We start from the raw sequence: 72,089 nt of genomic DNA, 5'->3' as shown, positions 1-72,089 counted from the left end.
GTGATAGTAGAATGTGAGACCCATTTATATTATTATTTGCAATCAAAGTGGATTAAAATTAATTACAACTTCTAAATTAAGGGAAAAGTGAGGTCATTTTTTATACTCCCAAGATAAAATGTTTAACCGGGACTCCTAATGGCGGACGGATGAAAATGGCCAACCGGGACTCCTATTCGCGGACGGAGGGAGTATTAAATAAACTACTTGTAGTTGTACTATTATATTACTAATCAAAAATAACTGATGCAGTTGGAGAAGCAATGTGTCTTTTTAGAACCCTAATCTCTGCAAAACTCCAAAATCTGCACTTTTTGTTTCATTTGAATTGGAAAAAATTGAAACAACTAAGTGAGAAATTATATAGACAACAATGTATGGAGAGCCCCAACAAGAACAAAAGATATTAAACGCTAATTTGAAATCAACTAAAGATATCGATTGCGAGTTCAATTGACTTTGGGAAAACTTAATGTAGGGATCAGATCAGTCTAGGTTCACTAATTACCGAGACCTCTTTGTTCTTGTACAAGAGAGCTCAGCCAAACTCTCACCCACGCGGCTGATTTTAACAAGTAATACAAACTAAGATCACTAGAATCTAGTTCTAACTATTACAAGACCTTGAAGCTATCGCTCCTGCTTCAATCGCACTCAATTGTACCTGCACACTCAAGAAACGAGTCAGCACAACAAAGAGAGATCCTCTCGGATCTAACCACAAGATATTGACTAAGAACACTAAAGAGTAAGAGCAAGATATCAAATGATCTTGGCTCAGAACCCGCCACACAAACACAGATCTATTCGTCCAGAACTTAGACCCAAGGGAGCACAACTGGATTGGATAGAGTTAACCCTCAGACCACCAATACCTCCACCGTGAAAGCCCCTCACACCAGATCAAGATCCACCGGACAAAACCTCCACTCACAAAACCCTAGAACTTCTCCAGAACTTAAGCAATCGAAGAGATTGCTTCACACCAGCACTCACACAAGATCTAACTCTCAAAGAACCGAGAAAGATCACCAAGAGACAGCCAGAAGATCACTGGGGAAGAGAGGAGAGAAGAGAGAGAGTTCTCAGATACGCAGAAAAGAGAGAGAGAGGAATGTGAGATATGAAACGGCTCAACAAAGCCAACACACACATAAACCGTCTCAACCCTACATCCAACGGTTAGGACACAACCATCCAAGGAGAGGACACGTGGCAGCATCTGGAGAGAGGGACTAAGAAATTGGGCTCAACCCAATTGATAACATCTGGGCTCAACAAAATAATCACAGCCCAATAAGAGTCCATCAAATATCCAACATACTCCACCTTGGACTTTTATTCTGGGAAACCAATCAAGTGTTGTGGGCTAAGGTATTCTCATCATAGCCTACAAGGCAGATCCCTCAGCACCAAAGGACTAAGTCCACAAGCATCTTGGGAACTACCAGGTTGCCTTTAGACACCAGAGGGGCTGACACCCATTAGTCTAAAGGACTTCATGCCTCCAGTCACCTACCACCCTTACCACAGCTGATAAGGTGACTGAGGTCTTTCCCCCGGGACATGCAACCTATCCTAGATCAAAGTGCAAGAACTTTATGCAGAAAAGAAGTTTTTCTAAAGGTAAGGGCTTAGTTCCCATGTCAGCTGGGTTTTTATCAGTATGCACTTTATGAAGAAACACTTCACCTTTTTCTACAATATCCCTAATGTAATGAAACCTTACATCTATATGCTTTGTTCTATCATGGAAAACAGGATTTTTACACAACTGTATAGCAGATTGAGAATCAGAGAACAACACAGGAGAGGATTTCACAAACTTAAGTTCAGAAAGTACTCCCTTTAACCATACAGCCTCTTTCATTGCCTCAGTGATGGCAATATACTCTGACTCAGTTGTGGACAGGGCCACAATGTGCTGCAACTGTGATTTCCAACTTATGCAAGACCTACACACTGAAAAAACATAGGAGGTTGTTGACTTCCTCTTATCTCTGTCATTAGCATAATTGGAATCCACAAAACCAGTTAGCAAAACACCATCATCACATTTAGAATAGCATAAACCATACTTAGCAGTTTGCTTCAAGTATCTAAGAAGCCATTTCAGAGCTTCCCAATGAACAGGACCTGGATTAGACATGTATCTACTAAGGCATGACACAGCATAGGCAATATCAGGCCTAGTGCTAACCATTAAGTACATAACAGATCCAATAGCATTAGCATAGGGAATTCTCTTCATAGCATCAATATCAGATTGGGACTTAGGGCACAGATCTTTACTCAACATAAAATGAGCAGCTAAGGGCACAGAAGCAGGCTTAGCATCAAACATGTTGAATTTTTTCAGAATTTTGTACACATAAGGTTCTTGATGCAACACAAGGGTGGAAGTATCTCTATCTCTATGGATATTAATCCCTAAGATTTTCTGAGCATCACCTAGATCCTTCATATCAAAATTCTCACTCAAGGCAGCTTGCACACCCTTAATGGTTTTCAAACAGGGACCCATTATAAGCATATCATCAACATATAACAGAAGAAACACAGGCACAGAGTCAAGGTTCTTCACATACAAGCAAGCATCAAAGGTACTTCTAACAAAACCTAATTTCTGCATACATGTATTAAACTTGATGTTCCACTGCCTAGGAGACTGTTTCAAACCATAAAGAGCCTTTTTCAACAAGCACACATGATTGGGAAACTTGGGATCAACAAAGCCCTCAGGCTGTTTCATGTAAATGGGCTTATCAAGATCACCATGTAAGAAAGCAGTTTTAACATCCATCTGTTTCAATTCCCAATTAAAATGAGCACACAAAGCCAACATCATTCTAACAGTTGTAAATTTAACAACAGGGGCAAAGATTTCTGTGTAATCCACCCCCTCTTGTTGAGTAAAACCCTTTGCAACCAATCTGGCCTTGTACCTAAGGCCCTCCACCTCATTTTTCAGTTTATAAAGCCACCTGCAATCAACCACAGATGCACCAGGAGGCAAAGGTACAAGAATCCAAGTAAGATTAATTTTCAGAGAATGCATCTCCTCCATCATGGCTTTATGCCACTGATTCCAGAATTTAGACTTAACAGCCTGCTTATAGGTTTGAGGCTCATCACCATCAGATTCATAAACATTGAAAGCCAAATTTATAAGAGCAACCAAACCAACAAAGCCATCATATCTAGAGGGTTTACTAACATTGACCCTTCTAGTTCTATCTCTGGATAACACATAATCCTGCAAGTTAGTATTATCAATAGCATTTTGGATGCCACTAGGGCTATTAATCACATTCTGAGCAGGGACAGGAGGAGATCTTCTAACAGGACTATCATGCAAGTTATGCATATTGTCAGCAACATTTTGGGCAGGATTGTGATGCAGCACATTTGGTGTTCCTTCATCAAGTGTCTCATTAGGAGTATAGACTGGATAGGTGTTCCAGAATGGCTGCTCCACCTCACTTGGAGCACCAGAAGGCTGCTCCACACCAGTGAGTGTATCTGTGGACTCCACCTCAGTGAGAGGTTCATTGTCCACATCTATAGGATCTGGGCTCAATGTCAGTCTTAAGCAGGGGAATTCATCTTCATTGAAGACAACATCCCTACTTATTATGACTTTGAACCCAGGTTCATCCCTCAGCCAGACTCTATACCCTTTGACACCCTCAGGGTAACCTAGAAAAACACCTTTTCTAGATCTAGGCTCAAGTTTGTCAGACTTATTATGCACAAAGGCAGTACAGCCAAAAACCCTTAGGTGAGAAAAATCAAGAGGCTTGCCATAGAAAACATATTCAGGACACTGACCAACTAAAGGCACAGAAGGAGACCTATTTACCAAATAAGTAGCAGTTAACAAAGCCTCACCCCAAAACTTTTTTGACAATCCAGATTTAGAAAGCATGCATCTCACTTTTTCAAGTAAAGTTCTGTTCATTCTCTCAGCAACCCCATTTTGCTGTGGTGTATAAGGCACAGTTCTATGTCTTTTAATTCCAAAGCTATCACATAAATCATCCATCTGATTATTGCAAAATTCCAGGCCATTATCAGTCCTAATAGCCTTAATCTTCTTACCAGTTTGAGTTTCAATCAAGATTTTCCAAGTTTTAAGTCTATCAAAAACATCAGACTTGTGCTTCATCAAAAAACACCACACTTTTCTTGAGAAATCATCAATCACAGATAAGAAGTAAACACATCCAGAGTGAGAGGATACAGAGGCAGGACCCCAAACATCCATATGCAAATATTCAAGAATACATTTACTCACATTAGCAGGTGCAGGGGTATTAGGGAAAGAAACTCTGTGTTGTTTACCCAGCACACAAGAATCACAGAAGGGCAACTCACTTTGGACATCATTATCAGAAAGAAAAGCATGTTTTTTCAGGATACTCAAACCTTTTGCACTCATATGACCTAGCCTATTATGCCACAACATGGTTCTGTCAGTTTTAACTACATTAGCATAAGCTTTGTCACAAGCAAGAGGGACAGCATTACACACATACAAGCCACACTTCTTCTGAGCTTTGAAAAGACACATAGAACCTCTGCAAATTTTCATGCAACCTTCCCCCCACTTCCCTCCCATACCCTCATTTTCAAGAGCAGTACATGACATCAAATTATAGCATAGATCAGGAACATATCTGACATCCTTTAGGCTGAGCACATAACCATTTTCAAACTTCAAGCACACAGTGCCAATACCAAGAATTTCACACTTCTTGTCATCAGCCATTGACACAAAAGTCTTAGTTACAGGTTTTAGCTCAGAAAACACCTCCTTAAAAGGACTCACATGATAAGTACATCCAGAATCACACAGCCAATCATTTGAAGTAAAAGGACATGCAGGGGAGGCATTGACAAATTGCAGATCATGCACCATAAAAACAGAATCATTTACATTATCATAAGCAGCAACATTGACAAGGGTTTCAACCTGGGGATTGTTGTTAGGGAACTTATTCTTTTTAGGTTTAGTGCACTCTCTCTTATAGTGCCCAACATCACCACAGTTGAAACACTTCCTATAGGTTTTAGGGTCCTTGCTTCTAGATCTAGACCTAAACTTTTTCCTAGGGTTTGAAGAATTTCCAGAACCACTACTGGGTTCATTACCCCCTCTTGATTTAGATCTACCTCTAACATTCAACACCTTATTATAAGCATTCTTATCAGCAGCCCTTTCCCTAAGCTCAAGTTCTTTGGATTTCAGGGAGCTAATAATCAGGTCTAGAGGAGCAGAGTCTCTACCATACTTAATGGCAGCCTTAACATCACTATAGGAGTCAGGTATGGCATTCATCAGGGCTATACTTGTGTATTCATCTATAGTTTTATCACCTGACCTCTTAATGTCCTGAACTAACTTCTGAAACCTATCCACATTGTCATCAATATCTTTAGCAAGATCAAGCTTAAATTTAAACAATTTTTCAAGCAAGTACATTCTGGAAGACATGGAGGTTTCAGTGTACAGAGTATCAAGCAATTTCCACATATCAGCAGCAGATTCCTCATGATCAACTTTCCTAATCACAGAATCAGATAGATTTAACACAATAGTAGCCCTTGCCAATTCATTCATCTCATCAATTTTATCCTGAGCAGTACCATCAGGCAAAGTACCATCAACAACTTTAAACACTTTTTGTTGAATCAAAACACATTTCATTTTCTGTTTCCAAATAGCAAAATCATTTTTACCATTGTAAGGAACCACACCAACAGGTTGAGCCATTTTAACAAGAAAATTTGCAAGAACACAGGAAGCAAGACAGAAACACACAGCCTTACACACCTGAGAGCACAGAGACATACACCAACAAAGCAGGAACAGACCAAAGGCTTTCACACAACAGAAAGGGACTCAAATCCTTTGACTGTCACGAGCAAGGCTGGCCAAGGCTATCCCAGCTCGCAATCACTCACTTCTGGAGGGCGCAGGGGGTCACTTGGGCAGCACAAGATGCTAGGTGGTCAAGTGACTTGAGATAACAGAGCACAAGAACCAGCGGAAGCAACACAGAGAAAAGAAAACACAGAGGTCCTAAGTCCTTGCCACAGACTGTCTACCAGAAACAAAAGCCCAAACCTATAGTTGGCACTAAACAGAAATTAAGACAAGAAAGAGATTAAGCCAATTTACCAGAGTGAATCCCCTCTCGAAGGAGGATTCCACTTGCCCACCTCCTTAAGCGACTCGGCGTGCTAGACTAATCCCCCCGTGGCTCTGATACCACTGTAGGGATCAGATCAGTCTAGGTTCACTAATTACCGAGACCTCTTTGTTCTTGTACAAGAGAGCTCAGCCAAACTCTCACCCACGCGGCTGATTTTAACAAGTAATACAAACTAAGATCACTAGAATCTAGTTCTAACTATTACAAGACCTTGAAGCTATCGCTCCTGCTTCAATCGCACTCAATTGTACCTGCACACTCAAGAAACGAGTCAGCACAACAAAGAGAGATCCTCTCGGATCTAACCACAAGATATTGACTAAGAACACTAAAGAGTAAGAGCAAGATATCAAATGATCTTGGCTCAGAACCCGCCACACAAACACAGATCTATTCGTCCAGAACTTAGACCCAAGGGAGCACAACTGGATTGGATAGAGTTAACCCTCAGACCACCAATACCTCCACCGTGAAAGCCCCTCACACCAGATCAAGATCCACCGGACAAAACCTCCACTCACAAAACCCTAGAACTTCTCCAGAACTTAAGCAATCGAAGAGATTGCTTCACACCAGCACTCACACAAGATCTAACTCTCAAAGAACCGAGAAAGATCACCAAGAGACAGCCAGAAGATCACTGGGGAAGAGAGGAGAGAAGAGAGAGAGTTCTCAGATACGCAGAAAAGAGAGAGAGAGGAATGTGAGATATGAAACGGCTCAACAAAGCCAACACACACATAAACCGTCTCAACCCTACATCCAACGGTTAGGACACAACCATCCAAGGAGAGGACACGTGGCAGCATCTGGAGAGAGGGACTAAGAAATTGGGCTCAACCCAATTGATAACATCTGGGCTCAACAAAATAATCACAGCCCAATAAGAGTCCATCAAATATCCAACACTTAATTTCTACAATATTAATACCATATTATGAACACATAAGAAAAATAATTAAAGAAGTTTTAGAAAAAAGTTTGTACATTGAATACTAAATTTGTGTATATGTATATAATAATCATAGAAATGGAGTTAGAAATACTAAGTTTGTACATTGAATACTAAATTTGCATGAGAATAATTTTCCTTGAGAACCATATTGAGGAAGAAAAGTTTAAGAATGATGAAGAAAAGTTTAAGAATGAAAAACCGTCGAAGAAGAAGAAGAATACGTAGTTCTACAATTTTGGTTTAGGGAAAAAGAATACTTGGGTTAGAGGGAGGAAAAAGAATCCCAGATTTTACATCAAATTTCCTTGATATTAGGAATATGATTACTTTCCCTATTTTTCAAAAAATCATATCAAACATAGTAATTTAAAAATTAGGAATCAGATTACTTTCCTGATTTTCTTATTATCAAACCAAACACCGGAATTTAATAATTAGGATTCAGATTACTTTCCCATGGCACAATCCGTGCCAAACAAACATGGCCTAAATATTTTGTTTGGTAAAGTAAAATAGATAGAAGGAAAAAAGCAATTAAACAATTGTTAATGGATAATGAGTTCCACGTTATTGAGAGAGAAATTAATTTTCAAAATTAAAAAATTCACATTTTAATGAAACGGACTATATTTTTTTATAAGACAGATTTTGTCGAGATTTTGATGGAGTATCAAATTTGAAAACAGATACGAAAAAAGAGATTTGTTTGTTTATTTATCGTATATAATCGCTGCCTCTCCCACTTTAAATAAAGCATGGTGTATGCCTAATTTTCAAAATTCAGGTTATTTTATCAATTCTTTAGTAATTTTGATAAATATTCTACTTAAGCAAAATATTATCGAACAATTTAACAGTTTCTCTGTTTGTCTAGCTACAATTTAGTTGGTGAAGTTTAAACAGGAACCCCATGATCAATTGCATTATTAATTCCCAATAATTTTTATATCTAGTGGAATTAAAATTTTTGGGATGCGACTGCACCTTTTACTAGGATGTTTGTACATTGATTAAATTCAACGGTTCGAGCAAATGCTAATTATTACTAGCAATGACGAGAATTTAAGGTCACAATAAAGTGTACGTTTTACAGTTAAATATTGCGTTGGCTTTTCAGTTTATTTTATGGAACAAATTAAATTTTTATGAAAAAAATTATAATGTGTCATACATCCATTGCTTTGGAATTAAGCATTTTAAAATTTAATTAATATTTTTGTTTTAAGTTTAGTTAAATTTTGCTACTTTAGCAACTCAATTTTAAAATAATTTAAATTTTACTCTATGCGCATAAATAGGCTAGGCCCCAACTAAAGCTAATCTGCAATCTGAATCATTTGAAAATGATTATTTTTGCCACTTCGAGTTTTTTTTTCTGTTCAAATTCAAACAGATATATTTTCGAAAGAAAAAGGGCACACAAAAAAAAAAAAAAACTATGAAGAGTAAAATCATGATTAGGTAATATAATTGCTAAAAATATTTTTATAATTGAAAGAGAGAAATTTATTATTCTAATGAAGTAGCAAACTAAGAATAGTGAGAAGCATCGGATGCCAAAAGATTTCAATATTTTGAAAAAGGTTAAAAATATGAATTCATTTATTTTTATTCTTTCTTCTTACAGAATAAAAAAATCAAGAAATAGTAGAAGCTGATTAGGTTAAATGAATCTGAGACACTGAAATATGGGCTTGTAATTTTCATTCAATTCTTTATGCCTGAAATGGCCCACATAAATTTCCTTAAATGAATAGTAAATAAATAGATTGGGCTATTTAATTTCTCATGCGATAGTTAGATTCTGACTTTTTACTATAGGTCCATTCTACAGATTCGATGATCTATAAAAATTCGCAAATAAGTTAGTTGTTTTTTTAGGGATAAATAAAAGTATTACTCCCCCCGTCTGTGAATAGGGGCCCGTTTTTTCATTTTGGTTTGTTCGCGGATAGGAGTCTCGATTCACTTTTACAATAAATGGTAATCACATTCCACTAATTCATCCACTCACATTTCATTTAAAATTAATATATACAAGTAGAACTTATATTCCACTAATTTTTTTCTACCTCTTTTTTTAACATTTCTTAAAACTCATTGCATCAAGAAACGAGACTCTTAATGGCGGACGGAGGGAGTTATTACTATTTTCAAATATCCTTTTCAATCCTTTGTGGAGTAGCAACTAACAAGGGTAAGCGGTGGAGAATGAAGTATTTTTTAATTTAATTTATGAATTTGGTTTGTTTAGTCATTCTATATAAGCGATTCTTTATGTACTTCCTCCCTCTCACAAGAGATGTCACATTTTCCTTTTTAGTTTGTCCTATAAAAGAGGTCATATTTTCCTTTTGAAAAAAATTCTCTCTCACATGAATACAAAAAACTATAGTTTCTCTCTCCATTTAACACACAAAACAAAACCTCCTAAAATCCCGTGCCGTCCTACAAGTGTGACATCTTTTGTGGAAGAAAAGTATTTTGTAAGAGTTGAATTTAGATAAATCATAAATACAATACTCCATGTTAAAGATTTGTTTTCCTTTCATTGTTTCTTCCGATATTCCATAAATAATCAATGAAACTCCATTCCTATATATGTCCTTTTTATAAGAGTATAGACCAAAATTGGTCCTGAACATATGACCATTTTACGTTTTTAGTCATAAACATTATCTTTTGGATTTTTTGGTCCTATACATATGAAAATTTGATCATTTTGGTCCTTCGTCAACATTTCCGTTAAAAACTAACGGTCAACTGGGTTAATCCGGATTTTGACCAAATTCATCAATCGCCATGGATTCTCAGTTCAATGGCCTCTCTAGCCTTCCTCGCTCTTCTCGCCGCCTCCGCCTCTGCATTGCCGGCCAAACCAGCAAACTCCACCGCTCAGATCAATTCCAATTCAGTCCTCGTAGCTCTCCTCGATTCGCATTAAACCGAGCTCTCGGAGCTCGTCGAGAAGGCGCTGCTCCTGCAAACGCTCGAAGACGCCGTCGCCAACCACAACATTTCCATATTCGCCCCCAGGAATGAGGCGTTGGAGCGGGATTTGGACCTCGAATTCATGCAATTTCTGCTGGAGCCACGGAATCTTAAGTCTCTCCAATATCTTCTCCTCTTCCACATGATTCCCACCCGCATTCAGTCCAATCACTGGAGGAAGAAGCTAGTTCACCACTCCAGCCTCTGCCGCGACGCCACCGGCGAATTGATTCCAATCCACGAGAAAATCGTCGGCACGGCTAGGGTTATCAAATCCGACGACATCGTCCGCCCTGACGGAATCATCCACGGCATTGAGAAGCTCCTAATCCCTAAATCCGTCTAGCACGAATTCAATTCGCGCCGCAGTCTCACCGCCTGAAGAAATCCGCACCGCACCGGAAATGTCAACGGGTCAAAGTAAATTTCACCGCATCGGATTCCGGTGCCAGTACGGTGGGACGTTTTGCGGGACCCACAGGTAACCCGAGAAGCACGGCTGCAGCTTCGATTTCAAGTCGGTGGGGCGGGAGGCCATCGCGAAGGCCAATCCAGTGGTCAAAGCCGAGAAATTGGAGAGGATATGATGATGATGAAAGCTTGGATGAATGGATGGTGAATTCAATTAGGAAGAAATAATTGTTTATAAAAATAATCAGGGAATTAATTAGGGAGTATAAAATCAGAATTAAAAGTTTAATTTGGTCAAAATCGGGATTAAATCCATTGACCGTTAAGTTTTTAACGAAAATATTGACGGAGGACCAAAATGACCAAATTTTCATATGCGCAGGATAAAAAATCCAAAAGATATTGTTTAGGAATAAAAACTTAAAATGGTTATATGTTCATGATCAATTTGGCCTTTACTCTTTTTTTAATATATTTTTTGTACTTATTCCCCAGGCAAACAAACAATTGTAGTACTAGTATATTTTTAAACATATATACTACTCCCTTCGTCCCATTTAAAATGCAACGTTTACTTTTGCGCACTTATTTTGGAAAAATTATAATAAATAACTAAAGTGGTGAAAAAATAAAGTAAGAGAGAGAATAATGAAGAGGAAAGTCCCCTTTATATTATTCTCTTTTTTACTTAATTTTTTCTCCACTTTAATTATTTATTATTATTTTTTCAAAACATGTGTAAAAAAGTAAACGTTTCATTTCTAATGGGACAGAGGGAGTATTAAATAGTAGAAAAGAAATTAGTTACTTTAATTTGATTTTATTTCGATTTCACTTTTTTCAAACGGTATATAGATTGTAGATGTGTAGATTTTAATGAGGTGAAGAAGAAATTCACATATAGAAGATGGGCCTATTTTTGAACAAGGTCACCAAAATTTATTTCAGCATTTTTCTGTTTTTTAACAGTGATCAATGTTCATATAAAAAAAGGAATATTGGTCTCTAAAATAATGAACTTTGTCTAAAATTTGGTATTTTTTCCATAAACTTTGAAATTGGTCTATAATATCACATACTTTGCAATTTGTTTGATATTTTCCAAACTGAATATATATTCATCAAAATCTTATTTCACGTGAGCAATTGTGATACATTTTATGATATTTTAAATCACTTTTTAAGTTCATAACAAGTAAAATAAAAGGTCATGTTCAAAACTATATTGATTTAATTGTATCAAGTAAGCTAAAAGAGTCTCGTAAGTTAGTCAAATATAATGACAGACATGCCATGAGAAATACCAAACAAAGTACAAAGTTTGTGATATTATAGACCAATTTCAAAGTTCGTGGCAAATATCAAATTTAATTTTGAGCAAAGTTCATGATTTTAGGGACCAATATCACTGGAAAAAAGCATACAATATTTATGTCGGTGTATCGAAGATAAAATATAAGGAAATAGAATGAGAAAAATTTATCAATTTGAATTTGGTGAATAATTTCTGTATTTATTTCATTATGTTTGTACGAAACTCAAATAAAAAAAGTTCATTCTTTTTTCCTTATATTTTATCTTCATGAATGGTTATAGTTCTAAAGTATTATCCTTCTTCCTTGATTTATATTGTTCGACTGTAATTCCAAACGTGTGAGGAGGTAATTCTTTTTATATGGAGTATCTTCTTCCTTTTTATATTCTTGCACAAAAAGAAGCATATAATAGTAGCAAGGTTATGTTTAAAGTAAAAAATAAATGATTCTTTTCTTATTTAGTTTCATTCTTTTCATTTCATCGCACTATAAATAAAGAGATGATTTAATAATGAATTACTCCTATAGTACATAGCAAAATGCGAGCCATACGTATAAGAAAATTAGATCCAATTCTTGAAAAATCATATAAATTTCACAGTAAGCACAAGGAAGAAAACAACCTCGATCCCGACGACGGGAATTCGAGGCTATGCAGCGCCTGCAATATACCGATCTTCTCGACTCTGTGCAAAGCAACGGAGTCGGGAAGCGGTTATCTGCACGACCAATGCAGTGATCTGCCTATCGATTTAGACGGCAGTGATCTGCACCCTTCCCTGAGCCCCTCGAGAAGCGGCGCAATAATCTCCACGAAAGCAAATGCTCCAAATGCGACGCCGTTTGCGGGGATGTGGTGTACCGTTGTCGCGACGCGGTGTGCGATTTCCAGCTCGACGTGACGTGCGCTTGGACGGTCAAGATCTTGCACCGGAGCCATGACCACAGGATGGCAGTGATCCGCTGCTCTGCAGGCTTTCCCTGTGGTGCGTGTGGGACTGAGCATCGGCCGGGTCTGTTGTGGGCCCGGCCGATGACTTTGGCCTATGTATGCAGTGCATGTGATTTCTGGCTGCATCCGCACTGCGCTGCACTGCCAAATGCAATACAGCACCAGAGCCACAAGCACCCACTTCTTCTGAATTACGGGTCCAGATTGTCCACGGTTAGGTGTGCGGTTTGTAGAGATGTGGTCTCGAGTTGGGGGGTATATTCGTGCAATATGTGTCAGCACTATGTCCATATCATGTGCGCAGTCACAAACGACCAGAGCTTTGAATCAGGTTACCAATTACTTACTTGATTAGATTGAGTTATATTTTCACTCGTATCATTTAAAATATCCACATTTTTTTAATTGCCCATATTAAGATAATCTCTTTTCATATTTAATTTGGAATAAAACTTCTCTCTCACTCATTATTCCTAGCGGTTTCCAATAAATGTCAAATAACACTTTTATTATTTTTAATAAATTGACACTATTATAAAAGTAATACTCCCTCCGTCCCAGAAAAATTGTCCCAATTCATTTTTTTCACCCGTTTTGCAAAAATAATAATAAATAGGTCAAGTTAAAAGAGAGTAAAATAAGAGAAAGAATAATGTATGTAAGACTATTCTCTTCGTTATTCTCTCTTTTACTTTACTCTCTCTACTTTAACTATTCATTATTATTTTTGCAAAACAAATGTGAAAAAGAAAATGGGACAATCTTTTTGGGACGGAGGGAGTACTCCTTATGTCCCTTGTTAAATGACTCATACTCCCTGTTCCCTATAAATTATCCACTTTTGTCATATTCGTCTGTCCCTCACTACACTTTCATTTTTACCATAAATGGTAAGTAGGTCTCACATTACACTAACTCATTCCTCTTACATTTTATTAAAAAACTAATATATAAAAGTGAGACTTATATTTCAGTAACTTTTCCAACTCACTTTTCTTTACATTTCTTAAACCCGTGCCAGAACCAAAGTGAACAATTATTGGGGGACAGAGGGAGTACTCCTATTTCTTTTTGGGTGTCCCAAGTCATTTCCTTGTTTGACAATCTCTTTCTTTTACTTTTTTAGCATTATTCTCTCAACTATTATACTAATTTATACTCTCCACTTAACTAAACAGAACTTCAATTTTTTAAACTTGTGTGTGAAGTAATGCCTCACTTGGTGAGGGAGTACATAAAAGTAGGATTCACATTCAACTAACTTTATCAAAGACTGAATGAAGTACTCACTCGGTCCCATTAAAGATAACACACTTGAAGAATGACACGTGAATTTAGGTAGCGGCGGAGCTACGCTGAGGCAGGAGGGCCCTTGGCCCCTCAGCCTTTTACGGTTTACATCTATATACTCCCTCCGTCCCAAGATAAGCGACTAACATTCTTTTTTGGGGCGTTCCAAGATAAGTGAGCCATTTATTTTTTTGGTATTCTCACTCTTATATTATTAACTCTCTTACTTTATTCACTTTCCACTTTACTAACCTCATTTCCTTAAATCCCGTGCCGAAAAATTTGTGCTCACTTATCTTGGAATGGAGGGAGTAATATATATATACAACAATATTCAAGTATAATTATAGCTCAGTTCATTCCTTTGTTTGTCTACCGCCTATCAGATCTAGAGTTTGACCCTCTCTAGGCGCAGATTTGTTGCTTTTTTTTTCAATACTCCACTTTTATGTTTAATAGTTAATATTTAATACCCTAATATGTTATATACTACTCTATAAATTTATAATTTTTATTTCTTTCATTTCAAAATTTAAAATTATACGTATATGTAAGTAGTATAAAAAATTATTCTTTTAACCTCACACACATGTAAAATAAGATATAGTAATATCTTTTCTTTCATTTTAAAATTTTAATCTATAATATAGTATTTTTAATTTTCATTTATAGATTATGTTGATTTTCTAGCAACTAGTAATTTTATGAAAATAAATTTCATATTGAATTTCACGCACTAATATTTATTATCTTTACAATTTAAGAAAATAAATAAATTCATATTGAATTTATCTGCACATGTGTTTATAGTTTCTATTGTCCATGTTTTAAGTTTTTTCACTATTTATTTGTTCCTCTGAATGATCTCTCCTTTTGCTATGTGGCTATATGACTCATCGCTCTGAACAATATTGACATCAAAAAAATTGAACAATTATCACTCAGAAATTTGGGCACCTCATTATTAAATTCCTGGCTCTGCCATTGAGTTTAGGATATGTTGTTTTGTGTGTTAAATGGAGAGGGAAAATAATATATTTAATGTGAGATAACTTTTTCCAAAAAATAAAATGTGGCATCTTTTGTGGGACTAAATTAAAAAGGAAAGTGTGAAACTTATTATAGGGCGGAGGGAGTATATAGTACTCCCCCCTAACCCACAATAGATATCTAGATATCACACTATCATTTTAGTTTGAGTTACAACCGTTGTCACATTTCGTATTTAGGGAAAAAAGGTTCTTTCTTACATTAATATAGTATAAAAATATATTTTCTCTTTCTGTAGCAAACTACTTTCCTAAGCGTGATATCTATTATGGAAGAAGTATTTAATTATATTTTTCCATTTTACTTTATTACATTAAACAACTTCACTCAATATCTTTTGTGTGACATTCATTCATCTTTAACGAGACGAAGGGAGTATATTGCTTAACTCAAATGCCTCTTTTATCTGTGTAGTTATGCTTCGAGAAGCTTTCCAAAATAATCGAGTTCCTATGTTGGCTAATCTTCCGGTTCCTAACGAATACACAAGTTTTTTACGACACACATCAACAAATTGGATCTCAACCACAAGTACTGATGTAGGAAGGCGGCACCATCATCCACTAACTTTGCACAACAACTATCCCGTTTACGACGACAATGATGATGATGACGACGACGACGATGTCCACTGTCTCCCAAAATGCAACGTGTGCGTCCAGTTCATCTCACCGCCATTCTACACGTGCTCCCAGTGCCCGAGACTCTTCGTCCACGACTGTTGCACGTATTTCCTGCGCGAGCCAGATTTCTATCCCACATACACGCTGGACCAAACTAAGCCTTCCCTTGTCATCTCAGAAACCAACTGCTGCAGTCGCCTCACCAATGGCTACGGCTACGGTTCCCACGGATCCAAAGCGGACATATTGTGCTTCACATCGCCGGACTTGATCACGCACGCCGCCCACTCCAACACGCACGTGCTCCGCACCACGGACGTGCCAACGATATACATGAAAGAGGCGTGTCGCTGCTGCAACAAATTCCTCATCGGATTCTCCTACACTTGTACAACATGCCGCAATTTCAGCATACACGCCACGTGTGCACGCCTTCCCGCCACCGTCCGCCACGTGTACGACCCGCATCCCCTGGAGCTCGTCACAGCCCCACCTCCTCACAGGCAGTCGCAGGCCATCTGCGACGCCTGTGAGCAGGGGCTTGACGACACGCAGTGGTACTACAGTTGCGCGGAGTGCGAGCAGGCGTTCCACGTGGACTGCGTGCCCTGCTTAGATCACCTATCTTTGATCAAGTTTGAGATGACGGAGGTGTGTGTGGCGAGTCATGAATGCCCACTCACCCTCGTCCGCGGACACATGGTCCGCGGCCGACGGTGTGGGCATTGTGGGGAAGGCTACCGTAATAATATGGTGGCGTTCGAGTGCTTCAAATGTTATTTTAGCATTCATGTCAAATGTTCTGAGGATTTCTCTCAACTATTCAATGACGTGTCTGAGAGCACGAAGTTATCCTTATAAATGATTGTATCAATCTGTAAATATATTTAAGGGATGTTCGGTTAAGATTATATCTTGCGATTAAATATCTGTTGTGTTTGATTCATGAGATTGAATCTCACAACTTAATTCTAGATGAATAATCATATGATAATTAGTCATAGCCGCCTCCTCCAACTAAAATAACGTCACAATTCAATTCTAGATATTGATTATCATATGATAATTAGTCAGACAACCGAATGCCACTGTACTATTTTAAATTGTTGATTATCATATGATAATTCTAGAGCACGAAGTTATCCTTACAAACGATGTAGTAATAAATTGTTGTAGCCAATAAAATTGTATTCATCCTTTGTGACCAAAAAACTGAATCCAAATTATGATGCAATAATGTTTTTTTTAATAATGGACTAAGATGTTTTCTAGGATATTTGCTCCCAACTTAATGTTTGAACTATATGTAATTATTAATTTTGTCCATAAGATGTTTTCTAAGCATTAAAACATAGTTTTTGTATGCCTTTATGTAAAATTCTAACATTAAATTACCCTTCTTCCTTTAAATTATATCTTGATCTTCAAGTAATTTACACAGTCAATTAATCTTCTACTATTGCACCTAAAAATGCTAGCCTGATTAGTACGTAACAGTAAAAAAAACAAATGATTCTTTACTTGTTTAGAGTTTTATTCTTTTCATGGCGTCACACTATATAAATGGACCATTTATCAAAGAATTAATGGTATTACTTCAGCTTCCTACGACATTTACATAAATGTCGTTCTCGACCAACAACAGATCTGAATTACGGGCCCACACCTTCTTCGTGGCGGTGTGCGATTTGTGGACACTTCTCACGCAAGGTCTCGAGTTGGGGGGTTCATTCGTGCAGATACTCCCTCTGTTCACGATTAAGTGTCTCACTTACTTTTTTTACTACTTTCGGTAATGAAGCTCACATTGACATTGCACTAACTCTTCCCACACTTCTGACTTCAATAACCTTTTTCTACTCGCTTTTTATTACTCCCTCCGTTCCCTCGTAGTTGAGGCAGAACTTTTCGGCACGGAGTTTAAGAAATGAATGTTGGGTGTGTTAAATAAATAAATAAATAAGTAAGAAAGAGAAAAAAGGTAGAGAGAATAAAATAAAAAGTGAATAAAGTAGAAAGAATAAAGTATGAGAGAGTAAAGTAAGAAAATTTAATAGTCGATGAAGAGACTTTTTTTTTTAGTTGAATTATTTTGTTAATCATATTTTATCTCTTAATCCATACGCTTCGTTATGTGTACAGTTCTGCAACATTTTCCGGTTACTGACGAATACGTACACCAGTATTGTACGGCACATAGCAAAGAGCACCCCCATCACAAGTGATGACGAAATGCAACACGAACATCCACCGACCCTACACTATGACTATCCCGTCTACAACGATGATGATGGCGACGACAAAGACGACGACGCTCACCAGCTCCCAGCATGTGACGCGCGTGTCCAATTCGAGGCTATGTTGTGCTTGCAGTCTACCAGTCGATGCGTTTGGTCTACATATGCAGTGAATGCCCCTATGTTTATTAATTTCATTGTATACAACAATTCCTATGTTTATTTCATTTATGTTCGTGATTATCTATATTTATTCCTTTTTTGGTATATCTTGCTCGGCATGTAATTCCAAACTTGTGATTATTTTAGGCGATATCCTTGCAAAAAAAGAAGCATATCGAGGTTATGCTTAAAGTAAAAAATAAATAATTCTTTTCGTGTTTAGAGTTTCATTCTTTCCATGTCGTAACACTACATAAATATACCAAATATTAATGAGTTAATGCATCCACTCGCGTAGCAAAATAATTCGCTATAAAAGAATGAGAAAATCAAATGAACGTGCTAAAAATGCTTACTTATTTCACAGCAAGCACAAGATAGAAAACGATCTCGATCCCGACGAGGGGAATTCGAGGCTATGCAGTGCCTGCAAACTACCGATCTTCACGACTCCGTTCAAAGCAAAGGAGTCGGGAAGCGGTTATCTGCACGACCAGTGCAGCAATCTGCCTATCGATTTACACCCTTCCTTGGATCCCCTCCAGAAGCAGCCTAATCTCGACGAGAGCAAATGTGGGGATGTGATGTACCGTTGTCGCGACGCAGAGTGCGATTTCCAGCTTGCCGTGACGTGCACTGGGCCGGTGAAGATCCTGCACCGGAGCCACGACCACAGGCTGACTGTCAACCGCTGCTCCAGAGGCCTTTTCTGCAGTGCATGTGAGACCGAGCATCGGCCGGGTCTGTTGTGGGCCCAGCCAACGCCTTTGGTCTACGGATGCAGTGCACGTGATTTCTGGATGCATCCGCACTGCGCTGCGGTGCCAAATGCAATCCAGCACAAGCGCCACCGCCATCCGCTCCTTCTCGATTACAGGGGCCAGATCGTCGTGGTGTCAGTGTGAGATGAGTCAAGACATGGTCTTGAGTTGGGGGTTTTATTCGTGTAATGTGTGTGATTACGATCTCCATATCATCTGCGCCGTCTTAGATGACCATAGTTTCAAACCAGGTAAGCAGTTACTTGATTACATTAAATAATCTCATTCCAGATATCCACCTTTCTTTTACTTGTTCCAGTTATTTTCCATTTATGGAATAAAACCTCTCATTATTACTCCCTCTGGTCCCTATTAAGTGTCTCATATTTTTTTTTGGACGGTCCTCAATAAATATTTCTTTTCACTTTTATTACTTTATTAAGTACTCTATATATTCCACTAACTCATTTTGTTTACAATTATAAAAAAAACTAATAAGTACTCCCTCGTTCCATAGTAATAGAGTCATTTTGTCATTTTGGTACGTTCCATATTAATAGAGTCATTTCTCTTTTTAGTAAAAGTTAATTACCCTCTCTTATTTTTTTCTTTTTTCATCTCTCTACCTTTTTCATTTTCCACTTTATTCTCCTAACTCACCTACCACAATTTTTCTTTATCTCCGTGCCTAAAAGAAACTCCTCCATTACTATGGAACGGAGGGAGTAGTATATAAAGCATGGTTCACATTTCACTACCTTTTTCTACTCATTGTCTTTCACAAAGTCAAATTATTTTTATAACCTCACCGGTCAAACATGGGACATTTAATGGGGACCAGGGAGTAATATACGGGTATTTGACATCCAAATGCGTCCTATAACTGTACCACAGTTCTGCTCCGAGAAGCTATGCAAGAAAATCGAGTTCCAAAATTGGTTCATTTTCCGGTACCTGACGAATACACAAGTATTCTACGACACATAGCAAAATGCACCACCTCCCCAAGTGATGACATAGTGCAACACCAACATCCACTAACCTTGCACCACGACTATCCCGTCTACAACGATGACGAGGAGATCAACAACGACGGCGACGTTCACCGGCTCCCTAAGTGCAATGGGTGCATTCAATTCATCTCACCTCCATTCTACACCTGCTCCCGATGCCCGAAACTCCTTCTCAATGATTGTTGCGTGCGTCTCCCGCGCAAGAGAGCGCTCCGCCCGCTCAAGGGTTCCCTGGAAATAGGGTGGCTCAACCGTTCCACAGGTAAGCTCATCGGCCTAAATAGCCGAGACGAGTCTTCCCATGGCATCTCAAAAACCCTGTGCTGCAATCGCCTTACCAACGGATTCACCTACTCCCACCGCGAAATGAACAGGGACATCATCTGCAGCTTCATGCCTGACGCGATCACGCACACTTCCCACGCCAAGACGCACGTGCTCCGCTCGTACGTACACCCATTAGAATATGAGGTAGCGACGTGCCGCTGCTGCAACGGATTTCTAAGGGACATATCCTACAACTGCACCACATGCCGCAATTTCAGCATACACGCCACGTGTGCATGCCTTCCCGCCACCGTCCACCACGTGTCCGACCTGCACCCCCTGGAGCTCGTCACGGCCCCACCTCCTCACATGCAGTCGCAGACGGAGACCTTCTGCGATGCATGTGAGCAGGGCCTTGACTGCACGCAGTGGTACTATGGCTGCGCGGATTGCGAGCAGGCGTTCCACGTGGACTGCTTAGATCAACTATCTTTCATCAAGTACGAGATTGCAGAGGTGCATGAGGCGTATCATAAATGCCCACTCACCCTCGGTCCGCGGCCGTAGGTGTGGCTGTTGTAGGAAAGGCTATGAGGAAGGTCGTGATATTCTGGCGCTCGAGTGCTTCAAATGTGATTTCAGCATCCATGTTAGATGTTGCGATGACTACTATAAACTCGTTAGCGTGTCTGCCAGGTTGAAATTTGTTAAAATTTTAATATCTTGTCCCACATCGGCTTGGTGATGATCCTATCTCTTCTATATAAGGATGGATAACCCTCCCTCTTATGAGGTCTTTTAAGGGGTGAGTGGTCCATTTCTAATATGGTATCAGAGCGGGCCCAAGCCGATGATGGATTTATCTCTTTATTTCTTCTCTTGCCTACCCACGTGATGGAAGTCCGATGTGTCATTCTGGCCCATACGTGAGGGGGCGTGTTAAAATTCTAATATCTTGTCCCATTGCCTACCCACGTGATGGAAGTCCGATGTGTCATTCTGGCCCACACGTGAGGGGGCGTGTTAAAATTCTAATATCTTGTCCCACATCGGCTTGGTGATGATCCTATCTCTTATGAGGCCTTTTAAGGGGTGAGTGGCCCATTTCTAATAAAATTATACTAACAAAATATCTATGAAATTGTTGCATCCAATAAAAATGAATTTCATTCTTTTCTAAATAGACCATCATACATTCACGTATGTAGCAAAATGAATTTTTTGAACCAAATCTTTTTTGCTTTTTCTTGGGCTCAGAAGTAAAATGAAAAATAAAGATCTGTTTTGATATTTATCATTTTTCAGGTATTCGTGGTGATAGTTTATCAAATTTAAGAACATCAAATATATCCACGAGTTTAAAAATTACTATTATTGTTTTGGTTAAAAAGACTAGTGCTATTCTAACTAGAAAAGGCCAAACACTAAGTCAGACACCTACCTTAATTAATTGACGAAATTGAAAAAAAAATATTGCAGAATAGTAGTATTTCTAATAATAATGGTCCCATTCAAATTCAGATTCAAAGATACATCAAGTAAAAGGACAACCATTATTAGTTACATCAAAATATGATGGTAGTACTAATAATAGTTAAATAAATAACACGTGACCCTGCTCTTTCATAGTGATAATCCATAAATAAAGTACAACTATATTGTAAAAAAGTAGGACTGATTTTGAGATTTTTTGTGGTTTTTAAATGAAAATGTGATTTTTGAAAAATTGGGTACTAAAAAGGTGAAAACCTCATTTTTTAGGTATTAATTTTGTAGTTCACTCCACGTACTACTACTCGATCTACTCGATCGAGGTAGAAAGGGCCACACACATTAACTAATTAAATTTCAAATATAATTGGAATGAGATTCTTTTCACGGTATAACTCACATTATTCATCGTCACTCAATCAATCATAATACATAGTACGATTCATGCATGATTTGCTACTCATGACTCGTAATCATGCTATACACAATTTGTCCTATTATACTACCCACGATCTACTCCATATGTCCCATGTCATGATATTTTTCTATTTCCGTCCGTTTCAAAAAAATTGTCGCATTTTACTTTTAACCATTTTTTGTAGTGAACCATATATTCCACTAACTCATTCTCACTCATATTTTATTATAAAATGAATATATAAAAGTAGGACTCACATTCCACTAACTTTTTTAACTCACTTTCCATTACATTTCTTAAAATCCGTGTCCGATCAAAGTGTAACAAAACTTATGGGACGGAGAGAGTACTAAAATGCATATTATTATAAGTATAACATAGGAGTCATGTACCTTTTTTAATGTTCAGTTCAAGAAACAGTGGTTGACGAGTTGTTTATACAGTAGTATTCCATTACATAAATTTTGCGTAGGTGGAGCTAGGATTTCACTTGAGGAGGGGCAAAAATATATTATGTAGAAAAATTTTATGCATTTGAGAGGTGCATCTAGAGTATTTTGTTAATATAATTGAGAATTTTTATGTAAAAGTACAGGGGGGGGGGGCGGGGGGGCATTTGACCTTGCTCCATACATGCTGGCTCCGCCCCTGGACTGCACATAACATCATAATCTATATATATCTGATTGTGCAGTCATGAAACTACTCTAGAAATTACCTTAAAGTTGTTTTTGGCTGAAACTGATAAGATGTTTTTTTTTTAAAATTGTTATTGTACTATTATTGTGTAGGTTTTGATAATGCACACAATAGATCAAGTAGTCTGCTATTGTAATCTGATTGGTGTGTGCACATGCATTAGAATGGTTAGACAATCAAGAATGGTTAGACAATCAACAACTATGTGCTTTGTATGTGATCGAGAGATGCATTTGCTAGAGAGGGCTTGGGTCAGCAAAATTAGGGAGTCGGTCTCGAAGTGTTGGGAGGAGACTCTAATACTAGAGGTCAATCAACATGTTAGATATGTAGATAGGGGGTCTACCCAATAGATGAACATGAATCCCAGATGATACCCGTGATCCATGCTAACGGATCCATATCCATACCTTTCATAGATTGTTTGAAAAACCTTCCCTTATTGCTTTTTTGGTTGTTTGTTCTTGTTTATCTCTGTTTGCTACCTTATCCCTTGTTTTAGTTAAGAAAAACCAAAACCTCATCATTAGTCTAAATAGTATTCCCTCCGTGCCATAATGATGTCACACTTTCCTTTTTAGTTTGTCCTACAAAAGATGTCACATTTCCTCTTTTAGAAAAAGTTTCCTCTCACATCAATTATAAAATTATATTTTCTGTCACCACTTAACACATAAAATAACATCCCCTAAAATCTCGTGTCATCTCCCAAATGTGACATCTACTATGGGACAGAGGGAGTACATCATTTGACATTGTATCATAGTATTCATTCTAACATTTTAGTTCTTGTGGATTGATAACTTAGCTTGTCACATGCTACATACCCCGTACACTAGCGGGTGACATTAGGATTTACAAAATTAGCATGAATCATTAGACTTTAATGGGTGAAAGATGAAACTCACATATAGAACATGGGCCTATTTTATGAACAAGGTCATCAAAATTTAATTTTGCATTAATTAATATTTTTTTATTTTTTAATACTCCCCCTGTCCATGAAAAATAGTCACATTTTTAAAAATGAAAAATTTATCTCTCATACTTTACTACCATTTCTCTCGTTTCTCATACTTTACTCATTTTCTCTCTCTCTTATTTTACTCATTTTTTTCTTTAGCTTTTACTCGACTTTTTTCATTAAAATTTATTTTATCCACAAATGAGACTATTTTTTATAGACAGGAAAATGGATGTATTAGGATCAATGATGGTCATAAAGAAAAAAAAGTCACACACACATTTATGTCGGTGCTATAGAAGATAAAATATAAGGAAATAGAATGAGAAAAAATTATTAATTTGAATTAGGTAAATAATTTCTATATTTATTTCATTATATTATGTTGGTACGAAACTAAAAAAAAAAACAACAATCGCAGATTAGTGACAGAAATTAGTGACTAGCGGAAATTTCAGGGATTAGTGACATATAAGCGATTGAAAAATGTCAGTCACTAATTCGTGACAGAATAGTCCGTCAATAATCCGAATTTACCATGGCTGCCGCCTATGATTTTCCGTCACTGTAACTTTAGTGACAGAAATCCGTCACTAATTATTTTTTACTAACAAGTTTATTATTGATGGAGCTGTTAGTACTTAATCTGTCACTAAATCTATTAATTGCCTAAATTTTGCTGATTAGTGACGGAGTATATCCGTCACTAAATCGCGAGTTTTTTTGTAGTTAAGTATATTTATTCTTTTTTTTTCCTTATAATTTATCATCATAAATGTTCTTTGAATTATGGTTCTCAAGTATCCTTCTTCCTTTTTATATTATCTTGTTCGACTAGTAATTCCAAACGTGTGAGGAAGTAATTCTTTTAATATTCTTGCACAAAAAAGAAGCATATCATTCTTATCTTATACTCCTTCCGTCCCCAAAGAATATGCACTTTGGGTTCAGCATGAGTTTTAATGCAAAATTAGTAAATTTAGAGAGAGGTAGAGAGAAAAAGTAAATAAAGTATTGTTGATGGAGAATGAATCTCACCTCATTACAGAGAAAAAAGTTTCAAAATTAGAAAGTCCATTTTCTTGTGGGACGGAGGGAGTACTACCAACAAGGTGATGCATAAAGTAATTGGAAACGTGTGATTGTAATTCTTTAATAAAGTCAAAATTAAGTTTAGTGTTCATTCCTTTCATGTTGTGACACTATATAAGTAGACCATGTATTAATAAATTAATACATCCACACATTTAGAAAAATGGAACTGTTTAATTTCGAACCCATTATCTTGAGAAATCTTCATCCAAAAGAAATTGATCTGTCTACTGCAAAATCTATATTTCACAAGGAAGAAAACAAGATCGATCCTGACGACAGGAATTCGAGGCTATGCAGCGCTTGCAATTTGCCGATCTTCGCGACTCGTTCTCAAGCAACGGAGTCGGGAAGTGGTTACCTGCACAACCAGTGCAGTAATCTGCCAATGGATTTAGATGGCAGCGATTCGCACCCTTCCTTGGAACCCCTCCAGAAGCTGCCTAATCTCCGAAAAGGCAGCTGCTCCAACTGCGACGCTGCTTGCGGGGATGTGTTGTACTGTTGTCGCGGCCCGGGGTGCGGTTTCCAGCTCGACGTGAAGTGCGCTTTAACGGTCAAGATCCTGCACTGGAGCCACGACCACAGGCTGATGGTCATCCGCTGCTCAGCAGCGGATGCTTCCTTTGCCTGCTGTGCGTGTGGGACCGGGCATAGTCTGGGGCTGTCGTGGGCCCCGGCTACGCCTTTGGTCCACGTGTGCGGCACATGTGGTTTCTGGTTGCATCCACACTGCGCTGCACTGCCAAATGTAATAGAGCACCAGTGCCACAACCACCCACTTCTTCTGAATTACGGACGCAGGTGTCCACGTCACCACGTGTCAGTGTGCGATTTGTGGAAAGAAGGTCTCGAGTTGGGGGGTTTATTCGTGCACTATGTGTGAGTACTATGTCCACATCATGTGTGCCGTCACTGAAAGGCAGAGCTTCAAATCAGGTGAATTGATGCTTAGATTTAAGATTTTCTTTTGTCAGTCCAGTCCGCTAATAAATATCTCATTTCATTTTTACTATATTTATGCGGCAGTTCTGCTTCGAGAAGCTTTTTGAGACGGTCGATTTCCACACATCGTTCATTTTCCAGTTCCCGATGAATACACAAGTATTGTCCGACACATAACCAAAAATACACCCACCACAAGTGATGGCATACTGGAGCACGAACAGCCACTAAACCTGCACCATGAGTATCCCATCTGCAAAGAGGCCGATGACGACGAAGTTAATAGCCCCCCAACCTGCAACGCGTGCATCCAATTTATCTCACCTCCATTCTACACGTGCTCTCAGTGCCCGAAACTCTTCCTCCACGACAGCTGCGCGCTTCTCCCGTCCGTGCTGAGTCAAAACCCCATCGGCATTGCCCTCCAACTCATCGACCTACAAAAGTCTTTGAGAAAAATCGAAGAAACCACGTGCTGCCATCGCAACACAAACGGATCCATGTATTGCCGTTACGAAACCAGCATGGATGTCTTGTGCGCCCTGATGCATGTATTGCCGGCACGACGCACGTGCTTCTCCGCTCCTCCAACGAGCTGGAAGCATGCCGCTGCTGCGGTGGATCCCTGAGCAGGCGCATCTCCTACAAATGCGGGACGTGCCGCATTTCAGCATACACGGCACGTGCGCGCGGCTCCCCGCCACCGTCCGCCACGTGTGCGACCCGCATCCTCTGAAGCTCGTCACGGCCCCAAGATCTACTGCGAGGAGGGCCTTGACGAGACGCAGTGGTACTACGGGTGCGTGGAGTGCGAGCAGGAGTTCCACGTGGAATGTGTGCCGTGCTTGGATAAGCTATCTTTGGTCAAGTACGAGGTTGCAGAGATGCGTGGGAGATTTCATAAATGCCTTCTCACTCTGGTCCGCATGCATTTGGTCTGTGGCCGTCGGTGTGAGAGGCGTGGGAAAGGGTACATAAGGCATCGTGATAGTCTTGCGTTGGCGTGCTTCGAATGCAATTTTAGTATCCATGCTACTTGTGCCTTTAGTATATATGGCTATGGCGGAAAGATAATCACTAGTTTGTAGTCAAGGATATCTTTGGTCAATCTAACCATCTAGGAAATTATAATGAATGAGCCATGTTTCCACCAAAAAAAATACATTGAGACAAGATATAATACCATTTGATATATGGGCAGTGATACATTATCAAAAATTGTATATACAAAGTTGGGATATACTATTTGTCAATTTCTATCATTTGCATTAGTATATATTTTGAATATATAATTAATAATACAATTGAAGAATGTGTCATAGGTGGGCGCCGAGTGGGACGACCTTCCATAATCAAATTACCTCTAGTATGCTATCATTTGATGCACTATCCGATACAATTAAACTATTAAAGGATATGTCACATGTTGGGTGTCACGAGTTGCTATCATCGGACCATCCCTATTATCATATTAGTATTATTCAACGCACTACGAAAATAATTATGACATTTAAATATTTTAGTGAAATATTAAAATTATAGTGATTTATCTTATAATTTCAACTTTTCTTTATTTTATCAATTTGTGGAGCTATACATTATAAGATTGTATTATATATATTGAGTTCAACAATCTTCCATCATCTTATCAGTAATATTTTATAGCAATGTCATACATCCACATAATATCATCCAATAGTAATAATTTCTTAATTATATAAAATATTCATTTTGAAACTCATCGACCTACTACGGTTTTCGAAAGAAATCTATGAAACCAACTGCTGTCATCGCGTCACAAACGGATCCATCTATTCGCATAACGAAACCTACACGGACGTCTTGTGCGCCCTGATGCCGACCTCCATCACGCACGCCGCGACGCACCGCGCACGTGCTCCTCCGCTCCTCCAACGAGCTCGAAGCATGCCGTGTGTTAATACATTTTATTTGATTAGAAAATTTATTTTTTACATTAGATCCTTATATTGATTCAGATTGATTTAAGAGGCTATTTGATTGGACATTTGTGTGACTGATTTTAGAATTTAATTAATGTTTTTATGCTAATTTTTTTATATTTATTTTAAAATTAATTCAGTTATAATATCAATTCAAAAATTATTAGAAAAATGAAAGAAAATTATAAGTTGGTAACATGCAGTATTAATAAATTTTTCATTTTTCCGAAATTCCATAAATGGATATTGCAATTGAATTAATTTTTAAATGAATAGGAGAAAAAAAAAACGAATTTAAGTAACAAAATAATTTATTTAAATTCTGAAGATTGATAAATTAAGATTCAAACAAATTAAAAAAAAAAAACTATAAAACCTCTTAAATAAAAGTGCATTAATATAAAAATCTAATGAACCAAAAATTTGTAAAAATGACCTGATGAAAAAATAAATATATTAATAAGAAAGGACATGATGAAATTTTTTTTGTGTGTAAATAACTAATAAAACATGTATTAATAACAATGACCTCTAAATGTATTTTGACTAAATAATTTATAAGAGTATCATATTATCATTGCATACATCACAATGATTAATGCATGTGATTTTGGAAATAGCTGAAGCTGGTCAGGTTAAGTGAATCTGAGACACTGAAATATTGGCTTGTAATTTTCACTCTTTCTCAATGCCTAACATGGCCACATAACAAAATTCCTTAATTATTAAAGGCAAAACATATTCGTAGGTCCTTATACTTTAATCAAAATGTTTATTATGTCCTTGTACAATTTTTTCATTTTAGTAGGTCTTTATACATTTCTCATAAATTTTATCACATCCTCGTATAATTTTTTCGTTTTAGTAGGTCATTATACTTTGATTATAAATTTTATTAGGTCCTTATACAATTTTTTATTTCAAGATATTCTTTTACTTTTATCTTAGATAATAATTTATATTTAATTAAATTTAATGAACCTTTTAATTTTATTATTTAACTTATCTTATGATTATAAATATTCAGGGAAACATATCTTTCAATATAAATATAAATAATCAATTGAAAATTCGGATAGTTATTCTAAAAAAAAACTCTGATTTTAACCTTCAATCATCCCGGTTAATCTTTTTATTATTCTCTACAACTTATTGAGATTATTGGATAACAAGATGATATTATCTTTATAGACTATGCTAAGTTAAATAATGGAATATTAAAAAGTTCATTAAGTTTAATTAAATTTAGATTATTATCCAAGATAAATGTAAAAAAGTCCCTAAAATAAAAGATTGTACAAGGACCTAATGATTTTATGATATAAGTATAAGGACCTACTAAAACAAAAAATTGTACGAGGACCTGATAAAAATATTGTGAAAAGTATAAGGACCTATTAAAATGAAAAAAATGTACAAGGACCTAATTAACATTTTGACTAAAGTATAAGGACCTAAGAATGTGTTTTGCCATTATTAAATACTCCATCCATCCCATAAGATGACAAGAGTATGCACACTCTTTGCTTTTTAGTCTGTTAATATTAGGGGTGGGTAGGTACGGTATACCTTACCGAAACCACCATACCGTATACCTTACCGTAAATACGGTATGCGAAAAAGTCATACCTTTACCTTATCAAAGTTTTCGGTATACCGAACTTCGGTATACCTTATTTTCGGTATGACGAATTTCCATACCGATACCGTACCTCATTTTCAGTATACCATACCGAAGTTCGGTATACCTTACTTTTGCGGTATACCTGACTATCAACATCAATTGAAATAGAAAATTAGAGTATTTAGAATATTATTTATATTTTATAATTTTCAAAATAAATTTAATATAATTTATTCATAATTATATTTATATTTTACGATGATTTTATAATTTAAAAATATACAAAATATATTTTATATATAATTGCGTCTATATTTTTGTGGTATATACCATAGTTTACGGTATATACCTTAATTTACGGTATATACCGAATTTCGGTATGCAACGGTATACCGCGGTATTTGAAAATTCATACCGTTACCTTACCGAAATATTTCGGTAAAGTATCATACCGTACCAAAAGTCACGGTATACCGAAAATTCGGTATTTTCGGTATTTTTTCGGTACGATAAGGCCGGTATTTCGGTATTTCGGTATTTTTCCCCAGCCCTAGTTAATATAAAATGCATTCATGGTAAATATTTTTTGAATATATGCTTATTCAAAAAAATATCTATAGACTGTTAGGCCATGTTTGGTTGGCAGGATTCTGGCTGGGAAAGTAATCTGATTCCTTAAATTTTAAATTTCTGTGTTTGTTTGGATTTTTAATCAAACTGGGAAAGTAATCAGAATCCGAGAACAAGGAAAGTTAGTACAACTTTCCAGGATTATGAATCCTAGCTTTTCTTAGGTATTCTTTTTCCTAGTTTTAGGATTCTTACATATTTAATGCAATATAGTATAGTTTTTTTTAATTATTATTATTAGTAATTATAATGTTTTAAAAATAATTTAAAATTATAAATCATACTCCTTAATTTCACTATAATAAATAATTATAATTAAAATTATCATAATTATAACTATATTTTATAATAATTCATGATAGTAGTTAATAATTTATTAAATAGTTAAAATATAATTATACAATATAACGTGTAATAAATAATAATAATTATATTTTATAAATTAATAATTAATCAACAAAGTCATAGTGCAATTTTAATTTATAAATTTTTTTCAATTATAATATCTATAAATATTATAATTATAATATAATAATTATTATATTTATTATTATAATAAATGAGTATAATACTTCATGTAACTACAATTATAATTATAATTATATTTTATATATTATGATGAATAATCCATATTTAAACTATCCGAAGTAATAAAAATATAATAATATAATTATTATTATTTGTAATTAATAATTTATTAAAATTTTATATTATTATTCTTTTTTATAAATAAAAAATAATGAGTGTATTTTTAGTTTGGTGTTTAAATTATATATAAATTACAGAAAAGTAAAGTTACTAGGAATCATATTCCCAGGATTTATTTTCCAAGGAATCATTTTCCTTGCCAACTTTACTTTTCCACCAACCAAACATGGCCTTAGAGTTTATTTTATTTGAATAAATATTTTGGCACAAAAATAATTTAGTGTATATTACGTTTTCATAATTTAAAATATGATTTTATTGGCGTTAGGTAACACTTGTATGATCGCATTTTATTGGACTTTTCAGGTGGGCTTAGGCCCAAAACTCAAGGCAACGTTTTAGTGGGCCTAATCACGTTGATGTTATTGTTAGCTACTGGGCCATCAATTCCACTACCCCGTGAATCAACAACTCGATTCGCTATCTATCCTACAATATATACTATACTCCATCCGTCCATTAGGAGTCCTATTTGAGTTTAATAACCGATTTTAAGAAATACAAAGAAAAGTGAGTGGAAAACAATAGTAGAATATAAAACTCATTTTTATGAGTTAATGGAAAATGGGTCAACTTACTATTTATGGTAACAGTGAACCGAGATTCTTAATAGCGGACGGATGAAGTACGATAGATAGCGAATAAGAGGTGTGATCCGATGCTAACTTTCTTAAGTTAACTAGTTAATAATATAAGAAAAAGTTAGCATCCCACTCAAGAATAATATATAAGGACTAGAAATTGTCCATTTAGTGCGTGTACAAGTATTTATGCAATAATAAGGAGATTGAGCCCACCATTAAACCCCATCATCCAATGTAACAAATTGGATATTTGATCTGCCAAGATTGTGTACAACTAATAAATTTTCAGTTGAAATTTCATTGATAAACCATTGAATGTATAGTTATAGGTCAAAACTTGTTTAAATTTTAAATTATATTCTCATGTGTTTCATATCCAAACTTAAATTTACAATATGTTGAAAGTTTGTGACTACTGAAAAAAAAAATCCAAAATAATTAAAAATACATAATAGTTGAACCAATCAAAACTTAAACAATCACTGCACACCCAGACAGCTCTGTCTTGGACTAGATAGCCATCGCCGAAATTAAAATAAATAGAGTTTGGTTGACTAATTTTTAATGGATGAATAAATTTTATTTAAAAATTGACTATTTGTATGAATAAATTTATTTAAAAATGACTATTTGTATAGGATGAATAATTTTTTTTTTAAATGACTATTTGCATAGGAGGTGAGCTCATTCACCCGCGGTTTTTTATCCATCTTTCCCTTCATTATTTGACATTACTTTTTACTTCATCTCTTAATTAAAAGAAAGCATCTGCAACTCTCCATCTTTTATCCATCTCTTCCCTTCACTATTTATGGGTCCTATAAATTTATTTTATTTTTATTATTTTCCAACTAATTTAATTTACGTTCAGATTAAATATTATTTGAATACTAAAATTCATATATTTTATTGAAAAACATGATAATTACATATTTAAAATCCTAGTATTACAACTTATTTTATGTGAGGAAATACATTGTCCTAAAATCGAAGGACACATGGAAAATTAGCAGTCCCATTGACCTTTCTGCTCTCTTTTCGTAGAAATGATAAAAAATAGTTAAAGATGAGAAATGATAAAAAATAGTTAAAGAGAATAATATAGAGAAGAGTCTTATCTAAATTATTGTATCTCTTAATTTACCATTTCTCCACTTTAAAAAGAGGGCAGAATAATCAATGGGACTGCTAAAGCGGGACGAAAGGAGTACTAACTAGATTAGGTTTAAAGTGCAAGGGCGTATTGATAGAGCGATAATGTAACTCTCTCAGTGCAACATCCCAACGGGTGGGAACAAATTAAGCATTTACATAATTCCAAACGTGCGACTCATTGTAAAGAAGTGAATCTTTGATATATTCTTGCGCCAAAAGAGTCTTATCATTCTTATCTTATAGATACAGCAAGGTAATGCATAAAGTAAAAAAATTTTAATGATTCTTTTCTTGTTTAGAGTTTCATTCTTTTCCTGTCGTGACACTATACTATAAATACACCATTTTTTAATGAATCTAATACATCCATGCGTGTAACAAAATGCCCCTGTTCATTAGATCCACTTACTGAAAAATCATATAGATTCCATAGTAAGCACAAGGAAGAAAACAATATTGATCACGACGACGTAAGGGAATTCGAGGCTATGTTGTGCTCGCAATCGGCCGGGCGATGCATGTGCAGAGCATGCGATTTCCGGCTGCATGCTCACTGCGCTGCGTTCCCAAAATTCCTTTGTTTATTTTATTGTGGAGTAAAATATAGTGAAATATCTGGCTTGGCATAGATCTATACATAGCTATAACAATTTCTTTGTTTTACTTCATCATGTTCGTGATTATCTATGTTTGTTCCTCTTTTGTAGTATATATCTTGCTTGGCGTATGATTCCAAACTTGTGAATATGAGGAAGTAATTATTTTAGACTATATTCTTGCACGTAAAAAAGCATACTCCCTCCGTCCCACATAATTTTACCCAGTATTCCATTTTGGATCGTCCCACATAATTTTACCCATTTCACTTTTACTATTTTTTGGTAGTGGACCCCATATTCCACTAACTCATTCCTACTCACATTTTATTATAAAACTAATACTTTAAAAGTAGGACCCACATCCCACCAACTATTTCAACTCACTTTCCATTACATTTCTTAAAACTCCTGTTGGGTCAAAGTGTGTAAAATTATGTGGGACGGAGGGAGTATCATTCTTAACTTGTAAATGCTGATTAGGCTTATAGTAAAAAATACTCCCTCCGTCCCAAGATAAGTGACTTGTATTCCTTTTTGGGGTGTCCCACTATAAGTGACCTATTTCCATTTTTAGCAAAAAGTCATATCTCTTACTTTATTCTCCACATACTTTATTCTCTCTTTTCTCCTCTACTTTTCCCTCTCCCATACTTTACTCTCTCCACTTTAACTTATTTAAATACCATTCCTTAAATCTCGTGCCCAAAAGAAGTAGGTCACTTATCTTGGGATGGAGAGAGTAGTAGTAAATGATTCTTTTCTTGCTAAGAGTTTCATTCTTTTCATATAAATAGACCAATTATTAACGAGTTAATACATCCACTCGTGTAGCAAAATGAGTATTCAACATCAAAGTCGTGCCAAAAAATATTACAAATTTCACAGCAAGCACAAGGAAGAAAACAATCTCGATCCCGACGAGGGGAATTCGAGGCAATGCAGCGCCTGCAGTCTACCGATCTTCTCGACTCCGTTCAAAGAAACAGAGTCGGGAAGCGATTATGTGCACGACCAGTGCAGTATTCTGCCCATTGATTTAGATGGCAGCGATTTGCACCCTTCCTTGGAACCCCTCCGGAAGCAGCCTAATCTCGACGAAAGCAAATGCTCCAAATGCGTCGCCGTTTGTGGGGATGTGATGTACCGTTGTCGCGGCGCAGAGTGTGGTTTCCAGCTTGACGTGACGTGAGCTGGGCCGGTCAAGATCCTGCACCGGAGCCACGACCACAGGCTGACGGTCAACCGCTGCTCCAGAGGCTTTTCCTGCAGTGCATGTGAGACCGAGCATCGGCCAGGTCTGTTGTGGGCCCAGCCGACGATGCCTTTAGTTTACGCATGCAGTGCATGTGATTTCTGGTTGCATCCGCACTGCGCTGCGTTGCCAAATGCAATCTAGCACGAGCTCCACCGCAACCCACTTCTTCTCCGTTACGGGGACATATATTCGAGTGGTGAGTGTGCAATTTGTCGAGGCTGGGTCTCGAGTTGGGGGTTTTATTCGTGCACTGTGTGTTATTACCGTGTCCATATCATGTGCGCTGTCTCAGATGACCCGAGTTTCGAATCAGGTATGAAATTACTTGATTTCATTGAATTATTTCGTTCAACAAATACACAATTTTTTACCTGTTCCAATTACTTTCCATTTATGGAATAAAACTTCTCTCTCATTATTACTCCCTATTATACGTCTCAGGGGTGCGTTAAAATACTAACTTTTCTTAGATTGCTAACTTGCAAACTCATCAACATAGTGTATTAAAAATGTCAACATGATCACACTAAAATGTTAACACGAGCACACTAAAATGTCAACACAATTTGTGTTGGCATTTTAATAAACTTTGTTGACATTTAAATATCAATGTCAACATAATGTATTAAAATATCAACTTAAGTTTATGTTGACATTTCAGTTTCATCGTGTTGACATTTTTAATACGTTGCATTGATGAGTTAGTAAGTTAGCAACTTAAGAAAAAGTTAGCAACGGATCACACCCCCATACGTCTCATATTTACTTATTTGGATGGTTATCAATAAATGTCTCATTTTACTTTTACTACTTTAGTAAGTGAACCTCATATTCCAGTAACTTTTTCAATTCACTTTCTTTCACAAAGTCAAACAATTTTTTAAAAGTTGCACTGGCCAAATATGAGACATTTAATGGGGACCGAAAGAGTAATATATATTTAATAAAAAATTTCTCTTACTTTATTAATAACTTCAGCAAAATCTTGCGACATTCAAGAAAGTAGTTATCTTGAATAAGACTAGGAGAGTATGTTGCTTAATCCAAACGCATCCTTAATTATACTGCAGTTCTACTTCGAGAAGCTCTGCAAGAAAATCGAGTACCAGAGTTAGTTCATCTTCCGGTTCGTGACGAATACATAAGTATTATTCGACACATAGCAAAATGCACCTCCTCCCTAAGTGATTACGTAGTGCAGCACCAACATCCACTAACATTGCACCACGACTATCCCGTCTACAAAGATGACGAGGAGATTGATGACGACGACGACGTTCACCGGCTCCCTAAGTGCAATGTGTGCGTACAATTCATCTCACCTCCATTCTACACCTGCTCCCTATGTCCGAAACTCTTTCTCCATGATTGTTGCGCGCGACTCCCGCGTGAGGGGGCACATTACCTAGAAAGGGGGCGACACTATCCCACGAGTGTGCTCATCGACCTAAATAGCCGGGACAATTCTTGCCATGACATCTCACAAACCTCATGCTGCAATCGCCTCACCAACGGATTCACCTACTCTTTCCCCACGTACAACAGAGACGTCTTATGCCGGACTCAATCACGCACGCTGCCCACGCCAAGACGCACTCCTTGTTCGTAGGCCCATTAGAATATGTGGGAGTGTGCCGCTGCTGCAACAGATTCCTCAGCGACAAATCCTACTACTGCACGACATGCCGCAATTTCGGCCTACACGCCAGCTGTGCACGTCTTCCGGCCACCGTCCGGCACGTGTACGACCCACATCCCCTGGAGCTCATCACGGCCCCACCTCCTCACGTGCAGCCGCAGATCTGCGATGCTTGTGAGGAGGGCCTTGACAGCACGCAGTGGTACTACGGTTGCGCAGATTGCGAGCAGGCGTTCCACGTGGACTGCGTGCCCTGCTTAGATCACCTATCTTTGATCAAGTACGAGTTTATGGAGGTGCGTGTGGCGAGTCATGAATGCCCACTCACCCTCGTCCGCGGACACATGGTCCGCGGCCGACGGTGTGGGCATTGTGGGGAAGGCTACCGTAATAATATGGTGGCGTTCGAGTGCTTCAAATGTTATTTTAGCATTCATCTTTGTTGTTATGAGGATTCCTTCCAACTATTTCATAACGTGTCTGAGAGCACGAGGCTATCCTTGGAAATGATGAAGAATAATAAATAGTTGTAGCCAATAAAATTGTATCCATGTGTAAATATGCAGAGGTGTTAGTTCAGTTCGTAAGGTTATATCTTGAGATTAAATATCTATTGTAGTTGGTTCATAAGATTGAATCTGATAACTTAATCCTTGATGGATAATCATGGGATAATTAGTCATAGCTAACTCCAATGATTATAATAATCTCACAACTCAATCTTAGATTATATCTTGATACTATTATTGTCACGACCGCTCTTTTTAAGGTTAATAAATGCGGGAGGTCGCGACCAATGAGACTTTAAAGAGAATTTTCTAGGATTTCGATAGAGAGTTTGACCAAAATAATTAATATTAAAAAATGAGGGAGAAATCAAAGTAAACGCTTAACATTTGAATAATCCAAAGGCAACAATTATCATAATTAATAATCCAAGAGTGAAAAGGGGTTTAGAAATATGATTGAGAAAGAAACAGCCGTAATTCAGCGGAAGCATTCAAGATTAAGAGTGACGTCATGTATGAAGACACGACGCTCCTCAGAGTTCAAAATAAATCCAACAATAATTAAGGTTCGACTCAACACCACACCAAGCTCTTCGCCGCTCAACCCTGCACATAAGGAAAACACGTGCAGGGCTGAGTACTATAAAATACTCAGTTGTCTTAAGCTGATAACGTTTTAATAGTTATGTCATGCATACCATAGTGAACTCGAGTTTTTGCATTAAGAAAAGAATATCATCGAGTATCACAAAATAATTTCATAGATTGGCCAGTCCAAACAATCTCCACACTTTCTCAACAATCCATCAATCACAACATTTCCATAGTGCGACGAAAGTGTGGCCACACTATTCGCCCATGAGACTCGGCCGACTAGCAAGGATGGCTCCCGATCCCAACCGTGTACACTTGTCTATGGTTAGAATAAAGTTTTAATATTTTACAGTTAAAAATTGCTGTGGCTTTTCAGTTTTTCTTGTGGAACAAATTATTACGAAAAAAATAATAATTTGTCATATACCAAGCTGGCATTACTTTGGAATTAAACGTTTTAATATTTAATTAACTTTTATTACTTTAGCAACTAAATTTTAATATAATTTAAACTCTTTTGCCAATTAAAAAAGGCAAACAACATTTATGTTGGTGCTACCGAAGATAAAATATAAGACAGATGGATTATGCATGAGAAGCAAAACCTAAGAAAAGTTGAAATAATTTGTAAACGGATAAAAATAAAGCAATATTTGATGTGGGGTTAGACTTATGTTCCTCTACTCCCTTGTAGTAATAAACTGGATATTAGATGATTCTACCTAGTTTGTGTACAACTCATAAATTTTCAATTAAAATTTCATTGATAAACTATGAAATCTATAGTAAAAGGTCAAAACTTGTTTTCATTTTAAATTAGTACAAATTGTTTTTTACATAAGAAAATCTCCATCCTCAACTTGTGTATTAATGTTCGCATAAGTTAGGCCCCAATTAAAGCTAATCTGCCATCTGAATCATTTCAAAATGGTTATTTTTGCCACTTCTAGTTTTGTTCCTTTTCAAACATAGTAAAATCATTTAAATAAAGTACTCCCTCCATCCCATAATAGATGTCACACTTTCCTTTTTAATTTGTCCCACAAAAGATGTCACGTTTCCTCTTTTGAAAAAAGATCCCTTTCACATCAATTATAAAATTATATTTTCTCTCACCACTCAACACACAATATAATATCTCCTAAAATTTTGTGTCATCTCTCAAGTGTGACATCTATTATGGGACGGAGGGAGTATGTTTAACAAGAAAAAGAGCACACCCAAACAAAACTGTGAAGGGTGAAATCATAAGTAGGCACTAAATATATTTTCAAAATAGAATCATAGAACTTACTATTACAAATAGAGTAGCAAACTTAGAATGGTGAGAAGCTAGCATAGGATACCCAAAGATTTTAATAATTTGGAAAAGGTAAGAGAGAATTTATTCTTTCCTTATAAAAAAAAAACCATGAAATTGCATGAACGGCCCATTAGAAACCCACTAGCGTAATTAGCTTTAGTTAACTCTTGTCTGAAAAAATGAAATATAAAAAGTTCGGCTTAGCCCAACCCACTTCAGACGTAGGCTTTAACTACCTCTGGCCTGGATTAGGCTGGTCCAACTCATTTGACAACTCTACTCCAAATGCAGAGTATTACTCCCTCCGTTCCGGATGATTTGTCCCATATTTTTTTTTTTATCCGTCCCTAAAAATTTGTCACCTTTCACTTTTACCTTTTTTGGTAGTGGACTCCATATTCCACTAACTCATTCTCACTCACATTTTATTATAAAACTAATATATAAATGTAGGACCTATGTGCCACAACTTTTTCAACCCACTTTCTATTACATTTCTTAAAACCCGTACCGAGCCAAATGGTGACAAATTATGGGGGACGGAGGGAGTATCAAAAACCTATTCGTCGTTCACATCAACATTTAACAAATCAAACTTCTTTCTAATAGGAAACTCTAACCCTTTAACCTCTACAAATCAAACAAACATTTATGTCGGTGCTACGGAAGATAAAATATAAGGAAATAGAATGAGAAAAATTTATTAATTTGAATTAGGTAAATAATTTCTAGATTTATTTCATTATGTTTGTACGAAACTCAAATATATTTGTTCTTTTTTTCCTTATATTTTATCGTCATAAATGGTCTTTGAATTATGGTTCTACCAAAGAGAATACAAATAAATCACTTAACAAGTAATGGATATACACTATTGAAAATCAGGGTCAAGAATCTCTTAAATAACAATATAAAAAGGGAAAAGTGCAAATTTTGCATCGGTAAAATCGTATTAGTGCAAGGGCGTGTCGAGAGAGCGGTAATACAACTCTCTCAATGCGACATCCCAACGAGGGGGAACAAATTAAGCATGTAATTCCAAACTTGCGATTCATTGTAAAGAGGTAATTCTTTGATATATTCTGCACCAAAAGAATCCATACCATCATTCTTATCTTATAAATGTAGCAAGGTTGTGCATATAAAGTGAAAATAGTAAACGCGCGATTCTTTTCTTATTTAGAGTTTCATTCTTTTCATGTCGTGACACTATATATAAATAGACCATTATTTAATGAATTTAATACATCCATGCGTGTAACAGTATGTCTCTGTTCATCGCTATATCCACTTACTGAAAAATCATATAGATTTCACAATAAGCACAAGGAAGAAAATAATATCGATCCCGGAGACGTGAATTCGAGGCTATATGTTGTGCTTGCAATCTACCAGCCAATGCGTTTGGTCTAACGTATGCAGTGCATACGATAACTGGCTGCTTCGCGCACTGCGCTGCATTGCCAAATTCCTATGTTTATTTCATTGTAAATTGTATTGAAAATTCCAAAATGTATAGAAAATTATACAGTAATACCTATGTTTATTTCATTTATGTTAGTGATTATCAATGTTTATTCCTCATTTTTGTATATCTTGCTTGGCATGTAATTCCAAACTTGTGATTATGAGAAAGTAATTATCTTACACTATATTCTTAATATAAAGAAGCATATCATGATTCTTAACTTGTAAATGCTGATTAGGTTATGCTAAAATTAAAAAATAGTAGTATCTGATTATTTTATTGTTTAGAGTTTCATTCTTTCCATGGCGTGACACTATATAAATAGACCAATTATTTAGGAGTTAATTCATCCACTCGTGTAACAAAATGATGATTCAAGAGTTATATTCAAGATCCTGCACTCGTGTCATCGCCTTGTTCGCCGCGACGTGCGGTGTAAATTCCAGCTCGACGTGACGTGCGCTAGGCCGGTCAAGATCCTGCACCGGAGCCACGACCATAGGCTGACGGTCAACCGCTGCTCTGCAGCCTTTTACTGTAGTGCGTGTGGGACCGAGCATCGGCCGGGTCTGTTGGAGGCCGAGCTGATGCCTTTGGTCTACATATGCAGTGCATGTGATTTCTGGCTGCATCCGCACTGCGCTGCACTGCCAAATGCAATTAAGTACGGACGCCACCACCACCCACTTCTTCTCGATTACAGGGCCAGATCGACGTGGATTATTTTGTTAATTTCCGAATTGAATATATTATTCCCTATTCTCATTTGATAATGAGTTCAATCTTTTAGCATCGCCAGAATTTATGTATTTTTCTCGTGAGGGTCAACAAGATTAATTAGGAATGACGATTTGATTGAATACAAGTCATAGTTTTACGTTCTTAACTGCATAATAAAATCTAAAAACCAAAAATTCAAAAGATTATCTTAGTATTATAATGAACATGCACTGTAACATCTTATACTCGATTCATTAGAAAATCAAAACAAGTGTTATTATGTTTCAATATATTATATCATGACGCAAAAGAACACTACTTCCGTCTACCCAAAATAGTCTTGGTGATGGATGGCACGAGATTTGATGCAAATTTAGTAAAAATAAGATAAATATAGAGAGAATAAGTTATTAAAGTAAATAAATATTGTTAGTGAAAAATGAGTTTCGTCTCATTAAAAAACATAAACATAGACAAATTTTGGTGGACGTACGGCCTAAAATAGAAAAACAAGACTACATTCCAGGATGGATATAATATTACCTAAAATATAAGTGTAATGAGTTAGTGGAACCTGAGGTATACTTCCTAAAAAAGTTAAAAATAAAATGTGACATTTATTGGTGGACGTACTAAGAGGAAAAATGAAATATTTATGACAGAAGAGTAAATAAGTTTGGTTAATTTATTTCTCGTGGCCCGGATCTATTGATATTGACTTCTTTTTAGCTTAGTTCACAAAATCAATTATATAAAAATTCACAAATGAGTAAAAAAAAAATTAGGAAAAAATAATTAATAGTTTGTTTTTATGTTTCAATCCTTTGCAGCGAGGGAAAGTGGTTTAAATGGTTATGAATATTTTATTTACATAATCCCTCGGACACATAAAAATACGTGCATTTCTATTTTGTTCTACAAAAATATACTATTTCCATTTATGAAAAGTTGTCCATAACTCATTTATGCATTTTTTTCATGACATTTTAACATGAAGGAATAGATGTTTTATACTTACACTTTACCTAGAATGACACTTGCCTCAAGTGTCAATGTAGATGAAGTGCCACAAAACTATACTCGCTCCGTCCACAGAAAATAGGACATATTGTGAATGACACGGGTTTTAATGTGGAATTGGTAAAGTAAGAGAGAAGGAAAAAAATAAGAGAGAAGTAGTGTTAGTGGAATGTGGGTTCCGTATTATTAGTAAGAGAAGGGTCTATTTTTAAATGTGGTTTATTTTTCGTGGACAACCAAAAGAGGCAAATGTGTAATATTTTTCGTGGACGGAGGGAGTATTTCTCTTGACATTTTCACGTGTCACAAAATTCTTGCACAAAACTATATAGATGAAGTAATTCTTTGATATATTCTTGAACAAAAAGAATCACATCATTCTTATCTTATAAATGCAGCAAGGTTATGCATAAAGCTAAAAAACAAATGATTCTTTTCTTGTTTAGAGTTTCATTCTTTTCATGTGGTGACTCGTGACACTATATAACTATAGCATTTTTAAACTTAATGAATATCCAAGCGTGTATCAAAATGCGCAGGTTCCACGCTGAAGCACCACTTGAACCAATTTTCCGAGATATATTTGCTGATATATTATTTACATTTCACAACAAGTACAAGGAAGAAAGCATTAATCTCGATCCTGACGACGGGAATTCGAGGCTATGTTGCGCTTGCAATCTTCCTCTCTTCTCGACTCCGTTCAAAGCAACAGAGCCGGGAAGTGGTTATCTGCACGACCAGTGCAGTAATCTGCCTATCGATTTAGACGGTGACGAGTTACATCCTTCCTCGAGACCCCTCCAGAAGAGGCCTAATAATCTTCCCGAAAGCAACTGCTCGATCTGCAAGGCAGTTTGTGGGGACGTGGTGTACCGTTGTCGTGGCGTAGGGTGCGATTTCCAGCTCGACGTGACGTGCGCTTTGCCGGTGAAGATCCTGCACCGGAGCCACGACCACAGGCTGACGGTGATCCGCTGCTCCAAAGGCTTTTACTGCAGTGCTTGTGGGACCGAGCATCGGCCGGGTCTGTTGTGGGCCCGGCCGATGCCTTTTGCCTACGTATGCAGTCCATGTGATTTCTGGCTGCATCCTCACTGTGCTGCGCTGCCAAATGCAATCCAGCACGAGCGCCACCGCCACCCACTTCTTCTGAATTACGGTTCCATAGTGGGGTGGAGTAAGTGTATAATTTGTGAAGACGATGTGTCGAGTTGGGGGTTTTATTCATGCACTATGGGTTCATACAATGTCCATATCATGTGCTCCGTCACAAATGACCGGAGCTTCGAACCAGGTAAACAATTACTTCCCCCGTCCCTTAAAATTTGGCATACTTTGATTGGGCACGGATTTTATAAAATGTAATGGAAAATGAGTTGAAAAAGTCAGTCGAGAGAAGGTTATAATAAAATGTGAGTTGGTAGAATATGGAATCCACTACCAATTATGTAAAAACTGAAATGTGACAAATTTTGTGGGATAGACCGAAATGAAAAAATGTGATAAATTAAGGGATGGAAGGAGTACTTGATTAAATAGAAGTACTTTATATCATTATTTTTAATAGTTATCTTTTTAGAATAAAACTCGAAATTTTATGGCATTTGAGAAAGTGGTCATATTGAATGAGATAGATGAATATATTGCTCAGCTCAAATGTGTCCTTAACTGTGCAGTTCCGCTACGAGAAGCTCTACATCGAGTTCCAGAGTTGGTTCATCTTCCGGTGCCTGACGAATACACAAGTATTATACGACACATAGCAAAATGTAGCTCCACCACAAGTGATGACGCAGTGCAGCACCAACATCCACTAACCTTGCACCACGACTATCCCGTCTACAATGATGATGTCGAGATCAATGATGACGATTCTCATCGGCTCCCTAAGTGTAACGGGTGCACACAATTCATCTCACCTCCATTCTATACATGTTTCCAGTGCCCGAAACTCATCCTCCACGATTGTTGCGCACGTCTCCCGCGCATGGTGACGCATTCCATGCACATGGGGCGCTACCGCCCTCCCCCGGGCATCCTCATCGGCCTAAAGAGCCGAGATAAGTATTCCAATTGCGTCTTAGAAACCACATGCTGCAATCGCCTCACCAACGGATTCACCTACTCCTCCTTCTGGCACCGGAGGGACATCATCTGTAGCTTGATGCCGCCCTCAATCACGCACACTGCCCACGCCAAGACGCATGTGCTCCGCTCCTCGTACAAAAAGTCAGTAGAATATGAGGAAGCAAAATGCCGCTGCTGCATGAGATTCCTCAGCGACGTATCCTACAAATGCACAACATGCCGCAATTTCAGCCTACACACCTGGTGTGCACAGCTTCCGGCAACTGTCCGCCACGTGTACGACCCGCATCCTCTGAAGCTCGTCACATCCCCACCTCCTCACATGCAGCCGCAGATCTGCGACGCATGTGAGAAGGGCCTTGACAGCACACGGTGGTACTACGGCTGCACAGAGTGCGAGCAGGTGTTCCACGTGGACTGCATACCATGCTTAGATAACCTATCTTTGATCAAGTACGAGGCTATTGAGGTGCGTGTGCCGTATCATAAATGCCCACTCACTCTCGTCCGCAGACACATGGTCCGCGGCCGTAGGTGTGGGCGTTGTGGGGAAGGCTACCGAGAGCACCGTGATAGTCTGGCGCTTGAATGCTTTAAATGCTATTTTAGCATCCATGTTACTTGTTTCGAGACATTATCTGAGCTTTTCAAAGAGTCTAAGATGAAGACTCTATCCATACAAGATCTCTAGAAAATTGTTTCAGCCAAAAATGCATTCATTGAAATTTTCACTATCAAATAATTGTAAACATATGTTCATTTTTATGATAAAAGTGTTCATTTTTATGATAAAAGTGTTTTTATTTAAATCCTTTTATGGGGGTGCTAGTTGTTAACTATAACTGAATGATATAATCATTAGATCTTTAAATCAAGACTCAAGATTATTTAGCTACGAGTTTCAATACAATGTACAAGAAATATCACTTAGGGATATTAATGTCAATTAACAACAAATTAGTTATAACTAACTTTTAAAAAATCTCATCTCATAATTTAAAAGCATGTACATATCTCGATTTAAATTATTTTTTCATAAAACATATATCAAATAAAAGATAATTTTATAAGGATTCCAACGAGATCCTACATATGTTTTGAGTCAAAATTTGATAATATTTTCATGAATTTTCATATAATTTATGAAACAGTTTACATCAATTCAATATGCAAAATATGCAAATATAATAGATGGATAATGTCAATATGAAACTATATCGGCATTCTCATGTATTTATGTTGACATATTTAACACTCCATCTGTCCAAAGTTACTTGAGTCGTATTTCATTTTTGGTTGTCCTAACTTACTTGAGTCATTTCTCTTTTTGGCTAAAAATTTATTGAAAAGAAACATCGACATGAAAGATATGAGTCTAGCTGATGTAATTTTCGGAATCAAGACTTTAGGCAATCATGAGGGAATTACTTTGATACAATCTTATTACGGTGAGAAAGTGCTCAAGAAGTTCTGCTCATTTGACTGTGAACCAGCTAAGACTCTATTGGACCCCAATGTGCATTTGAGCGTGCACACGGGCGAGCCTGTGGCTCAAGAAGAATATGCAAGGATCATGGGAAGTTTGATGTTTATCCTTCTGCGATGCATGTGAGCAAATCCTTGACAGCACACAGTGGTACTACAGCTGCGCGGATTGCGACCAGGCATTCCACGTGGATTGTGTGTCGTGCTTGGATCAGCTATCTTTTTTTATGAATAAATAAATTTAAAAGAACCAAACCAACATTTACATCATACACTCGGGCATACCCGAGGACATACAAGGGAAAAGGCCACAAGTCAGCTAATACAAATCAACATGGTAAAGACCAAGCAACAAACAACACGGGGCAAGCCCCAAACAAGGACGAACACAGTTCAAATCATCCATCTAAACCCAGAGTGGGCGGGCCTCGTTAAAACCCCTTAAGAAAAAAACCCCATGGGATAAAACTCCCCAAGGGGAAAAAGAGTACCCTGATGAGTGACTCAAAGTGCTTCGTAACCCAAAACATCTGTGGACTCCATCATCTGTCTAGAAGGTGGAGAAGAACCTGCTCATGTGGAAAGTGTGAGTACAAAATGTTGTAGGTAGCTTCTTTGATCTCAAAGATGACCCTAGCTGCGTCCCAAGCTTTCCCATCAAATATAATCTTGTTCCGAGTCCTCCAAATGATCGCCACTGCTGCCATGAGGGCAATCCTCTACGCCATCTGGATAATCTGTGATCCTCGAATATGTCGTCCTGCCCATTTGATGACACTCTTAATCGTCGTCGATCTCCTCGCAATACCAAACCAGAGCATGATCTTCCCCCAAACTACCCAAGCCTTCGAGCACTTGAAGAAAAGATGGTCCACTGGCTCTTCCTCCCGGCGGCAAATCTGACATGTGGCGTCCAAATTCTCCAAGAAATGGAGGCGATCCCGGGTGGAAAGGTGTCCTCGAAGTGAGAGCCAAGTAATAAAAGAGAACTTAGGAGGGACAAAGTCCTTCCAAACATACTTAGCCCAGAAACGTCTAACACCGGCCTGAACCAGTCATATGCCTCGTGAACCCCTTTTTCCGAAAACCATGTGTTCCAGAGAGCAATGATATCGTCTCTAGTGCACCTGGCCAACATCTCATCCGGATGGATAAAAGTTTCTTGATGAGCATGGAGTCCCACTTCTTGTGTATTCCACTCCCAAATCGATCCATTCCCAATATATTATGCATGAATCCAACGAATCCAGAGAGAGTCCTTCTTCGAGTGAATGTTCCAAAGGATCTTGGCATGAAGAGCCGAATTCCATGCCTTGAGGTTTCTAATGCCCAGTCCCCCTTCCTTTTTCGGTTTGCATACATCATCTCATGCATTTTTACCATACTTCTTCCCCCAATGGAAAGTACGAGCAATCCCAATGAGCTTCTCAATAACTGTCGTTTGCCTTCAGGGAAGCCGAAAACTTGCAGCAAAGTCTCCTTGGGGACTTTGATAGAGCCTGCAATAAACATGTTAGATTTGTCCCGGTTGATCCCAAGCCCTGATCACTCCGAAAATTCCTCCATGGTGTTTGCCAGAATCTGCATAGAAATCAAGTCTCCCCTGCCGAACAGAAACTGGTCATCTGCAAAAGTGAGGTGAGTAATGTCCCCATGCTGACACTTATTATGGAACTGAAAGTCCCTAGTAGTGCGCACAAGAAGCAAACGAGACAAATATTATATACAGAAAATGAACAAAGAAGGAGACACGGGGTCTCCTTGCCTGAGACCTATTTTACCTCTGAAGTAGCCATGGTGGCTACCATTCACCGTGATCATGTACAAGGGTGATGTGACGCACTTCATGATCAGGCTGACAAAGGAAGAATGGATGTTGTGAGCACGTCCCTCAAGAAAGTCCAGTCGACTGTATCATAAGCTTTCCAGAGGTCGATCTTGACAGTGCACTAGGGGTGTGCATTCGGGTTTCGGTTCGGTTTTTCGTCCAAACCGAACCGAACCCCAAAAACCGAATTTAGGTTAAAATTGAAACCGAACCGAACCGAAAAATCAAAAATCGAAAACCGAAAACCGAACTTAAAAAACCGAACTAAACTGAAAAAACCGAAATTTCAAAATAAAACCGAAAAACCGAAAAAAATAGTATATTTTAATATATCTAATTTATTTTATTTTATATATACTAATAGAATATAAATATATATAATATAAAATTAATATAATATATATAATATTTATTTTATAAAAATATATTAGAAGAATATATGTTATATATATGATATAATATAGTACTAAATTAATAGGATAAAAATATATAATAATATATTTAAAATATAATTCAGTTTTTTTTCGCCCAAACCGAACCGAATCGAAAAACCAAAAAAACCGAACCGAATTTCAAAATTTCGGTTTGATTCGGTTCGGATATTCGGTTTTCGGTTATTTTGCTCACCCCTACAGTGCACCTCGGTGATCCTCTCGAGATTGTGTAGCCTCTCATGATCTCCTCGGCTAGGTAGATATTGTCCATGATATTCCTCCCCGAGATGAAAGCCGATTGGGAGAGTCTAATATTCTTAGGAACGAGCAACTCAAGCCGCTTCGAGATGATCTTCATGATCACTTTGTAGACCACGTTACAGCAGGCAATCGGTCTGAAGTCACTGACCCTTAGGTTTGTGGCTGTTTTCGGGATGAGAGAAGCTATCTTTGATCAAGTACGAAAGTACGAGATTGCGGAGGTGCGTGTGGCGTTCATGAATGCCCACTCAGTCTCGTCCGCGGACACATGGTCTGCGGACGTCGATGTGGTCGTTGTGGGGAAGGCTACTAAAAGTACGCATGGCGCTTGAGTGCTTTAAATGCTATTTTAGTATCCATGTTTCTTGTTTAGGGAGATCGTCATACTGCTTGTTATATCGAATTATTATTAGAATTATAATTCAATTTCAAATTCTTTATTCGGTAGAATGAAATAATTGATGTGAAATTGAATTTGAAAATTTATGTGCACACACATATCCACACTTGAAGTTGTAATTCAATTTTAATTCTACATCCTCAGTCCCGTCAGTAAAGATCAAATAAAATATCACTAATACATCTCCTACTACACTAATAACAAAGAGACAAGCGGAATTTTTTTTAACAATAAAAAAGAAACTTAAATTCCAACTCTTCAGAATACATCTCCTGCTACATTAACAGAAAAGAGATAAAATTCCAACTTTCCCAAATTGGATTCTTGTTTAAATTAAAATACAGGAGAGAATAAAATGAATATGATAAAAATTTAACGTCAAACTTATAATATAGTGGTGTGCCTCATATATGAATATACTATTACTAGGGGTGTCGAAACGGGTATCCGCGGGTACCCAAACCCGATTTTGCGGGTACTCGTACCTGAAAACTTCAATATTATACTACCCAATCCCGCCCCGTATAGTTAAACGGGTATCCCAAACCCGCAGGCATAATTTGAATTGTGTATTATATTTATTCAGTGGGATTATATAGTGTAAATATCCAAATGGGTGAGGGGCCCAGGGGCCCCCTGGCCCCACCGTGCCTCCGCCCCTTTGTGACACTATATATAAATAGACCAATTATTAACAATACATCTACTCGTTTAGCAAAATGAACGTGCTAGAAGATCTTATATGGGAACAGGTTATAGACTACTATGAAAAACTGAGAGAATCAAATGAACGTGCTAAAAGATCTTATGAATTTCACAGCAAGCACAAGGAAGAAAACAGTCTCGATCCCGACGATGGGAATTCGAGTCTATGCAGTACCTGCAAACTACCGATCTTCTTGACTCCGTTTGTAGCAACAGAGTCGAGAAGTGGTTATCTGCACGACCAGTGCAGTAATCTGCCTATGGATTTAGATGGCAGCGATTTGCACCCTTCCTTGGAACCCCTCCAGAAGCAGCCTAATCTCCACGAAAGCAGCTGCTCCAAGTGCAAGGCCGTTGGCGGGGATGTGGTGTATCGTTGTCGAGGCGCAGAGTGCGATTTCCAGCTGGACGTGACGTGCGCTTTGCCGGTCAAGATCCGCAGCCACGACCACAGGCTGACAGTCATCCGCTGCTCCGCGGACTTTTCATGTGGTGCGTGTAGGACGAAGCATCAGCCGAGTCTGTCGTGGGCCCGGCCGATGCCTTTGGTCTACGTATGCACTGCATGTGATTTCTGGCTGCATCCGCACTGCGCTGCGTTGTGTTACAGACGTGCTCCGTAACAAGTCCGGGAAGCTAACTTCTCGTTGGATAAAAGTCAAAACCGGCGCCCAGATAAGGGTCGGCGGTGCTAAACAATGAAACGATAAAGTCCGGCGCCCTCGCAAGGGTCGGCGGTGAGACAAATAGAGTGGCGTATAGCACACTAAACAAAATGATATTGTATTTCAATAACTGATTGATTGAATGAATAAAATGATAACAACCTATCCCTATTTATAATAATAGAACTACTACCCTAACTTAATGAACAAGAAATAAATATATGAAAAGATATTCAAATCCCTAATATACCTAAACTAAAGGAAGGTTCATAACAACTCCCCCACGGTTAAAATCCACCTTGTCCTCAAGGTGGAAACTTCGAAACAAAGAGAGATGAAAGCTCTCCTCCTGGATCAAATATGCACGGTCGATGTTGGTCATAGATAAGACTTTGTATCCGAAAACTGAACCATGATTCAATTTTGGCTGTGAACAAAATATGAGATCTTGAGCACTTGGAGTGAACATTTGTTGCTCTAATATGACCATTTGATTGACTGTGAACTAGAATCATAATGAAATCCCCATGGCAAGAAACATACTTGTCAAGTAAAGTCTCCAAATCAACTTTTATCTCCACTTTCGGATGTGTTGGAATGAAAAGATCACCAATCTTGTCATCATATGCCTTGACGAGCACTTGCAATAACTCATTTTCATTCGTGGCAATCTCTTCACTCTTGACGTTCTCTTCAACGGACTCGTTGTTTGGAATATCAAGAGTAGCGCCATCATTGGAAACACCGGTAATGTCATTGGGATGATCTTCAAATGGGTAAGCAATGCAGCTTGCTCCAACCTATAGATACGTAATTTCTCATTGTAATCGTTGATGGCGGCTTGTTGGACAGGCGAGAGCGATCGAACCTTGAGGGCGGGATTATTGGGGAGACCACGCTGCTGGGACGATTGAATAAACTTCTTGGGCTGTTGAGGCGGGTGCAGCGAACAGTCAGAGACCGGCAGCGGGCGTGGGGGCTGATATTCCGGCAACGGAAGTGGATGATAACCATCATCGAAATTCCGTGGCTGCCCATATGAATCTGGGTCTGCATACGGTGGACATGGGGGCTGGTAGTCAAGCAGCATTATGATTTCGGCATTGGGATTTCGCTGCTACTACTGCTTGTAGGCGTGCAGACACCGCTGTGTGGGACCGGCCGGTTGGGGGCGAGCGTTGGCGTGGCGGTGGCGGCCAGCCGGGAGGCTGTTCGTGCCAGGAGGAGTGATCGTGTTGCCATGTGCGAAGCGGTGTGTACTGTTCCTGCTGCCATTGCTGATAAACAACGTTTCGACACCGGCGATTGATTTCTTCCCAACGTAATTCCAACTTGTCGAATCGGGCCATGATGCAATCGAAACCCTGGGTTAGGGAATCGAACGGTTGCTGTTCTGTCACATGTAACGGCTCCAGCGAGGCGTCATCACGAGGCGGAAGTCGCCGCTGACTGATGTGTTCCTTCCGTCCGATGTCGGGGTTGCATCGCGAGGGACCAATACACACTTCCGGGGTTGGTGGAATTCCCCACGCTGATTTTCTTTGATTCCTTGACATTAGTGGTGGATGAAATAAGAAGGATTGATCGGTGGTTTTTTTATGAAAAAGGTGTCTCTTTTTTTTTGTATTTTTTTGTATTTTGTAGGTTTTCGGTGGAAGAAGATGGAGGGTGAGCACGAAATGAAAGCACCATTTGTTACAGACGTGCTCCGTAACAAGTCCGGGAAGCTAACTTCTCGTTGGATAAAAGTCAAAATCGGCGCCCTGATAAGGGTCAGCGGTGCTAAACAATGAAACGATAAAGTCCGGCGCCCTCGCGCCCTCGCAAGGGTCGAATAAATTGATAATAACCTATCCCTATTTATAATAATAGAACTACTACCCTAACTTAATGAACAAGAAATAAATATATGAAAAGATATTCAAATCCCTAATATACCTAAACTAAAGGAAGGTTCGTAACACGTTGCCAAATGCAATCCAACACAAGCGCCGCCACCACCCACTTCTTCTTGAATATAGGTCCAGCTTTACGTGGAGCAGGTGCGCGATTTGCAATCATAGTCGATGGCAAGAGCCATTGCTGCTGCTACCGACGCAGGGTGATGATGTTTAACCTGGTTGCGGACGGGTTGTTTAAAATAGAATGACAGGAATGGGGACTCCGGCTGATGCGGAACCCTACTCCGCATTTTTTCAAACGTCATATTGTAGTCGGCCAGCGAACAAGTCTGGCATAATTTGGCGATTAGGCCTAGATAGTCCTTGAAACAGGTCGGATCAAAACGACGTCTCACGTCCTCCAAAAATTCGGGCCACCGTGCTACCGGGTTGCTTGCCCGATAGTTAAAAATCCACTCTGCTACTTGCGAATCAAAGAGCATGACCACATAATGCAAACGATGTTCCTCAGGCATCATCAAGTGGTCGAAGTAATATTGAACTCGTGAAAGCCAATTTGCCACATCTGTCTCATCAAAACGTGGAGGTTTCATCTTGAAATCGCGGGTACGATCCCTGCCGTGCGATGCGTTGAGTTGTCGGGCAGCTGGGTTGTCCCAAGACGAGGCCGGCTGGGGGTTGGGTTGATCAAACCCAAACTGGGAGCCTGGTATGTCCCACGTTGTAGGTGCGGGACGAGGAGGCCCTAACCCCGATATCGAGACACGCAGGTCCCCTGCCGTGCTTACTGCCTGTGGCTGTGTGATTGTTGTGGGGCGATACGGTCGATACCCTGCACTTTCTGGGACGAGATCTGGAAAACGCTGTGGTGGGTATGTTGATGGTGGTGGTCGTAGCCCGGCGGAAATCATGTTGGGAAGGCTACCGAGTGTCGTCTGGCGCTTGAGTGCTTCAAATGCTATTTTAGCATTCATGTTTCTTGTTTAGATCTCAACTTTTTAACCAGTCTAAGTAAGGATGTCAGTTCAACCCCAACCAATTGGGTAGACCTAATTAATATGCTAAAAGTTAGAAGGTTAGGACTTTGGGATGAAACATTACAACCCGATTAGAGATCGGGCTAGCCCGTTCGGGCGGGTAAGTTAAGCAGGTCAAGTTGGCGGGCTGGGCTGCACAAAAATAATACTTGTCCCCTCTATTCCGTCATAAGTGATTAGCTTTCCATTTTAGGTTGTCCCACTGTAAGTGATTGATTTCCTTTTGTGAGAAAAGCAACACTCTTTCCACTTAAATCAATAAATACATTTTCTTAACCGTGCCCAAAAGAAAATCTTCATTTGTAGTGGGACGGATTGAGTACTATTTTTTATTGATTTTTCATATTTTATATGCCGTGCCCTTTCATTCGATCTATTCCTCTACATTTTTTTTTTCTTTTTTCTCTATGACAAAAATATATGCCCATGTGTAAAGATGAACGACAGTTTATAATTGTTCCAACTAAAAAGAAAATAAATAAATACGAATTTTCTATATAAAAAAAAATGCTTAAAAATTAGTTATATTTCTTTCTTTTTTAGATCGTTTCATAAGAATATGTATTTTCTAGTTTTATAAACTTTTTTTCTCTCTAATGAGATGGGATCCATTTTACTAAGAATACTTTAATTATTTTTTTATTACTTCTTTCTTATTTTACTAATTTTGCATTAAAATCTGTGTCGAAATCAAAGTGAATATTCTTGTGAAACAAGAAAGAGTAGTGACTACTGAAATTGGTGGGGGTCTATAGACCCTCTGGCACAAACATGGCTTCGCCAATAAATACGAAAAAAAAATTAATTTTATAGGAGACGGAGAGTATTAACCCAATCTAACATAGTTGTGTCAAATAAGGTAAAATATGTCTCACAGATATGTCGTGTTTGAATAATAATCAGTCGTTAAAATTTGATATCAGTTTTAAAGTCGGTAAATAGTTAGAGTGAAGAGAAAGTAAAGTAAGAGAAAGAAAGTAATATAGAATAGAGTCGTATATACATTATTATTTTAATTACTATCATTTTTGCAAAACAACATCCGATTGAATTGGAACACGTGTAGTGGGATGGAGGGAGTATTTCATTTTTTCAGATGTTATTATTTTTAAAATTACTTTATTTTACATATAATCTTATCATTCGCGTATTGTTTTCATTTAAAAATATATCTAATCCAACGAATAATATTTAGTTATCTTTCTCTTTTGGAGTATTTCTTAAGTTTTCTACATATTTCTCTTTTGAACCACGACAAGATAAATTACCTTTTTCGTTTTGGAGAGGGTGATAAACTACCAAGAAATGTTGTGATAAAAGTTTAGTAGAAATTAATAAGTAACTACAAGTCTACGATATTTCATCGTCTAATTTTGTCCTGTGTGACATCTTATTTTCTTTGTTTGCGAGTTTCCTAATCAATTTCATTATAATAATTTTTCTTACTTTATCAATTTAAAAAAAAAGGAAAGAAAGAAACAAAGTTGTCAAACTATTCATATCACAATCTTACCTAGCTACTTTAGATTATATTTATGTACATAAAAATTATTTCTAAGTTGACGGTTCTAATTTGTTGCAACTGTCACTAAGCGCTGGACGATCGGCTAGCCGAACCATTGGAGGCGGCTAGCCGGAAATCAGCGAGCCGATCGGCGTGGGCTGGTCGATCCTTCGGTGCTGGCCGATGCGCTGGCCGCCATTGTGGCAGCCCGATCGGCTAGCGACCGGCCAGCGCCCGAATTTAATTTTTTTTTTTTAAAAAAACTATATAAACGCAATTTTCGTTTCATTTTCATTTACACCACTTGTTTTAACGAGTTTTCTCTCTCTCTAACTTTTTGTACAAGAGCATCATCGAGCGATAGATCACAACAACGAGTCCAGTCCAGTGACGAGTGGATCTCAGACTCCCACGGTACCTGTGGGATCTAGATGGGGCGGGCAGATGGGCCCAGGGTTCAACGTCCCTTGGGGGCAGTTGATGGGGATGATGGCCGGTGCGCCGGGGGGAACCAGGGGGATATGTCGTGGGGGATGCCGGGCGGGGGGCAGGGGAGCGGCGGGTGGGAAGGTATGCCCCAGTTGCAGCAGCAGATGATGGGGATGATGTGGCAGGGAGGGATGCAGGGGGGATGCAGCACGGGGGGATGCAGGGGTCACCGGGGGGGGACACGGTCTATCGTCCCTCTATGGATTTTTTGACGACTTCGTCCCACACGTCGATCCCAGTGGAGACGCAGTTCACTGGCGATGTTTTGTCATTGCACGACATGGGGATCGATCTCGGCGTTCCGAACAGTTCCGTTCCAGCGAGGCGGGCCGCGGCGAAGAAGAAGAAGACGAGGGGGAAGGCCAAGGCGGTCGGTGAGTCGTCGCAGCCCGTTGTTGACGACACCCCCGGCCGGAGGAAGTGGACGGAGGAGGAGTACGCTGGGGTGGCCAGGGAGTGGTTGGAGGTGTGCGACGATCCGCTGGTTGCGAACAACCAGCGGGTCGTCAACATGTGGGCGAAGATCAGAGCTGTCTATAGGAGGCACTGCCCGCACGGGAAGGACTTCAGCGGGGAGGAGGTCCGAAAGGGGTGGGAGCGCATCAGGGCCGCGGTCGACCGTTTTTCGTCGTTGTATGCCAACGCCCTCCGTCAGCTCACTAGTGGGCAGAATGTGGAGGACGCCCGGAAGATAGCCGAGAGTCAGTTCCCCTTGGCGGGGACGTACAAGGAGTTCCACTTCTGGGAGTGTTTTTTGTTGCTGAAGGACTCCGAGAAGTTCCGTGCGGGGTGGCCGAAGAAGCAGAGACTGAACTATACCGGCGACTACAGCGGCAGCAGCGGCGGATCCCACGACCTCCCCCGGATGCTGAGGAGTTTACATCCCCTCCTTCATTTGCTGGTTGCCCCCGCCCGGTTGGACAGAAGCGGGCGCAACGGGCTGCTAGGGGCGGATCCCCCCTATCGCCCCGCGAGGTCCAGTCCTCCGCCCTCCCACCCGCCGCCCCACTCGAGTACACTCTCCATTCGCGTAACCAAACGCGGGCTCAGATGTACAAGGTCTTCCAAGATTGGAGGACCGCCACTGACCCCATGGAGAAGATGTTTCTTCACTCGATGCTCGAGAGCATGCGGGTTGATTTGGATGTCGCGAGGGCACGGCTAGGGGGTTCCGACGTGGGCTCAGATACCACGGGTGGCGGCAGCGGTAGCGGCGGCGGCGACGGCGACGGCGAGGACAGCGGCGACGGCGAGGAGGAGTAGAGAGTGGCGGGGCTCGTGTGTGGAAGCCCTTTTTTTAAAAAAAAATCATGTACTTTTTTTTAAAATCTTTGTACTTTTTTTGAATGGAATGGATTAATTTTCCCGTATATGTGTCGTAAATTTAATTCCGTAATTTAATCGTAATTTTAATTCCGTAAATGTAGTATATTTTGAATTATTTTTATTGCGACTGGCCTATGGCTAGCCTATGGCTGGCCTAAATCTGATGTGGCAGGTAGATTTTTTAGTACTACTGACGTGACAGGGAGAGAATAGCTAGCCTATTGCTGACTTATGTAGCATTGGAGATGCTCTTAGAGTATTGGCTGAACTGGAAGACACCACTAATTTCATGTAACATATATACTTTTCTATGTTGCAAATAACTTTCTAGAAAATTGGAGTACTATTTTGTGTACTCATCCTAATAATTCATTAAACAAAAGAATAAGGAAGATAATTTCTGTTTCTAAATTAATCTTGCCAAAAAAATGGAATGTATCAATTACCTTGAAACGTCCAAAAATAGATACAAATAAATCACTTAAAAAGCAATGGATACAATATTAAAAGGGGTCAAGAGTATCTCTTTAATTACAATATAACAGAAAGGAAAGTATAAATTTTGCATCGGTATAATCGCTTTATAGTGCAAGGGCGTGTTGAGAGAGCGTAATGCAATTCTCTCGGTGCAACATCCCTACGGGTGAGAATGAAATTCCAAAAGTACGATTCATGTAAGGAATAAATTCTATGGTATATTCTTGAACAAAAAGAATCATATCATTCTTATCTTATAAATGCAGCAAGGTTATGCATAAAGTAAAAAGATAAATGATTCTTTTCTTGTTTAGAGTTTGATTCTTTTCATGACACTATACTATAAATATACCATTTTTTAATGAATTTATACTTCCGTGCATGTAACAAAATGCCCTTGTTCATTAGACCCACTTACTGAAAAATCATATAGATTTCACACTAAGCACAAGGAAGAAAATAATATCTATCCCGGTGCCGTGGATTCGAGGCTATGTTATGCTTGCAATCGGCCGGGCAATGTATCCAGTGTTCGATTTCTGGCTGCATTCGCACTGTGTTGCATTGCCAAATTCTTACTTTTATTTCATTATAAACTGTATCGAATATTCCAGATTGTATCAAAAATTATATTGTGAAATGTCAGGCTACACAACAATTCCTAGGCCTGCTTAATCGGTTCTCCGGTTCTCGGGTACCCGGAACCGGAACCGGAACCGAAACCGAAACCGACCGGGTAATTGAGGAACCGGGAACCGGAGAACCGGTACCGGTTCTAGTATTTTTCAAACTTTTCGGTTCCGGTTCTACCCGGAACCGGATAATATATTAATTTCAGATTTTTAATTTTAGTTTTAATAAAATTTAATATTTTTACTTAAATAAAAGTAATCCTATTCCTAACTTCCTAGTCAGCAACTATGGAGTACATATTTTTCATTTGATATCTCCTCATTTTGTGTATTCAATTGAGTTAGAAATATATCAAAAGAATGTGCTTCAAATATAAATTCGTTTGATATGCTTTCAATTACTAACATATTGTATAGTTTATCTAATTTTTTTCGATTAACCTATATAGTGTATATTTTGATGCACATCTGTATCGTTTAGAAATATATGACAAAATCAAATACTACTACTTTGAAATTATATTAAATTATAAGCCTTATATACACATAGACTATATATATATATATATATACTCTGGGTGAAAATAGGCTAGCATATAGGAAATTAAAAATAACAACACTACTAGTTTTGTGAATATCTCAATCATTGAAGTAATCAATTTCATGACTCATTTTTCCTACTTAATGTTTTATTTGTTGGAAGGTATTTTGCTGAGTGAATACAAATAATAATGTAATAAAGATATTAAAGAATTGAAATTTCATAATCTGTGGACTAGGTTTATTTTGTATACCACTTTTGAGACGTAGTTGGGCATAAATCACATGATTAGTGGTCAAAAACTATATTTTTACTCCATGTTAAAAGTTACTAATGTATTATTTTAGATTTTCAATATTTTGATTTGTATTTTTGTGTGTTTATTTAAACTTTTTGGCATTAATTGTTATATTTCTAAATATTGAATTATTTAAATAAATCAAAATTAAAACTATAAATCGATTCCGGTTCGGAACCGGAACCGACCGGTTCTTACCCGATCGGTTCTGAACCGGATCCGACCGGGTCCGGTTCCGGTTCCGGTTGCAAGATTCATGAAAATTTGTAACCGGGTACCCGGTTAACTGGACCGGGTAGAACCGGAACCGGCCGAATAAGCAGGCCTAACAATTCCTATGCTCATTTCATTTATGTTCGTGATTGTCCATGTTTATTCCTTTTTTGATATATCTTGTTCGGCATATAATTCCAAACTTGTGATTATGAGGAAGTAATTATTTTAGACTATATTCTTTCACATAAAGAAGCATATCATTCTTATCTTATAAATGTGGCTTAGGTTATGCTTAAAGTAAAAAAAATAAAGGATTATTTTGTTTGTTTAGAGTTTCATTCTTTCCATGGGTTGACACTGTATAAATAGACCAATCATTAATGTGTTGATACATCCACTCGTGTAGCAAAATGATGAGTAAACGGAGATACTATCTTGAAATGAGAGAATCAAAAGAACGTGCTAGAAGATCTTATAAATTTCACGGCAAGCACAAGGAAGAAAACAATCTCGATCCCGACGTGGGGAATTCGAGGCTATGCAGCGCCTGCAATCTGCTGATCTTCTCAACTCCGTTCGTAGCAACAGAATCTGCAATCTGCCCATCGATTTAGATGGCAGCAATTTGCACCCGTCCTCGAGAAGCGGCCCAATCTCCACGAAAGCAAATGCTCCAAGTGCAAGGCCGTTTGCAGGGATGTGTTGTACCGTTGTCGCGCTGCTGACGTGCGCTTGGAGCCACGACCATAGGCTGACGGTCATCCGCTGCTCCAAAGGCTTTTCCTGTAGTGCGTGTTGGACAGAGCACCGGCCGGGTCTGTCGTGGGCCCGGGCGATGCCTTTCTGGGCGTTGCCAAATGCAATCCAGCACAAGGACCACCACCACCCACTTCTTCTCAATTACAGGTCCAGATCGACGTTGAGCAGGTGCGCCATTTGTAGAGACGGTGGCTCATATTGGGGGTTTTATTCGTGCCCTGTGTGTGATTACTATATCCATATCATGTGCGCCGTCTCAGATGACCAGAATTTCGAAGCAATTACTTGATTATTTTATCGTATACTCCCTCCGCCCACGAAAAATAGGGCACATTCAGAAAAAGGAAAGCTAGCGTCCCGTAAGCAGACTTATCGGCCTAGATATCCGAGATAAGCCTTCCCATGGCATCTCAGTAACCACATGTTGCAATCGTCTCACCAACGGATTCACCTACTCTCTCCGCAAGTACAACAGGGACATCGTGTGCGGCTTGATGCCTGACTCAATCACGCACCCTGCCCACGCCAAGACGCACGTGCTCCGCTCCTCGTACGTAGACCAAGTACGAGAGGAGCTCGCGGTGTGCCGCTGCTGCATATCCTACAACTGCACAACATGCCGCAATTTCAGCCTACACGCCAGTTGTGCGCGGCTTCCGGCCACCGTCCGCCACGTGTACACGTGCAGGCGCAGATGGAGACCTTCTGCGATGCGTGTGAGGAGAGCCTTGACAGCACGCAGTGGTACTACGGCTGCGCGGATTGCGAGCACGCGTTCCACGTGGACTGCGTGCCCTGCTTAGATCACCTATCTTTGATCAATTACGAGATTGCGGTGGCGTGTGTGGCGTATCATAAATGCCTGCTCACTCTCGTCCGCGGACACATGGTCCTCGGCCGTAGGTGTGGCCGTTGTGGGGAAGGCTACCGAGGGCACAGCCTGGCGCTTGAGTAAAAATTCCATAATCCTTCCATACCAAGTTGGCATAGTGACTTGGTATACCTCACCAATAATTTCATGACAAATGGAAATAAAAAAATCCACATGCCACATCAATTAAACACAAATTCAATAAAACTAATTGCACAAAATAGATATCCATTAATTATGGAAGATGGCATTATATTACTATTATTAAATATAGCTTACATTCATATAATAGGCGTTCAATATACTACTATAGTATGTATGTATATTGATCTCTTAATATAATAAGAGTAATATTTTACGTATAAAAAAGTTATCATATAACTATACTTTTCACGTGAAGAAAATAAAATTATTCCTTGATAGTGTACTAATTTAAGATTTTATTGGTGAGACTTTTTTCTTATTTTATATTTCTATATACAAAATGTTTATAAAAAATATTATGACTATAGCTTATAATTTCTTATCATACTCTTAAGTATATCTTGATTTTTACATGATGATAACTTGCAATATATTTCTTAACTTTTATTAACACTTTTACATGTTAATAAGAAAATATTAAAATATAATTGATTACTGAGTATTCTAACAAAATCTTAAATGGTCATAATTTATAATCATAATTTTTATTTGTATAAAACTTTTGTATATATATAAATATAAAATAAGAATAAATGGTCTCACTAATAAAATCTTAAATACTACTCCCTCCGTTCCAAGATAAGTGACCTACTTCTTTTGAGCACGGGATTTAAGGAATGATATTTAAATAAGTTAATGTGGAGAGAGTAAAGTATGAGAGAGGGAAAAGTAGAGGAGAGAAGAGAGAATAAAGTAGGTGGAGAATAAAGTAAGAGATATGACTTTTTGCTGAAAATGGAAATAAGTCACTTATAGTGAGACACCCCAAAAAGGAATACTAGTCGTTTATCTTGGGACGGAGGGAGTATCAAAGAGTTGTAATATAGTAACTTTTTTACATGAAAAATAATGTAATATGATTACTTTTTTTTATGTGAAATATTATTACATTAAGAAGTATATAAACATATTCCATATTTAACAGTAGTATACATATATATTGTAGGAGCAGTATATTGCAAGTCTAGTATAATGCCACTTTCCATAATTAATGGGTGTCTATTATGTGCAATTAGTTTCATTGAATTTGTGTTTAATTGATGTGACATGTGGGTATTTTTAATTTCCATTTGTCAAGAAATTATTGGTGAAGTACACCAAGTCACTATGCCAACTTGGTATGGAAGGAGCATGAAATTTTTACTCCTATTGTTTAGAGTGATCATCTCAATTTTTCAGCCAGCCTAAAAGTAGGGATGTCAATTCAACCCGCACCCGATGGGTTGAACCAATTATGTTTATATTCATTTCTATAATTAAGGCGTTTCTTTTTTGTAGGAGTTTAAGAATAGTATGTTAAGTGAACGGTGAATAAAGTAAGAGAGATAAACCTTTAAATCTATAGTAAGAGGTCAAAACTTGTTTCCATGTACAACTTGTTTTTTACATTAAAAAAACTCTCTATTTTCATTTGTTTCATATCCAAACTTAAATTACAAAATATGTTAGAAAGTTTGTGAACTCTATTGAAATTTGAAAGTGAGACACCTCTTCCATTTGAGCTAGAGTGACACAACTTGGCTTCGCCAATAAGTAAATAAATAAGACTAATTTTTTAGGAGATGGAGTGTATTAACCCAATCTAACATAGTTGTTCTAAATAGGGTAAAATATGTCTCATAAATTTGTCGGGTTTGAATAATGATCTATCGTTGAAACTGGCAGCAATTTTAAAGTTTGTAAATTTTATGAAAATACTAGATTTAGTCTGAATATTATGAAAACCAATATCTTATGATTAAAATGGTTAGAAATTTGAACTAATTGGGCTCTCCATTTAACGGGCTCGTTTCAGTAAGTATATCTGAGCTTTATTGGCCCAATTTCTGGATACTAAACTACTCCTTTACTCAAACCACATATGTATATCATTTTTGTCAGATGTTATTATTTAAAATTACTTTATTTTATATATAATCATATTCGCGTATTGTTTTCATTTAAAATACTATCTAATCTAACGGATAATATTTAGTCTCTTTCTCTTTTTTCGTGATATAATCATATAGTATTTCATACTCTTATATATAATACTACTACATTCTACATATATTTCCAAAAAGTTTAGAACCAATAACAATAATTTCCCTTTCGAATCACGACAAGATAGATAACATTTTTCGTTTTGGAGAGGGTGAGAAACTACCAAGATATGTTGTGATAAAAGTTTCGAAGAAATTAATAGGTAACTACAAGTCCACAAAATTTCATCGTCTAATTTTGTCCTGTGTGACATCTTATTTTCTTTGTTTGCGAGTTTCCTAATCAATTTCATTATAATAATTTTCCTTACTTTATCAAATTAAAAATAAAAAAGAAAGAAACAAAGTTGTCACAATATTCATATCACAATCTTACCTACTTTAGATGGTTAAAAGAACTTTTCTTTTATATTTATGTACATAAATATTATTTATAAGTTGACGATTCTAATTTGTTGCAACTGTCACCAATTAGCCCAATTAGAGTGTTGGCTGATCTAAGGAAGACACCACTAATTTCATGTAATAGTATATACTTTTCTACGAATTTAAAATTTAGTTGCGAATAACTTTCTAGAAAAGATTCAGAGGAATTTTTATTTTTATTTGCTTTGTGTTTTTTTACATAAAGTGAAGTAGTAACAGCTTGTTTCTCAAAGTTGTCCTCAAAATAAAATACCATAATTAAAAAAAAAAAAAAAAGAAAAAAGAGCTCTAAATTATTCTACTACTACTAGTATATTTAAATATAGAGGGAGTCAAAAATATTTTCTGATCTAGGTTTGCTAATACTAAGTTAGCGACAGAAATTTTTGCCACTAATCCGCAATAAATATCATTGGTTGGAAAAAGTTTGTTGCTAAATTTTTAGTGTTAAAAAATTTCAATTATCTTATTCCAACAATAAGTTAGATGATTTTTTCAACTTTATCCATGGAATTTTTCGCAGCTAATTTTCTTAATTTGTGGTTTTTTTTTCTTATATTTTACCTTTTGAAAAGCAGTAATTAATAATACTACTAATTCTCAATTTATCCACATAGTCATAGTAACTCAAATACTCAAACTTATTGATTAAAAGGAAATTATCTTACTGACTAAGCTATACTTAATCATAAATCTTAGTAGCCCATTTTTGAAAAACATGTAAGATTAGAGATACAAACACAAACTTATAAAAGTTTCATTATTTTACATAACCAACACTCCATGTGACATTGATATTTTCACTAAGACAAGTTTTGGTATGAAAAATCTATGCAACCACTTATAACTAGTACAACAAGTCATCATGTCTACATCTCTAGACCTACCAATAATAGTACTACATGTTTTATTTATTTTTTGTAACAATATTTAAAAATCATAAATGGCGTGTGAGTAATATATTGCGTGCTTTTATTTGATAATTCATGGTTAGACTTAACAACACATCCCTGATACACAATGCACTTAAATACTACATTGACCAAATTATAGAATATACTCCCACTTAGAGAAAAAAAATGTCAAAAATTGCTTGATTCGATTTTCTAATTACAATTTGTGTGTTGTCAACTTAGATATTATTCCATACATTTTTGTAATACAGGTGGCTTGCATGTTACAACTATATATGTATTGAAAAATACTAAAAGTTAGAGGATCTAGTAAGTGATTATTCGATCAAAGATTGCTTATTCAAATAAGGATTAATTCTTACTTTCCTTTATAATTGTGCCATGATAAAATATTCTTTTCTTTTGTGCAGTAAGATTCTGGAGAATAAAATAGGCACCTGATCAAAGTTGGATGCTCAACCTAAATTTTAGCTTTTAAATATGTCAAAAATTTCATATTACTATAAGTTATGCAAATATGACAATTAATTCAATATTTTATTATAAATATATAAATTCAAATACAGAACACTAAACGTGCGTCAAACGAGAGTGGTGTTTATATATGGAGCTCACATAAGGTAATGCAGCTTACCATTCCTCATTCCTCAGTATAAGCATATTTTTCTCATTAATATTGTTTTTAGAATAACATAATTCTCTTAATATAATTAGTACTTTAATTTGATATTGTTTTCCATGAGTCAAACTATAAAATAAGATTGAACTAATAACTTGTTACACGTTTAGTTAATATGCATATATAACAATAGAAGTGTAGCATATGTATATGTCTCCACTTTCTTGAAAACGAAGCAATGAAGTGATGAACAATCAATGTTTAATGTTTCAACATATGTGAACCAAAGGAAAAAGTCTTATTTCCTCATTCCAAACGTTGCTACACAAAAAAGAGTCAATATCACTATTTATGAGGAGAAGCCATCATTAAGATAGAAAAAACGTTTTCTCTAGCTCAAGAAAGAGAGGTATTTAATTTTATTCCATTCAATTATTTAACTTCTGCTCAATAAGTAAGGAATTTTGATGGTGAATAGTTTTGTGGGTATTACCCAAATTTCAAGAAATGGTTGTATAGTAAAGCTGACTTTGGAATAATTTACGCCAGAAAGTAATGTTAAATCAAAAGTGGAAATAATGTTGGTCTCGTGGAAGTAATTATTGTGTTTTGAAGCCTAAAAACTTTTACTTTAATAATCCATCCTTTTTGTAGTTGACATACTCAACTTGTTTGATGATCCATGTATTATTATATTCTTTTTAATTTTAATTTATCATATAATTACTTAATTGGCAAGGTATTAGATGAAATGTCTTTTATGGAGTATTTAAATATTACACGTCTTTATTAAGTTTATAACTTGTCATACATTTTTAATAAATAAATACTACTACTTCAGTAAAAGAATGGCTGGATGAGAATCTTTTATTGTAATTTGTCAAAAGTAAAATTTGAACAAATGAATTCATATATGTTCATACATCATACAAAAACAATCATGGGCAATATAATCCACATCTTATAATATGTGATTTTTATAACTTAAGCGTGTCTCACATACCCTTTTTTAATTCTATGTGATATTTCAATAAAGTAAATGGTTCTTAGTAATTAAGAAGGTTGTGAAAAAGACAATAATAAGTAATAGTATAATTAAAGATATACATAAATGAAATATCTATGGGAATGCATGACCATCATGCATCCAAAACCACACACATGTGTGAACATGAAGATTCCCTATATGGTGTGACAAAAGCAAACAAGTGGCATCAAATAATTCTATCACATTATATGTACTATATGGTTTGAGATTCAATAAACGTGTATTTCAATACACACACTCATTATCTATGTGTTTTGCCTAAATATAACCATCAAGAAATGTACATATGGCTAATATACAAGATGAGACGATAACTTGACATATACTACAGCACATAAATATGAAATATCCACAAAGTATGTCTTGAATTTTCTTTTTCGTTGAGTTTTTTATATTTAATACCTTCTTTAGTAAATTTTGTTTATGAATATAAATAATCACCCTCTAAGAGTAATTTCACAATTTATATTTTTTATTTATAATTTAATTTATCCTTAATTTGTAAGACCATTTATGAATCTAGTCGAGAACTGACACATACTACCTCCGTTAATTAAGATGTTTATTTTTTGCATGGAATTTAATAATAATAATAATAATAATAATAATAACTATAATTATATATACTTCCTTCGTCCCGTTATAAGTGAACCTCTTTTTTAGGCATGAAATTTAAGAATTGATATGTAAAGAGTTAAAGTAGAGAAAGCAAACTTTGAAAGAGGAAAGAGTAAATAATGAAAAGAAGAAAGTATTAAAATAAAGTAGATGATTTTTTACTTAAATAAAAATAATTCATTTATGATGAAACATTTCAAAAAGAAAAATGACTCACTTGTAACAGAATCAAAACAAATCATTCGAATTTATCTGAGTAAAAATTATAGAAAATTTAGTATTTCAAAGACTAAAAAGAAGTCTTATATGGAAAAAGAACCTAACTAGTGGACGACAAAGGAAAATATGAAATAAGTGAATTGTCTAATCAGATAATTACATCAAAAAATAGTGTGTAATTCACATTGATTCTTCGAGGCCGGCTACGATATAGAAATTTTCAACAAACATTTTGATTATTATGTAGATTTAATTTTTGTGAAACTATGTACATAGAATGTTGTATGTGGACCCCAACGTTGTATAATTCACAAAATAAGGTATCGTCGTTTCGTGATGTATAATAATTGATGTTGTTTAAGAGGGGAAATGGCAAAAGCAAAGAATTTAATTGTGGTTGTAATTATATATCTTTGTCAAAGTTTGTTACCATATTTTATTTGAATTTTCAGTTTATTTTGTGGGGTTGGCTAAAATCTCTTTAAATTATTAATTGGTAGGGGCAACGAGATAATTATTAGATGTACAAATAGAGGAATTTATCACTTGGGATAATAAAATAAATGGTTTACCTACCTATAAACGGTGCATTATTAATTTACCTGCCACCGAATTTCATATGATATTTTCAAGTTTTGTGGATCTTATTTTACTAAGTGAATATTGATGTTTTGAGTATATGATATCAGTGAACGTATTCATAAAATAGAACTTGTAAAATTAAATACAAGAACAAACTTTTTTTTCATAAGTTTTATTAGACGGTCAAAATGAAGTTTTTGTTTACACTGATGAGATTGAGATCATGCCAAGTGTCATGTGGAAAATGAAGAGGATAGTACCGAAGTTGGCACACCATGTCCCGATGAAGAAGAGGATCACAGAAACACTATACGAATCTCACTACTAAAAATTTAAAACACAAATTTTTCTGCTAAAACATGCCACAATTCTTTATACAAAACAACTTAAATGCGTTAACACATAAACAAATATAAACTCAAATCTACATACTTATACATAAACACAACACGCTATAACATCAAAGCTTCTATATTTGAGCATTTAAGTGCTTAGAAAATTTGTCGTGTATTCAAAGGCAAAAGTAAGTGATATAGGTGTTCTACTTAGCATGAAAAAGATAGAGTTGTACTAAATTTAATAAAGATTTATGACCCACACATATATTTTAATCTCATGAAACGTGAGTCTTACCTTATACTCCCGTCGTCCACAAAAATAGACAGATTTGACTATTATGGGTCATACATCAAAATTAGATTATTTCTAAAATTGAAAATTTTTAAACTAATAGTAAGTGTACATATCATTTAAATGTTAACCCTATAATCTACTAAGGCATTATCTCTATTTTCACTATATTTTTCCTTCATTTTTACTTTTACTAATTATTATGAATTAAAATTTAGGTTTATAGTAATTTTTTTCTATTTTTTTTTATAGATGGACAGAAGGAGTATAATTAGCTTGAGGAAATGGAGTATGAGTACTAATCCCTCCGTCACAAGATAAGCGACTCTCTTTTTTGGGGCGTCTTAAGATAGGAGCATCTCCAATGCAAATAGGTCAGTCATAGGCTAGCCACTCTCTCTCTCTGCCACGTCAGCAACACTAAAAATCCACCTGCCACATCAGATTTAGGTCAGCCATAGACCAGCCGCAATAAAAATAATTCAAAAAATACTACATTTACGGAATTAAATTACGGTTAAATTACGGAATTAAATTTACGACACATATACGGGAAAAATTCGTTAATTTTATTTAAATAAAAAAAGTACATGAACTAAAAATCAAAAAAATTACATAATAAAAAAAAAATCCAGACTTCCACACACGAGCCACCGCCCCACTCTACTCCTCACTAATTTATTAAAAAAATACATTAAAAAATGTTAGTATGCCTTGAATCCGTTATAGTTTGCCGCTAGCCGAATGGGGGCCACCACCCGACGCTATGACATGTTTCTGTTTTAGGTCTTAATTTTGTGTTGGGTCTAACCCGTCGTCTGTGTGCCTATTTAAAAATTACATAATTAAAAAAAAATCATAAAAAAAACATTAAAAAAATACATTATGTTTTTCAAAAATTAAAAATAAAAATAAAAAATAGCGCTGGCCGATTGCTGGTCGATCGGCACGCCACAATGGCGGCCAGCGCACCCGAATCGGCTAGCCCACGCCGCTTTTCTCGCCGATTCTCGGCTGGCCTGCTGCAATGGTTCGGCTAGCCAACCGGCTAGCGACGCGAATCGGCTAGCCGGCATTAGAGATGCTCTAAGGAAGTCATTTCATTTTTTAGCATTCTCTCTCTTACTTTTTCTCTCTACTTTATTAACTCTTTTATTTTATTCACTTTCCAATTTATTAATAACACATCGTTTTTTTAAATCTCGTGTCGAAAAGTTTTGCCTTACTTATGATGAGACAAAAGAATATCACAAGTAGGGATGTCAATATAGCCCGCAACCTGTGGGCCGGCCCGAATAGCCCGCCAAATTTATAGGGTCAGGGTTGGAAATTTCTAGCCCGATAAAATTACAGCCCGATTAGCCCACACCCGATTAACCCGCAACCCGTTAGGGCCAGACCCAAAAACCCGATGGGCTGGCCCGAAAACCCGATAAAATTTCTATCTTTCTATTTATTTGACTCTAATTCGATACTTCATTGGTTATTTTATAATATAGATACTAAAAAAATAACTTTTAATTTTATGGAGTATATTAAAAATTTATTAACATAATAATAGATATATAAATTAGAAACTTCAACTTCACTAAAAACTATATTTAAATTTCTAAAACATGCTTTAAAATTTCTTGATGTTTATGTTTTATTTTGCATAAATCTCAAATATTAGTATTTGATCATATTTATGTTTGAGTTTAAGCATATATCTCAAATTTATCATAATTAAATATTTTACGTTTTATAAATATAACTCATTTTCACCATTATTATTGGATTGAACGAATGCTAATTTTATCGGTAGCAACCCGATTAGCCTGCTGGGCTAGCCCGAAACCCGAGCTTTTAGGATTAGGGTTGAACTTTTATAACCTGGAAAAAATCATAGTCCGATTAGCCCGCACCTGATTGACCCGCAATTCAAATAGAGTTGGCCCGAAACCCGATGAGCTGAGCCGATTGACATCCCTAAGTACAAGGACCTTCCATTATTTACATAAAAACTATGAATGGTAAAAATATTTATGACGTTGAAGCAATCACGTGGGAAGTGGGCCGGCGTGTTTCCTGGGCCCAACCACCGAGGTTGTACATGCGCGCTTTATGGAGGTACCTTCTCGGTAACGGTAACTGGCATTGTCAGCATCGTACCACGTGGACAGTGTATTGCACCCACACACACCACACCAAACTGCGCTTGCATTGATTCTGGTCACGTGACTCAGCGGTTAAACGGCCACTATTATTTGTTTTAATCCTCTGCGCCGCACCTCTCCGCCACTATGCTGCGCCCCTTAGCTATATTTTTATGTTTGGATTTGGGTTGGAAAGTGTGAATGAATTCAAACATAGGAGAAATCGTCTTGTATCGTGTTTTCCAACTTCCAAGGACTAAATGTATGTGATTTACTAGGTATGTAAGCAATGATATTAAAAGGAATTTTAAATTTGATAATCTCTTCCAATTTCCAACAATTTTATACCAAATCAATATCTATGAGTCTATGCAACATTTATAAAATAGAAGAAAATATAGAGAAAAAAAACATAATTATAGTATTATTACGAAGAATTGAACCATCTTGTTAAAAATGATAAATGGAAAAGAATTGATTTTTGTGGAACACTGTTATAGAAAAATATGAGTATTCATTAGGCGGCGAAAAATATATTTTGAGGCACTTTTGCTTATACAACACTTGCAAATAATAGATTAAATGAGAGGGTAGTGATACTGATAAAAATTTACAACTCTATATATTATACAAACTTCAAACTATTTTAAATATAATACAAATTTCAAACTATAACATGGACCGTTAAAAAATGACAACAGATGATAAAATAACAACAACAAAAAATGTCAACATATTATCAACACAACATCAGTTGATGTTGTGTTGATATTTTTTGTTGCTACTTCATTATTTTGTTATATGTTGACATTTTCGTCTGGATTATAGTTTGGAATTTATACATAAACGCGTTTATGGTTTGTATTGGATTAAATCTCTTAAATGGGATATCTAATGTTTGTTAAAATTATGTTACCACCGTTCAATGCAAAATTGTCACTGATCTTGATAGTTGTTTTAATGTAAAAATTGGTAATTTATGAGAAAGTAAATTGGAGTAATAATCAAAGTAATGTCAATTGAACGTAAATAAATAGAAGAAAGTGATTAAAAAAAGACTAGGATTGAAGTATGGAAAAGTGATGGGTTATAGACTTAATAGTATTTCAAAAATATCGAAATATAAGATAGATTGATGATCGTGGAGGGGTAGAATGAAATATTTAGATTGATGAATTGCGTCTGGTAGTTCAAGCCTAATTTAAAGTAGTACTAGCAAAAATAGGCGTAAAATTTGTGATGTACCAAATTTTATTTAATGATGCTATCAACCAGTCTTTTTTAAAATAATAACTAATTTATAATTTCCTAACTTCACCATCTATATCCATTATTAGATAGATATGCAATAAATAATTTAATAATTTAGTGTGAGCGTGACTTAATAGGGCAGCGGGATGTAACACGCATCCTACTATTTTCTTATATTTTTATTTAACATAAGTTGATTATTCGCAATTATTCCAATTCTAGTGCAAATAGTAGTTGGTCCATCAATTATAAAGTTTTACTAATACCGGTTGTAGAAATTCAAAATTACACATTTTAGTCTTTAACTTTATAAAAACTTTCGTCCCATAATTTCACTCAAAATAACGGAGCACTGATTTTTTTGAAGAAGCATGAAAAAAGTTTGAACCATATAAAATTGAATAGGATGATATATATGACTAGATTCATCATACAAATTAGCGATTTTAAAGTTTGGATTTTTCTTAATGTGGGCCATATTTAAAGAAAAATATACCTACGATTTTTAAAGTTTTTGCCATTTGTACGATACAAAATTCGTTAGACGTGACGCACTTGATAAATGGGACAAGTTCTTGCCGTAACGTTGAATGAATTTAATATTTATAAAATTAAATAATAAATACAATAAAGTTATCTAGATGCTCTAAGAGTTGTACTATTTGGACCATTATTAGGGCAGGCCATTGTTGTACCATGTACGGTTGAATTATTGGACTAACCGCTTTGCAAATTGCTTTCTTTATTATTCTTTCTTATTGAATAAGCAAATTTCATACTTATAAATTAAGGTTGGCGTCGCCCCATCTACTAGAGTTTTCTAGTATACTTATCTTAATATTATTTGAGATTTTTTATTACGGCAAAAGTATAAAATTTATCATTCATAATTAATACTACTAATAGAATATACATTCAATCGAACAACACTATAGACACTTGAAAATATCATCTTAATATTATTTGATATTAAATTTACTTGAATTTGTTTAAGATATAGTTTTACTGTGGCAAAAATATTAAAAATCTATCATTAATAATTAAATAATCCATTAAATCAAACATGCAACTGAGAAGATCTAATAAGAAGTGGCTTTTGTTTATCCACGTTAGAGCATCCTCAGCGTGGTTAAGGATAGCCCGCTCGATGCATTCTCCACCCTATTATTTGCCACTGCGGGTGGCCGAACGATGCACCCTCTTTCCTCCGCACCCTATCCATCCTCTGCGAATGATCATGTGATTTTTGCATCCTCTGGCCTATCCTCTGCTCCATTGCGAGGGTCCGGACGATGCAACACATTTTCCTTTTTTTGATATATTTTCTTCTATACATATCACTAATTTTTTTTACTCCATTTCACATCTTTCACTCCATTCTCTTCCCCCATCTCAATTTCTCTCTAAATTCAAGAATGAACTCCGGCGATTAAAAGTATAAAAAAATATATCCTAACAATAGGATTTGCCTTTAATTTGTTGTGTTTTTATACTTATTTTGCTGATTGATATATTTGCAAACATAAAAAATAAAAAATAAACAAAATATAGGAGTTAAAATTATAGGACCAGCTATAAAGCGTTCCATTGCAAATAGATATGGTAAATGATAAAATATTGATGTAGCAGAAGATAGAATGTTTTATAGGACGGGCTATAAGTGTGCCCAATTATGGATGCTCTTATTTTGTAAATAAATATCATGAATAATATAAATACATAATTCAGTGACAAAGCAAAAGGGCACGAATTTCTGTAATGAGTTCGACTATACGATATTTGTATCGTATACTATAACGTACATAATTATTCATCTTGCTTTAAATTATGAGATTCAACTACTTTAAAATAATTATAGATTTAATTATGAGATATAATATTATAATTTTATAAACCGAATAATCCCTAAATATACAG

At 36.8% G+C, this 72,089-nt stretch overlaps 1 protein-coding gene, 1 long non-coding RNA gene and 5 pseudogenes across 5 annotated transcripts; all 7 read left to right on the top strand.

Moving 5' to 3' along the window:
• The first annotated feature begins 12,430 nt into the window (after positions 1 to 12,430).
• LOC125216536 (uncharacterized) lies at positions 12,431 to 16,734 on the top strand (annotated as a pseudogene). The gene is made up of 2 exons (XR_016136274.1): positions 12,431 to 13,174; positions 15,598 to 16,734. The product of XR_016136274.1 is annotated as an uncharacterized LOC125216536 (transcript).
• A 1,775-nt stretch (positions 16,735 to 18,509) lies between these two features.
• Positions 18,510 to 21,330, top strand: LOC125210014 (uncharacterized; annotated as a pseudogene).
• A 3,743-nt stretch (positions 21,331 to 25,073) lies between these two features.
• Positions 25,074 to 27,034, top strand: LOC125210013 (uncharacterized; annotated as a pseudogene). Its single transcript, XR_016136340.1, has 2 exons — positions 25,074 to 25,849; positions 25,940 to 27,034. The product of XR_016136340.1 is annotated as an uncharacterized LOC125210013 (transcript).
• A 5,851-nt stretch (positions 27,035 to 32,885) lies between these two features.
• LOC125216278 (uncharacterized) lies at positions 32,886 to 36,611 on the top strand (annotated as a pseudogene). The gene is made up of 2 exons (XR_016136688.1): positions 32,886 to 34,684; positions 35,442 to 36,611. The product of XR_016136688.1 is annotated as an uncharacterized LOC125216278 (transcript).
• A 2,763-nt stretch (positions 36,612 to 39,374) lies between these two features.
• On the top strand, positions 39,375 to 40,008 carry LOC148930798 (uncharacterized). Its single transcript, XR_016136735.1, has 2 exons — positions 39,375 to 39,480; positions 39,681 to 40,008. It is a non-coding gene; the product is annotated as an uncharacterized LOC148930798 (long non-coding RNA).
• A 2,147-nt stretch (positions 40,009 to 42,155) lies between these two features.
• LOC125210010 (uncharacterized) lies at positions 42,156 to 44,495 on the top strand. Its single transcript, XM_048109586.1, has 2 exons — positions 42,156 to 42,921; positions 43,304 to 44,495. The coding sequence occupies exons 1-2, from the start codon at positions 42,156 to 42,158 to the stop codon at positions 44,404 to 44,406; spliced, it is 1,869 nt and encodes a 622-aa protein (XP_047965543.1). The 3' UTR covers positions 44,407 to 44,495.
• A 4,347-nt stretch (positions 44,496 to 48,842) lies between these two features.
• Positions 48,843 to 59,982, top strand: LOC148930797 (uncharacterized; annotated as a pseudogene).
• Positions 59,983 to 72,089: the final 12,107 nt, after the last annotated feature.

Source organism: Salvia hispanica, chromosome 3 (genome assembly GCF_029641045.1).
Source record: "Salvia hispanica isolate PSC_SH4W2 chromosome 3, Shi_PSC_v1, whole genome shotgun sequence".
Taxonomy (NCBI): domain Eukaryota; kingdom Viridiplantae; phylum Streptophyta; class Magnoliopsida; order Lamiales; family Lamiaceae; genus Salvia; species Salvia hispanica.
This window is presented reverse-complemented; position numbering and strand designations above follow the sequence as displayed.

What these genes read in the sequence shown, in the direction of transcription:
- LOC125210010 (XM_048109586.1), top strand. Translation starts at nt 42,156, where the DNA reads ATGCGCAGGTTCCACGCTGAAGCACCACTTGAACCAATTTTCCGAGAT. An exon ending in TGACCGGAGCTTCGAACCAG is followed by an intron (nt 42,922 to 43,303) that starts GTAAACAATTAC and finishes TTAACTGTGCAG; the next exon opens with TTCCGCTACGAGAAGCTCTA.